The sequence below is a fragment of the Lygodium microphyllum genome, chromosome 25 (assembly GCF_053477565.2).
Source record: "Lygodium microphyllum isolate KBCC chromosome 25, Lygodium_microphyllum_v1.1.10, whole genome shotgun sequence".
In the NCBI taxonomy this organism is placed as follows: Eukaryota; Viridiplantae; Streptophyta; class Polypodiopsida; order Schizaeales; family Lygodiaceae; genus Lygodium; species Lygodium microphyllum.
The window spans coordinates 70,499,358-70,571,446 of record NC_141159.1 but is presented as its reverse complement, the minus strand read 5'-3'; the positions used below and the strand labels follow the sequence as shown (position 1 = coordinate 70,571,446).

The window sequence follows — 72,089 nt, the reverse complement described above, 5'->3', positions numbered from 1 at the left end:
GGAGGGAGAGAAAGAGAAAGAGAGGGAGAGGGAGAGGGAGAGGGAGAGGGAGAGGGAGGGGGAAGGGGAGGGGGAGGAAATGAGAGAGGGAGAGGGAGGGAGAGTGCATTCTGTCTCTCTTTTACTTTTTTTTATATAATTTGTGTATATATATTGAGAGAGGGAGAGGGAGAGGGAGGGGGAGGGAGGGAGAGAGAGAGAGAGAAAGAGAGGGAGAGGGAGGAAATGAGAGAGGGAGAGAGAGGGAGAGAGAGAGAGAAAGAGAGGGAGAGGGAGAGGGAGGGGGATGAAATGAGAGAACGAGAGGGAGGGAGAGTGTATTCTCTCTATTCTTTATTTATTTTTTGTATAATTTATATATAATGAGAGAGGGAGAGGAAATGAGAGAGAAGGAGAGGGAGAGGGAGAGGGAGAGATAGAAAGAGAGGGAGAGGGAGGAAATGGGAGAGGGAGGGGGAGGGGGAGGAAATGAGAGAGGGAGAGGGAGGAAGAGAGAGAGAAAGAGAGGGAGAGGGAGAGGGGGAGGAAATGGGAAAGGAAGAGGGAGGGAGAGAGAAAGAGAGGGGGAGGGAGAGGGAGGGAGATGAAATGAGAGAGAGAGGAAATGAGAGAGGGAGAGGGAGAGGGAGGGAGGGAGAGAGAGAGAGAAAAAGAGAGGGAGAGGGAGAGGGGGAGGAAATGGGAAAGGAAGAGGGAGGGAGAGGGAGAGGGAGAGGGAGGGAGAGAGAAAGAGAGGGGGAGGGTGAGGGAGGGTGAGGGAGGGAGGGGAAATGAGAGAGGGAGAGGGAGACATTGAACATAATAGGGAAATGAGAGAGGGAGAGGTAGAGGGAGAGGGAGAGGGGGGGAGACGAAAACATAATAGGAAAATGAGAGAGGGAGAGGGAGAGGAAGGGAGAAGAAATGAGAGAAGGAGAGGAAGAGAGCAAAAGAAAATGAGAGAGGGAGAGGAGAGAGAAAAAAAGAGAGAGAGAAAAAGAGATAAGATGTTAAACATAATAGGAAGAGAGGGAGAGGAAGAGAGAAAAGCAAATGAGACAGAGAGAGAGAGGAGAGAGAAAAAGAGAGAAAGATCATTAAACCTAATAGGAAAAGAGAGAAAGAGAGGGTCAGGGTGAGGGAGGGAGAGGAAATGAGAGAGGAAGACAAAGAAAGAAAGGGAAATGAGAGAGGGAGAGGAGAGAGAAAAAATGAGAGAGGAAGAGGAGAGAGAAAAGAGAAAAAAATCGTTAAATCTAATAGAGAAAGAGAGAAAGAGAGGGTGAGGGCAAGGGAGGGAGAGGAAATGAGAGAGGGAGAGAAAGAGAGAAAGGTAAATGAGAGAGGGAGAGGAGAGAGAGAAAAATGAGTGTGTGAGAGAGAGGAGAGAGAAAAAGAGAGAAAAATCATTAAACCTAATAGGGAAAGAGAGAGAGGGTCAGGGTGAGGGAGGGAGTGGAAATGAGAGAGGGGGAGAAAGAGAGAAAGGGAATTGAGAGAGGGAGAGGAGAGAGAAAAATTGAGAGAGGAAGAGGAGAGAGAAAAAGAGAAAAAAATCATTAAACCTAATAGAGAAAGAAAAAAAGAGAGGGTGAGGGTGAGAGAGGGAGAGGAAATGAGAGAGGGAGAAAAAGAGAAAGGGAAATGAGAGATGAAGAGGAGAGAGAAAAAGAAATATGAGAGAGAGAGGAGAGAGAAAAATGGACTATGGTATCATGGCAAGGTTCGAGCAAGAGAGCCAACGACGAGCAACAGATCCAAACACAGTTGTGGATGAGATGGAGTGTTTTGGGAACTTGCAAAGTATTATTACGGTGGATTACCGTAGCTTCTCCATGATACTATTCGATGTGTAGTGGTTCAAAGTGGTACTTGAAGGAGCTCGAGCAACAGTTCAAAAAGGTCCATCTGGATTTCTCAAAATAGATTCCGAAACAAAATGGACGGATTTGCGCAACACCTTTGTGTTCCCGGCCCATTGTGAACAGGTGCATGGACCCTTTTGTTTGCTAATTGTATTACGACATGGTTTATATCACAATGGTTTGAAATCTCTTGTACGTGTTTGTGAAAAGCATAGATGAAGATAATATGCAAATAGAGGGGTTGATATTGCAAGGGGTGGAGGCCACCGAAAGCTTGGAGCAAGCATTAGCTAACAATGATAGAAATATAGGAGTCCAAGATTTCTTTGAGAACAAGATCGACTCATCCTTTTGTGGTGACATGTCTGTCGACCTTCCAGTGTATGTGGATTTGTGTCAGGAGATTGACATGGGACCATATGATACTTCATACTTGGAGCATCCACTTACTCAATTCGTTGGCCAATCGCTTATAAGGGTACATAAGATATGCATTTTAAGTGAGATCTTTTTTTAAAAGGATTTATATTACTGTGCTTTATGCGATTTAAATTGATTATTCTAACATTATTTTTTATCTGTGCATGTGATATTTTCAGGATGAGTCGAGAGATGAGCGATGAGGAGTTACAGGATATCTTCACACGCATGTCTCCAGACCAGATCGCGAGATTCAGAGATATGGCAGACCAGGAGCTGTCTCGGTCTTCGTCAGGGTGCTCTGCTAAATCTACTTCAGCGCGATCGAATGCTTTAGCTTCGAGTAGACGATCTCGATGCTCCAGACTTGGACCAGAGGGAGGGAGTGCTTCGGGGTCAGGGGGATACTCCAGAGATACAGATGCAGTAAGCCCACGGTCAACACGAGATACAGGTGCGACTTCTTACTCTCGTGGCCCTTCCGGGAGCGTAGCTCAGGCTCAGGTGGATGCTATGGAGACACGGACGTGGTGTCTCCATCTCATCCTTCAACTAGAGTTGCGTCACCTCAGGGATTTGTCACACCTGTGGGGACGTCTACTCCAGTTACTCCGGTTTTTGCTCAGTCGTCAGCAGCCAGGTGGCACCCCTATGGGTGCCACGCTGAGAGATATTACCCTAGTCGGTATACCGGATGCACAAGGGTCTCCTGGATATGCCCAAGAGCGTGGACGCAGATGGGAGAGGACCCATCTTAGGCAGACTCCAGGGGGATATGGATATCTAGTCGATGATAGGTCAGGAGCCATCATCATGAATGATGAGGGGAGGAGGGTGATGGCTCGCATGAGAGAGTTGTGCCAACAAGTTTTTCGGCACAACGTCTTAGATCATTGGAAGAACATACTGGAGGGGAGCAAGGACTACATAGTATCATCCTTGCATGAGCAGTTTCCGGTTCCAGCCTCAGTAGATAGATTTTCTACGACCTGGATGATGGATTGCATGCGTGCATATATGTCACACAGACGATCCGATGCACGCAAGGCAATCAAGAGTGGGGTTGCAAAGCCCGAGTTGTTAGATGCAGACTATTGGCGCCGACGACTGAGGAAGGAGGCTACAGATTCTCTAGGACGTTGGAGTCAGCAGCGCGAGGCGGCGAGGGCACGACTCGAGGCCGGAGTGGTCCATCATCTTGGGAGTGGCGGCCACAGGACATATTTGGAGGACTTTGTAAGCTTTTCTTTTGTTTTGCTTGTTTATTTTTTTGCAATATCCTTTGTACTGACAGTCATGTTTTCAACAGTTAGCATTTTGTTTTCTTTGCAGCACTCCATTACAAATCGCAGTCTGACCGGCCTTGAGACTCAATATGTAGAGAGGCACGGTCTCACTTCATTGATCGACCGATTGTATAGACGCGGCGGTCCTGTAAGTCACTCATCTTTCTTGTCCGTAGTTACCATGTTTAATTAGAATGTATTATTGTATGGTGGACTGATGTATTGTTTCTTTTTTTGCAGAGTCCATTCAATGCTCCTTTGCGGGCGGGATGAGCTTTCAGAGGGCGAGGATATGTAGCTTGCCCTTGGATCCCTGGAGCTCACACACCTTTATTTTTGGGTCACCTGATCTATGTAGACATTTTCTATGTATTAGTGATATCTTATCATGATTGTACCAATCGCTTATTATGCGATCATGTATTTATTTCATGTATCAGTGTTATGATTTCAGTATACTTTGTTTTTGTTTGCAAGCGCATTGTACACAGTGCAGAAACTATTTTGTATGGCTCTAATAAAGCACACAGTGCTATATGTGGCAGGGCAGCTTGCTCCCTGCCACCAAAAAATAATAATCCCTGTTACCATCGCTATTAGCGTCGCAAATTTTACTACTTGCATCATTATTGGCGTCGTTATTTTTGTCGCAAACCGTCGCTATCAGCGTCAGTATCAGCGTCGTGATGCCAATACCGACGCTGATAGTGACACTGATACCAACTGTTCTATGGCATCACCAATAATGACACTTTTTGCGATGACGGGGGTAAATTTTGTTATTTACATTTTCGTCGCTTTTAACGTCGGTATAAGGCCTATATCTTGTAGTGATAGTAACATTCCAATCATTCACAAAACCTTTCATCTTGAGTAGAGCATGTAAAGAAACATGTATATCTAGATTTTTTTTAGTTGATACATCTTGTTGCAATGTATTTGTAGTCCAATTAGGGGCATAATCAGATACATCCTCGATGTTGTGCACGTGAGCTGTATTTGGATTATTCTTGGTTAGAAGTTGAGCTCAACAATTTGATTCAAAATGTCTAGGTGTTTCATAATGATGATAAGTAAACTTGGGCCTTTTAATTTGATTAAGATTCACAATTTGGGATTTTACCTTGTTGTTTGCATACTTCTATGCATTTTCAATTTTTAGACTTTGAAAATTGGAGAATTTGTTGGAAGTATCATGAAGTGAAGTGGGTAGACCTCCCATGTATGAAAGACTTGTCCAATCTTCATCATGTATCTCCACCATGTATGAGCATATCCCTCTAAATGTAAAGTTGCGTAGCAAATCTTTGCCTTATTGTGGCATGGATAGAGGGTGAAATACATCTCCAATTTATTAAGCCATTCCTCAAACTCTGTTGGTGAGGGATTGTCCCCTTTCAACTGTGGTATGTTGATTTTCTCTTTGTACTCTCTATCATAGTGGTAATGATTACCATTGTTGTTGGGTGAACCACTTGATTGTTGCCTTGGACAGAGATTATCCAATATATGGTTGTTATTAAAGGATTGTTGACCATTCTTCTTATTGCCTAATGATTTTCTTTTGCCAAAATAAATCTAGCACATTCTAATAGATTTACATCCAAAAATAATATTTTAACCTTTCTAAGATCTTACAATAAAATAAATCAATTATACATGTGTGCATGCAAAGTCCTTGTGTTTATGCCTACAAAAATACTATATTTATATGTTGTGTAGTATATAATTTCCAATCATATTTTCATGCTATGAAGCATACAATTTTCATATATTAAAATACACTTCCCAAAATATTTATTTTACATAACTTTGTTTAATAATCTGCTATTTACAACACAAAATACATTAGTACCCTTCAATCTATCTACCACCTATAATGTGATTAGCATCACATGTGTGCACTTGTGTGACAAGTCACTAATCATGTGGTAATTAATAGAAAAAATAATAGTAAATTAAAAAAAATCATCTTATTTCCATAGTGAATTCTAGTACCTTCAAGTCTTTCTCAAAGATCATTTGATCCCAATATTGTCTAATTCTTGAACCTTGATCAGAATACTAATGGAATTCTCACGTCGATGATTAGCTTGCGGATTATAAAAAGAGTAGAATTTTTATGCAGGATCAAGTGTGCGATCCAAGTCAATTTTCTAGCTACATCATTAAAAAGATAATTACTCTAATCGCTTTATAACTGAACTGGGAACTAGTTTCTTCAACCTTGATGACAAATTGTGTTACGACTCTCATATTGACAACTACTTTTATGCAAGACTAGGGTGTTGGAGTCAATTCTCTCATTAAATCATAAAATAAATGAGCACTCTAGTCACTAACTCAACTCGATATCCAAACTTGCCAATAATATTGCTATACAATAACTTTGCAACATTGCTTGCTTTATTATCTTTTAGAGCTATACCACTGGCTACATATATATCAGTTGTTTCAAATATAATTTGCTTTAAATGGTGCCATAAAATCAAATTTTCATTTTTGAAAAGGATCGCTGGCAAACTAGGTGACTTAGCGTCTTGTCCCTACAATCTAATTGACACAATTTCCATCATATCAAAAAGTCATTGGAGTTAGCATGAAATTCTTTCTTTTTTTGGAATGGAGACTTGTCTACATCACATTTTCTTGACTTTCTTCTCTTTTATTTGCACACTCTTGCATTTGTTGACATTTTGATTGTTTCGTACACATTGTTTATGATATAAAAGATGCCAAGGATTTATCCAGTGTCTAATGTGGACTAAGGACACCATCACTCATTACAATACATCGCATTGGAGTGCCACAGCCAGTACTACAAATGGTTTATGATATAGAGGGCATTGTGGATTTATCCATTCAAGTTTCTAGATAAGCAATATCATTCAATGTAATATATTGCAATGGAATTCAAGCACTAGTGCTAAACACTTGCCCCTAAGATATAAGCTTCTCTAAAAATTGTCATAGCGTGTGCCAGATTTTCTTTTGGAGGGGATGAGAATTTATTCAAGGGTCTATGGAAGGCCCTTTAATACGTAGAATGCTTTTCCATCTTTGTGTAGCATGAAGTCTGACAATTGCACTTTGTGTAATACTTTTTTGGGTGCTAGGGCAGCTAGTACTATGGCATTCTATTTATTTTTTGTGTGTGTATGTGTGCTAGTGGATTTCATCTCAGGATTGCCGGATTGTACTAGTGCTGCTGCCGCTCGTACTGCTGGTGGCGGCGGTATTCATGATACATGGCAGCAGTGCCTCCTCGGGTGACCTATGCACCGACGACCTTGATTGCTTCCCTCCCGAGGATTGCTGCTGGCCTCCGGTTTTCCTCTTCGGCTACTGCGACCTCCCCGAAAACTGCAATTGGGCCAGTGCCAGCATCTCTGACGCCTCTCCTACTATCACTAATCCAGCTGCCACTGATCCACCTGCACCTCAACCTCGCCCCCCTACGCCTGGCCGTTCATGATCTGTATATAAATAAAGAGGCCAAAACTCACAGAGGGTCAGAATGCACTTGATCCGAATAGTACTTATGCAATAGTTTTCTTACTCTTTTAGAAATAAGCTTATTATTTTTGAAACGATAAGATAACAAATGAAGTTTTGTACTTTCATTACGGCCCAATGAAGGAACGTGAATGAAAACTAATCTCTCACAATACTGCAAACCCTAAGTCTGCGAGGAAAATTCCAGGACTGACGAAAGGCCGTCGCGACACCTCTCTCTGTATTTGTGTGTGTGTGTCTCTCTCTCTCTCTCTCTCTCAATTTGGAGTTATAGTGTTCAAGTTATGACAAATCCAAAGATTTGACCACAAGTCCTAAACTAAAAGAGTTAATACCAACAGTAACAGATACGCTCCACTTCTATCAGAAGTCCCTGATGACACTGCAAGCCCAAAACCTGCTAAAGGGACCTCTAAGGGGGAAAATCCATCTAATGACTCAGAAGATGAAGATGAAATTGTTGAAAGTTCTCAAAGGATGGGAACATTTCCTAATTTGAATGATAATGCCGATGATGTTGTAATTGAGGATGCTGATCAATTTCAGAATCCAGAGTTTTCAATGAGCCCTCAAAAACACAACAATGATAGCAGTAAAGTGAACAAAAGAAGGATCTCAAAAGTGGGGTAGAGTGAAAGCAACCCATTTGGGACGAATAACCAAGGGTCTAAGAAAAATAAAAACAAAAAATAATCATCATGTCTTTAAATTCATTCAAAGTTGTCTCTCTAAATTGTAAAGGACTCACCGATCCTTCTAGATCGGACCTAATTAGGAACTAGTTCAGAGATTTTAAAAAAAATTCCAGATTTGTTATGCCTACAAGAAATTAAAGCAGCAGGATTAACCCTCACTAATAATCTCAAGAGACTCCTTCCAAATTTTGAATGAGTGGCCACAAACCACACTCCAAGGAGTGGAGGTACAGTAGTGGGGCTCAATACAAGACTATCAAGTCTTTTTAATAGAGTAACTATGGATTTTGAAAGTAGATGGATAGCTATCCACTTTAAAATGAATGAAGAATTTGCTATTGTGTCTTTGTATGCCCCCTATTCTTCCCAAGTACGAACAATGGTATGGACTTCCCTCATGCAGTTGTAGTGTCCACTAGTCATGGTTGGTGATTTTAATATGGTTGAAGAAATTACAGATAGGTATCTGCAAAAGGGCCCAGTTATTAATGGGCAAGAGAAGGAGGCATGGTAGAGGATGGTCTCATTCCGTGGACTGATTGATGTAAGTAACAATACTAGCTTCACATAGGCCAATACTAAAAAAGGTACATCCCTAAGAAAACCCAGACTGGATAGGACCTATGTTTCTTCAGGTTTGCTCTCAACCTTCTCAAGCATAAGCTGTAAGGTAAGTAAAGACTTAGTCCTTTCAGATCATTATCCAATATCTTCTTATTTCTCTTCAAATATTGAAATATTTACGGTACTAATTGGATGGTTCCATATGGATCCTACCCTCTGTAAAGACCAAGGAATTATAGATCAAATAAAACAAACATGGGATTCTTCCTTTAAGAACTGCATGTATCCAACAAAAGCTTGGGTAAAAGCAATAAGGACTACACAAGTTGTTCTTAAAGTTGCCAAGCAAGAAATGATAAAAAAAGAAAACAAGAGAGAAGCTCTAAATATGCTCTTCTTAATAAATTAGAGAACCAAGTGGACCAAGGGAAGGAGGAAGTTCAAAACCACATCTTGGAAATTAGAAGAAGCTTAAGGAAGCTGGAAGAGGATGAAGCAGAAGCAATCCGATTGTATCTTAGAACATGGTGGGCTGGAAAAAGTGACAAACCCACAAAAGAGATGTTCAATACGTTAAAGAAAAAAAAAGATAGAGATCTAGTCCCCATGCTTCTAAAAAAGGATGGTTCAATTTCCTCAACCAAAGAGGAGAATCTAGAGACAGCCATAGTATTCTTTGAAGAAATCTTTTCTTCACCTAGTCAACAATCTCCAGAGACATTGCTTGCTAGGGCCAAAATAGGAAGAATAAGACCTAAAGTAGTTCCATAATCCCTGGCAAGGATACTAGATTCTGATATTTTCGAGATAGAACTCTCGAATACCATAGATAGCCTAGCTAATGGCAAGAGTCCATGGACTCCCAAATGAATTCTTCAAAGAGTACAAAAACTCTATTTTGTCCCCTCTACTAATGGTATGGAAGGAGTCAGTAAGATTTGGTGTGCTACCTATAGATATCAATCAGGGAGTGATTAAACTAATTCATAAGAAATATGAAGGGCTAATCTCTCCAATTGGAGACCAATAACTTGCCTTTCATCAGCTTATAAAATATTTGTAAAAGCTTTGGCAAGAAGACTTAGCCCTCATCTAGATGGATGACTGAGAAAAGAACAGAAATGTCTTGTGAAGGGTATAAGATTTATCTTAGATGCCATTATCAACCTCTAGGAGGGTTTTGAACATGCCCAAAATTAAAAACAATATTTTTTATTCTTCAAAATTGATTTTGATAAGGCCTATGATCAACTAGATTGGTGCTTTGTCTTACAGTTAATACATGATATGGGCTTGGGGGGAAGATTTATTAAGTATGTAAGTACATTATTCGGTAATGCGAGTGCTAAAGTGGCAATCAATGGAGATCTGTCTGCTCCTTTCCCCCTTTACAAGTCCATAAGATAGGGCTATCCACTGGCCCCTCTACTATTTGCAATAGCTTTAGATGCATTGGGCTGGCTAATTGAGGAGGAGATTAAAGAGGGAAGAATCAAAGGAATCAAACTTCCTAATAATAGAGATATGGTGCTTAATTTGTTTGCGGATGACACAAATGGCACAATCAATAATGATCCTTCTTCCATAGAAGCCTTTTGGAGATGCATACAGGAATTTTGTCAAGCATCAGGATCTATTGTTAATCCAAGTAAAACTTGTATAAAGATCGCACTAATTAATCCTCCTCCCTTATGGTTGATTGATGCAGGATGCAAGGAGTTGGAAGAAGGCAACATCTTCACGCTTCTTGGAATTCCAATGGGCTTTGGAGTCTCATTGAAACAAAGATGGGAATGGGTGATGAATAAAGTCAAAAAGAAGCTTGACTATCTCAATGGACTCCAAAGCTCATTTGCTATCAGATGGTGGTACTGAACCATATCCTTATCCCCTCCACAATCTATTTCTTAGCTGGCTAGAGACCTTCAAAAGCTGGAATCAAAAAGTTGGAGACTCTTGCAAGAAATTTTTTATGGTCAGGAAGCAGCGAACAATTTAAAATTCCAAAGGTAGCATGGGAAGATTGCACTCTTGTAAAATTTCCCAATCCCCCCCCACCCGTGTGACCCACGTGCCTCCTCCATAGGAACTCACCCCCCCTTCTAGATTTTTCAAATTTTTTTAAAACTCACCCTCTCTCTCCCCCTGCCGTGTGCATGGCGGGGAGAGAGAGAGAGAGAGTAGGAGTGATGAAGTAAGGGGGGGCATGCAACCTCCCAGGTGGCAGGAGGCGCCGTCCTCCCCCACCTTATAAAGGCCACCCCCTCCCTCCGTTGGCACAGGCGGCCCCCCCTCCATCATCGGCCGTCACCTGCAACTGCAGCCCCTCTCCAGCCTGACAACAAGTAGCTTCCTCCCCCCCCCCCCCCCCTTGTGAGCAGAAAATAAGAAGAAGGAGAGTGAGAAGAGGAGAGGGAGAGAATGAGAGAAGGAGAAAAAGAAGAAGGAGAGGGAGAGAAGAAGAGAAGGAGATAGAAGAGGAGAGGGAGAGAAGAAGAGAAGGAGAAGGAGAAGAAGAGAGAGAAGAAGAAGAAGAAGGAGAAGAGGGAGAGAGTGAGAAGGGGAAGAAGAGAAGAAGAAGAAGAGAGAGGAGAAGAAGAGTAAGGAGAAGAGGGAGAGAGAGGAGAAAAAGAAGAAGAAGAGGGAGAGAGAGAAGGAGGAGAAGAAGAGGGAGAGAGAGGAGAAGAAGAAGAGGAAGGGAGAGAAAGAAGAGAGAAGAGAGAGAAGAGGGAGAGAGAAGAGAGGAAGAAGGAGATGAAGAGAAAGAGGAGAAGGAGAAGGAGAGAAGAGAGGAAGAGGAGAGGGAGAGAAGAAGGGAAGGAGAGAGAGAAGGGAGAAGGAGAAGAGAAGAAGAAGAAGAGAGAGAGAGAGAGGGAGAGAGAGAGAGAGAGAGAGGGAGAGAGTTGGTGAGAGGTGAAGGTTCGAAGAGCCACACTCAAACCACCCCCCTCGGCGAAAGACCCCCATCTAACGACCTTTCCTACCCGAGCCTATTAGCTGTTAATGTCTGGACTGTCCAATCTCCACGTGGAAATGGCTCCCAAAAAGAAAGTCATGGGGAGCGTAGGTGCCAAAGCTACCATTGGTACCGGTAATGCGGGAGAGGCGAGCAGAGCGGCCAATGCAATAAACGCCCCTATGAACATGAATCAAACCCAGGTTCTTTAAGCTTTATAATTAATTACGGAGGAAATAAAGGGGTTAGCTACGTGCATGGAGCAAGGACGAGTCTTAGGATTTTTGTTTACTCTAAGCGCTAGGTTGTATGCGTGAAATGATAGAGTATGGAGTTTGCATAAGTTTATATGCATAAAATGATAGCTTTTACATACATAAAATGATAAGGTTTTTGCATTATTTCACATAAAATAATAGCTTTTAAACCAGAACAGTGCATGAACAATCATTTAGAATTCATGTTTCACAATCATGATTAAAAGAAACACATGAAATGTTAGTTTCTGTTCGTAAGATACATTTGCACCGTTGGAAAGAAACCTAGACTTTCATATACGCAAGTCACATGAGATCCAATGCATTAGGAATAAGTATAATTGCCTGCGAATTGTTTTATCGATCATGTTGTGGACTATCGCAAATGGAGACGCTCCTAGCTTAATTGAAGCTGGTGACCTAACCCTAAATGGTTTGTTGACCCAAGTTATGCTTGGTTGTTTGAAAAGGTTGTAAATCCCTTGAGCAAGTATTTTGATACATCCAAGTTAAATTCTGATTGTGCATGCAATGGGATTGCGATGCCTTGAAGTAAGAGGTTGTGCATTCAACTATATGTTGATGTGGTTTTGGATGCTAATCCAAGTTGTTTGTGATTGACGATTTCATGGCCGGGTCTGTGATGATTGATTGCCATGGGAACAAAAGGGATGTTTTTCCTAGTAAATGTTACTAAGCTGGTTGCTTCAGCTGTGGTTGATTTCCTAAAGGGATAATTAAGGAAGGATGGTGCTAGCTACACCCTGCGAACCGCCAAACCCTAACCAAGGGGGTTATAAACCCACCGCGAGAGGTCTCTCCGTGGAAATTACTTGGCGTAAGAGGATGCTTGGGCACCATTGGGGGCTCTGGCCGTAAATCCCAATGCCTTCAGAACCTACACAAGTGTTCTACGTGACTCGAGATGGGATCTCGAGGCCTTGATACTAGTTACAAGGTGGAATATTGGTAGGATAAACCTTCAGGTTTTGTTGCCGAGAGACGGAATGATTTTTCTGCGGAGGCAGAAAGGAACACTTAATTACCCTGTATGGACGGCAGACAAACACTAATCTAAATATAAGTTAAAGAAGTGTTTTATCTTCTCTTCGTGATAGTGGCCTAAATTATGTAAAGGAACCTGTGATTAACGGGTTAATTAAGAAAGCTGATTTTATGTGTCAAACATAATGTGGTAGGTAATTAGATAACTAAAACAACCCCCAAGGGAAGCGTGGTGGATGTGACCAATGGGTCTATCCTACAGAAGGGTGGTCTCGGTTAGCTGAGAGCTTTCCTCAAAGGAAATGTTAATGGGAAGTGTTAGGAAAAAGTCGGTCTATTACCTTTGAAAACGTTGGCTCAGAACCCGGACTCTCCTTGGGAGTGACGAGTGGTGTCTTCTAGATATATCTCTTGATGGACTGCTAAGACGTGTCCCGCGATTTGAGGAGCGGGTACGTCACAACTCTACCAAAGGAAATGGGAGGATTGGACTCCCAAACTTGGAAAAGATTGCCAATAAGCTAGCAAAAAAATGGATTCCAAGAATGTTCCAATATGAAAATGAAGACTTGTTTATCCTCATCAAGTCCAACTGTAGGAATTTCTCTCTCTTAACCTACCCAAGATGGAGGGAGATGGATCCATTGATAGTTGCTTTCAGTCAAGCTAAAGTAAAAGTAAAAGGGTGTTTAGATCTGATGAGAAGCATCTGGACCTCATGGTTTACTTTTAAAGATCAAGTTGGCATTTCTTCAATCAGCAACTTCACTCTTCCATGGAGTGCTTTTGACTCAATTTGGCTCAGCATATTCCATGGACTAATGGAGGAGGAACAAACCCTGGGTGCATACAAAATGTTCAAGAAAGGAAGCGAATAATGGTCAAACATCTGGGATTACATTAGAGGTGATTGGAAAGATCCAAATACTCTAATGAATCAGTATAACTTAACTGAAGAAAAAATCACCCTATTGATGCAGAGAAGAAACAAATGGGGACCCCACATGTGTCATGCAATTCAGATGAACAAAGAGTTTAATGTCAGAGAGATATGTTGATTAAATGATTAACCATTGCTACCCATTCAAGAGAGGAATGACTCACCCAACAAATTGGTTTAAAAACTAAATAGGAGATGGCACATCAATTGGAATCATCACTAGTGGAACTACAGATTTTTCATGATTTGGATTTCTAGCATCCAACCAAAAAAATCTAGCCTTCTATGGTTGATTTAGTTGAAAGCTGTTTGGACAGCCTCCAGGGCCAAAAAATTAGGATTAGGCATAGGCTTATGTCCTCGATGCCAAAAAGAAGGGGAAACCATTCCCCATCTTTTCTTCTCGTGCCAAGATAATTGGAATGTTGTTAAACTGTTGCAAAAAATGATAGCTTCCTTCCATCCCTCATCCCTAACATGGAAAGAAATAATACTAGACGAAATATATGGAGCGTATCCAGTCATTTGGAACTAGTTGCACAATTTATTTTTGTGGCAGATTTGGGTCTCTAGAAGTAAAAAACTATTTGAACAAGTGAATGTGGATCCAATGTACAATTTTAAGAAAGAATTTTTTTTTCAAGTCAAGAGTCAAATAAAGCAATTAGCCAGGGACTGCAGCAAACATCCCTCATCCAGGAAGAAAAAGAAGGAGGACTTGTATGAAGGACTTAGTATCGAGATGAGGAAGTTCTTCATTCATGAAGAAAGGAGAAGGAAAATGGAGCACAGAGAAACATGGTTCCTTGAAATGTCTCAAAAATCCACTTTTGACATGCTTGATGCAATGGAAAAACAAGTCTGAACATGTAAAGACAAGCCAACTTATTGTAAAGAACTACTAGTCTACTAAGTTAGCTAAGTCTAGGTGGACTCCTGCTTAAGCCCACATTTTGTAATACTTTTGCCTATACTTTATTTTGAATACAACTTCTCGTTTTCACCAAAAAAAAAACTAAACTCTCTTCAAATGCAAAGGTTCATTAAGTTCATTATTCTTGTTGGACAATTTAGGATTAGTTATAAGACCAACTATAGGAAATAAGTTGTTCTATGTCTTTGATATAGAATCCAAGTACAAAATACTTTCTAGCCTAATCAAAAGGACACATTTTAGATTACTTTCTGTATTATGATAAGCATGTTCAAGAAACCATCCTAAGTACATGAAAGATATATGGAATTTTGTGTATAGGATGAGCAAGAGAAATGAGAGCTCAGGGGGGGTTAACTTTTTTACCAAATTGGGCAAGATGTAATTCCCTTTATAAATGATCTAGTTCATGCACAACTTTTGCTAAGCTTACTAATTAAGATGAGGGAGGTTGGGAGAGGAAGTAATAGAGCTAGTTCAACTTTCCACAAAATGTAAGTGGTTTTCAATAAAATACTTTATATAGGTGACAAGGGGATTTACAACCTCCAACATGATTCCTCAACTTTTAAGGATTTCCTACAATAGATTCATGGGGACTTTTGAGGTAATCGATATTGTTGATGGAAGTCTTGTAAACATACTCTACTGTTTACATGTGGATTGCCATGATGGATTGGATAAGTTTCTTGCAAGGCTTGGGGATTATGTCTCCCAACACAATGAGATTTATAGTGCTAACATTGACAAAAAGTATAAGCCACAGTAACACCCATTTCCATCATGTATGTGCTCATAATGTAACCATCACTAGATTGATGATGCCAAGAGGCATATTCCACGGTGGATTTCGTGATTATACTTATTTGCTAGGGCTCGTACCCAAGGTGGATTCCTTGTGCGAGAAGTTGACGGGGACGGCTGTCCTTTTCAGGCGTCAAATTAATTTAATGTGTGCATGGGTGATTCCATAGCAGGTGATTCCATGAAATACATATTAAATTAATGGACGTTTATGAGTTCAGAGTGTGCACTCAAATTAAATTAAGGTCAGGACAGAGTTTCAACCTATTTAATTATTTTATAGCTGAAGACTGCTAGTATTCACTTTTGTTGGGTTGTTTTATCTAATTGTTTTCTAACAATTGTGAATGCTTCAATTTATGTGTAGAGCACGCAGCGATGGTGTTGGAAAGCACCGAGGGATAGCATGAATCCAAATGCCTATAAGAATTGCTATTTTTGATAGGCACGTGACTTATCACTAAGGGCATGGCGGCAATATTTATTCAAGCACACTTATTTATTAAAGCGCTTGACTTTTAAAATATTTATTATCTTTTATGTGCAAAGGCGCTCAGTTAAATATTTCATTATCTGATATTTGTATTTGGGCACAGCCTGCCACTTTTGGACGCCCAAATGTCTTACTCTATATTTGGAAAAACGCAAAAGCAAAACCATTCTATTTGTAAAGTGGGATATTTTTTAGCTTAAAGATAAATAAATCTATAAATACATGCCTTGTGAAGCACTCACACAAGGCATGGGGGGAGATTGCATCCAATTTGTCTTTTTGTCCATGTCTTGCAAATTTCCTTTTGCTTTTTACTTGCAATTATGAAGGTTTGTAGAGTTCTTTGTTCTTGGGGCCCTTTCGGCATTCACTATGTATGCATACAACATCTGATCTGCGCACTAGTGGTATCAGAGCAAAGTTGAGATCAAGAGCTTTCAATCTCTTACCATCTCGTGTGAAGGCGAAGCTCCTAGAATGAATGGGCTCTAAAGGTTGTCTCGCGAGACGAACTGACAACACAGGCATGTTTGTGGCGGTGAAGAACCCCCTGTTGTACCCTCTGATCGTGAAGGACCTCTCACAGGAGGTGAAGGACCACTCATGAAGTTCCTTTACAAGTCATTTGTATTTGCAGAGAAGTAGACAAGAGTTTTATGAAGTTTGAGTTTATAAGCCTAAGAAGCTTCAAGGGATCTTAAGTTCTCCAAAATTCACGATTTGTGGCAGAAGCACGTACTCATAGGCATTGATTCGATCAATAACATGCCACCGTCTTGCGCTGAATAAATGAATTGCTTAAGCTTTTTCTTTAAAGCTTTAAGCTACTAAGCTTAATCTAAAGCTTAAATTCTCAATTATCAATCTCTTCCATGATAGGTGTTCATACTATGGTACTCCCGAACCGGTTTTGAAGCTTCAGCAAGCCCCTGTTCCCACCTGCAACTTGACTGAGCGGATTTACAACAAGAAGGCTCTCATGTGCAGTCTATGCTGAAGACTATTTTGCTTGGAAGAAGACCGTTATCAATTGCCATACTCGAGAAAAGCAAGATCGTAAAAATCAAAGGCATACTAATAAACAAAGCAAGATCGTGGTGATCTTCTTCACACGTGACTAGAATATGAGCGACGGATCTTCAATCAAATCCAAGATGTCAGATCATAATATGGACGATTTTATGGGCGAAGGTGATTTGCCAGAGCCGACTATGGAGCAGGAATTTGGATCTAATCATGATGCAACTTCAAGAAGAGTGAACGTCAAAACTTGCAAACACAATTGGCTACACTTCAATAGTCCACTATCGATCAAGATGGAGCGCAACGTAAAAATTTATGTAACGTGTCCACTAGTATCATCCAGGACACGTCTTAGCAGTCCATCGGAAAGGATGTCTAGAAAGCTCTGCCCGGCACTCCCACGGAATGAAACGGGACTTGCGATCTAGGTCTTTCGGCGTCTACCATGTAGCAAAAGTATCTTGGCCATTCCCACTTAGGATCGACCGGAATTAGGGTTTTCTTGATTGGTCGTTACCTAACAGCAACTAACGTCGGACCCAAGCGAATTACTTTACACAGAAACGCCAGATCCAAAGCGGATTTATGCTGCACTTGGTTCAAGGAGAATGGGAAACGAGAGGGATGCAAAGCTCAACCTCTCTGCCATAAGGCATAGTCCCATTCCGTTTCCCTAAAACAGCGTAAATCGGTTAAGACATAACTCTAGGTCCACGCTTTCATTGTTCGTGTCTTTTGACGATCATTCCACTGTTCTTTGAGATTTTTGAGAAAAGTTCCCGGCTAACCGGGACCACCCAACCGTAGGACAGACCCATGGCCCATCCTCCGCACTTTCCTCAGTTTGTTTTAGTTATGTAATTATCTAACACATTAATTTGACATATAACAATCAGCTTCTTTAATTAATCCGTTAGGCATTGGTTCCTTCACATAATCTTATCACGTGACATAGAAAAACAATATCAAACAAGTCCTTTATTAACATTTCATCATTTTATCTTTGAAATACAAGGAGTTCCGCCCGTAGGCTTGTCCATAATCTGCCCGAAGGCTATCCAGTAATCCACAGGGATCACTATTCCAAACTTCCGTCGGTAGACTAGTATGCGGGCCTCGAGATCCAATCCCGAGTCACGTTAACCTCTTGTGCAGGACCCGGAAGGCGAGGGATTTACGGCCAGAGCCCCCTGGCACCCAAGCGTCCTCCTGCTCCAAGTAGAGCTCAACGGAGAGACCTCACACGGTGGGTTCGGTCCACGTTCCGGGCGTGGTCAACAACCCCCTTGGTTAGGGTCAGGCAGGTAGTCGGGGGTAACTGAAACTGCCTCTCCCTTCAGGCCTTCATCGTGAAGTATAGGTATTCATTTAATTTATAATTCATAAATCAAACAGTTCTCTAAAATCTCTAGCAAGCACAAACATTTCCATTAATCGACCTCGTTGTTTGGCAAACTACTAAGGAATGATTCTTTCCTTTCGAATGTATCAGTAATCGATCCAAGGCGTCTGCAACTTAGCCAAGATCCTTTATATTCCGGGTTAGGGCATACCTTATTAACCCAACTTGGTCAACCCTAAAGTTCATTGGATACTTTAGTTTTTGGTTTATAACTTTCCTTATTTAGAAGGATATCCCAGAATACATCCTTTTGCAAGATAACTTGCGTAAGGATCTACCATCCTTGTTGAGGGTATTTACCCTTCCTTCTTGTGAGTCAATCACAAGACTATATGACTTCGTACTTGCTGCGCAAGTCCTGCGATAAAATAATCCGCTTTAGTTTCTTTAAGCTGACGTTTGTCGGACCTAGGGTCTCTTTTTAAGAACCTCAGGGGCAAACCCTAGTTCTTTTACATTTTCGAATTTATTGACCCTACAATCAGGGAAGGTATTCAAGTGCTTAAGGTATAAACGTGTCTTTGGTCTTTAAGGCATGGTATTTCTAAGTTTAGATTAATTTGGTTATCTTTTGGAAGGTAATATTGAGATCACCTCGGCACGATTTGTTATCCTTGTGACAATTTATTTTTCAGTCCTAAACTTTATTGCTTTGAGGTAGGTAAATTCAATTTAATCTTCATTTTTCCTTGCAAATGAAACTCATGCCAAATAACAATCTTTTTCTTTCTAAGATATGCAACTAGCAATGATAACTCCCTAGTAATTTGAGCAACGTAAAAAAAACCTTTCATGAATTTCATGATGATTTGTTGCAAAAAGAATAAGGTTAATGGTGCAAGATGCAATATTTATACCTTCAGGATTTATCTGAAATATATTACTATAGTAAGTAGATAATCTTGTTCGTAATTCGTCATAACGCATGATACTATTCGAAGGAAACTATGTTCTATACATTATCATTTGTTCAATTAAACTAAACTCCATCGTAAATAAACTCGAAAAAATATATCTTATCCCTAACAATTCATCTTTGCATGATTGAGTTAAAACCGATATAAAACCAAGAAGGAAAAACCTGGTTTTGGGGTGAGATATCCACATGGATACCGGGAGATGACCCTCCCGTAGCTACTCCTTGGACTTTCTTAGGCGGCATCGCAGTTCGAACGTGAAGACAGCTTTTACTCTTTCTTCCAGATTTCCACCGTCTCTCTTTCGAGGCAAGGAGCCGTTTAAATGGTTGATCACGAGAAGGAATAATAAGACCTTTAGGTTCCTAGCTTCTTTGGAGAGAGGAAAGATTTATAAAACCTAAGAAGGACCTATAGGGTATATACTTGGCAAAAAGGTTATGGGTGTGTATGGCTTTGCAACCACATGAACCTTTGGAGAACTTTGGGCTTGGGGCAAAAAGGTATAGAAAGGGAATTATTCTCTTTTCTTGCACTTCCTCTACCTTTTTCCTTCTTCTTCCCTTCTCTTCCTCCTTCACCCCTCTTCTTTTATTCTCTTTTTACTCTTCTACCTCCTTCTATTCCTTCTCTCTTACCTCCTTTATCTTCTCCCACCCTATTCCTTCTTTCACTCTACTCTTCACTCCTCTCTTTCTCTTCTTTATCTTCTCCCACCCTATTCCTCTCTACTCTTCCTCCTTCACTCCTCTCTTTCTCTTTTTTATCTTCTCCCACCCTATTCCTCTCTACTCCTCACGGAACACCATCCGGGGTCCATGATGATGGTTTGAATTGGGGTCCAAGGGGGGTCCGTGACGCCCGGGATAGGGGGAAAAAGTTGACTGGGGTCAGAGCCTACGTGGCCTACGTCGAGATGATGGGGGGAAGGAAGATATTACGGGGTTGGGTGGTGGAGCGGCCCACAGATCTGCACGCCGCAGATTGACCCAGGGGGGAAAACACGTGGGCTAGGTGGCGGAGCATTCCGGCAGGCTGCCGCCAATGCAGATAGTCCACCGGGCAGGGGGGGGGGGGAGGGGAAAGAAAGACCCGTACGATTGCAGGGAGGTGGCGATGCTGGAGATCTAGCGAGGGAACAGAATGGAGTGCAAGGCGAGGCCTAGGATTGTTGACGGCTGCCTACCACACGCGAAAGGCACAGGCGATGGAGGTCCGAACACCTTTGCAACGGGGGGAAAAGGCTTATTATATAGTTGGGGGAGGGAAGGGGTTGCTTTTCTCATGCTCCCGACGGGTGGTAGGAGTACACAGGTTTGCAATCGTGTCCTCTCGCATGGACGGCCAGCTTGAGACGATGACGAGGGTGAGAATGATGTTGGTACTGACGACGATGATGATGATATGGACGTCGGCTTTAGTCGTTGCGGAGGTTGCGGGAGATGGCGGGTTCACCCGTCTTAGAAGCTTTATATACTATACTATAGTATATTACTAATGTATAGTATATTACTAATGTTAACCTATACTAACATATTCTAGATTTCTAACGTTTTAATTTACCCTTACTAACTAACTAACCTTACTTAATCAACTAACTCCTTCGACCTCACCCTACTCACACGCTTGTCATGCCAATTTGGAAGTTGGAGCTTTTGGGTGTCAAAGCCCCGAGCATCGGCTCAAGGTTAATCACTTAACACATTAGTTAACATTTATGATCAAGATAGACAATGGTAAAACATCTTATTTATTCATCAGGGCATAACCCTTTGAGTACATTTATTTGGATAAGTAGGATAGGCTGATTGATACATCAGTTTGGGGAAAATAGGATTGTGTTACAATCAACTACAGGGATGGAATAATAATATGGAGTGGGGTCATAGATTTTCAGGAAATGGTAAGTCATAAGAAGCTTGGGGTATCCCTTCCTTTGATACTTGTTCTTCTCATAGCGCCCTAACACTTTGATTCTGTCAGTAGAGATCACCCGCGTCACTTTTTCATAGACATACCAAGAGAGAAAGAAGATGAAAGGGAAGAGAGAAAGAGGAGATATTTAATGCTTATTATGTTTCTTTTAATGGATGTGACAAAATCAATATCACACATGATGAACACAATAAATAAGATGCTTAGGGATTACATACCATAGCTCTTTTTAGATGATGTATCAATAAAGTGTTGTGCAAAGCATGAGTAGGATAAAGATTTGAATGTTCATGGTTGTAGGGAGTTTGTTGCAAAACATATAGCCGACTGTGAAAATATATTAGCTTTCTCTAAATAAGTACACTTGACTCTTTCATGTCACAAGTCTATGTTTGGAATTGAGGTCTTGATTGTGGGTCATATTTGTGGACCCTATGGTAGGAAGCCTTCACGAGTAAAGATACATGGTATTTAGAGAATCCAAGATATTTATAGTAGTGTTTTAGAAGTCAAACAATTTTTGGGAGCATGTATCTTTTACCTTAAATGGATCCCTCATTATTCATATGTGTCTTATGATCTCTATCAACTGTTGAGGAAAGGACAAAGGTTCCAATGGGTTCAAAGCCACGCTAAAGCTATGAAGAAATTGAAGAGGCTATTGAAGTTGGCACCAACATTGAGGAAGATTGATTACTCAAAAGGAAAGCATGTCATCACAATGGATACAAGCCATATTGGGGTGGGTGATTGAGTAGAATTATGACAAGGGGAAGAGATATGGTATTAGGTTTAGTGCAAAATTCTTAAATGAAAAGCAACAAAGGTATCCACAAGTGAAGAGAGAGCTTTGAGGCATTGTAAGAACCCTCAAATGTGATAAATAATACTTCATAGGTGCTCATGTGGTCATTGAATAGATTGCTTGTCATTGTTGGGCATGATTGCAAGTTGTGAAACACTAGATATTGCCATGTTAAGGTGGATAGCTTATATTACATCACTAAACCCTGAATTACAACACATTCTAGGGAAGAATAATGTGATTGCAAACATATTGTCAAGGGAACACTTTGAGGATAAAGATGGAATGGTGGATGCTAAAGAAGAGGATGAGTTTATACTAAAAATGATTGTACTACTGTTAAGGCTGAATTGGCAACTACTATGATTGCATGTACATCTCTCGTTAATGTAGGGATATCATTAAATACAAAAATGATAGCAACAATTGAACTATGATAAACAAAGATGATATAACAATGAATACAATAGTAGATAATGTGATCTAGTGATAGCTAGAGCTTACACATTTTTAGGAAAACACTTTAGATATTATGTAACAACTTTAGGGGTATTTTTGGAAGACTCATATGCAAGGGACTGGTTGAAAAGAGGGAGTACCTCATCACATTGTCAAAGAGAGAAGAGTGGTTTGAAGAAAAGTACGAGGATTAAAAGAAAGGCATACGAGTTTTTTTTGAAAGATGGCTTATCTTTGGAAGCATGGGAAGAAGAAAAAAGGGGTTCCACTATGAGTCCTTAGTGATAGAGCTACATAGGTTCAAGTAATGCAAGAGTCTCATGAGAGTTTGTGAGCTGGACATGAAGGTGTTTGGGGCGTCTTTGAGAAGATGAAGGCAAGATATTGGTGGCAAGGGATGTATTGGGATGCTGCACACTTCCTTAAAATATATACTACCTATCAAATGTATTCAATAGTGAAACATAGAGATGGATTGCAACCAACTTATCCCTTGTCTATTCATCTTAAATGGGTGGTGGATTTGGTGAATATGCCTACATGTATGTGGAAGAAGACATATCTCATGCTTGTATGTGAGGACTTGACAATTAGGTGGAAGGGAGATCTCTCAGCAGTACAAAGACAACACAAGCTATATGCACTTTTCTTTTGGGAGAGGTATTTTTATGTTATGATTGTGTGGGAAAAATTATAGTTGATAGAGGAGAATTGGATATAGATAAGATTCATGAATTCTTTGCTTGATTGAGAACTACACTTGCATTGACTTTAGCCTATAATTTGAAGGGTAAGGGGAAGAATGAGTGGAGAACTACACTTGCATTGACTTTAGCCTATAATTTGAAGGGTAAGGGGAAGAGTGAGCGGAGGCATTGGCCTAGATTGTTACCATAATATTATGAGCTGACAAGACAATGCATAGTGCAGTGATTGGGTACATGTCTAATGATCAACAATAGCCCTTCATGTCTATTGAAGAGGTGGCTACTACTTGGAGTGTGCTGCTTTGGAAGGAGGGGTTAGGTAAGGGTGATACGGGAAGGACATTAGGTTCTAATTTATGGTATCTTCTTGGAAATTAGCATAACACTATTCAAAGGTCTCTAAATAGTGATTTGGTTCATATGTAGTGAGACATGTACATGATAATTATGATATCTATTCACTTAGTGAATTGGATAGGTCATCATTAAGGATTCCTATTCTAGGGGAATAGATCAAGGTTTTCAAGGAATGTGAAGCTAATGAATATGAGGTACACAAGCTAGAGACATATACTTTGATGAGGATGAGATGGAGGTGGAAGATGAAGGCTTTGAACTTGCAAAAGATTGAGGTGGAAGATGACAACTTTTGAACTTGCAAAAGATTGAGAGTTTTGCACATGTCGAAGGATGTGCAAGTTTGGAGGGGATGTCATGAAACTTTATATCTATGTTATGAAATTGTAAGAGAATATTTAACTTTATGCTTCCATTGTTATGCATGTGGGTCAAATTAAGATGGGATTTACAAGATGAAGAGTTAATATAGTGACTTATTTGCATGCCTACTGACAAGTGTGTAGCTTAGAAACAAAAAGACTAAGAGAGAAGTCAACTAATTAGGAGTTTAGTGGCATGTGAGCATGTGTAGGAGACAAGAGAGGGAACTTATGGAAATTAGATAAATGAGAAAATTTGGAGAAAATAGGGGAATTTGGGGCAACAAACAACATTGGAAAACAAGCGCAACCTATCCTAGAAGGCTCCTCTTAGTTGGGGAAGGAAAGTAAGCAAAAGCTCATACAAGACACAAGCCGAGGCATGAAGGAAGAGGGTTGAAGCTTCTTTGATATGGAAGGGGTGACTCTTGGTCATCAAAAGAGGAGTTTTGAATCTTTCTTGGACTATCCTAAATAGGGTATATAGCAAGGTAGCTTACTATTCACATGGATTTTGTCTTCTTCCAATGGCTTTAGGAGCATCTATGCAAAAGACTTCACTCTCTACCCTTAAGGGTTGATTTGTACCTATCAAAGGTATAGTTTTGAGAGGATTTATAGTAGCATGTAAGCATTTTTCTGCTACTATAATACTCACAAAAAACAAGGCTAAAGTATAAAAATTAGGTCCATACAAGGTTTTCTCCATCTTCAATTATTTCTACCGATTGGTGTTGTTTTTGGGAGGATAGGGGAATGTTTTGTACTTGTCAAGGACATAGTTTTGAGAGATTTTGAAGTGGCTTAAGAGAAATTTAGCATTTTTTTCATACACAATAAATTTAAGGATTAAGTACAAAAATAAGGCACATACAAGGTCTTCTTCATCAGAATCCATTTCTATTAATTGATAGTGCTTTTGGGTGATGGGACTGACATTCCTCCATCAAGATTTGATGCCTTTGCCAATTGTATAGGCCTATGTATAGTAGGGTTTTGATCTCTTCTTATTTAGGGTCAGGGTTTATGTTGGGCTATTGACTTTGATTTGATCAATTTTCTAACAATGGTTGAATTTATCTAACATTATTGATAGTAATACAAAGGCTTGGTGGTTGCATATTCCTTTGTTGTGTGAATGGAATCTTCCTTCTATCTTCTTCTTCTCTTTAATCTCAACTCTCTCCACCCTTATTTCTAAAGCCCTTATAGTTACATCTTTCATCTCTTTGTTCCTTGACACCGTAACAACGTGCAAGTCAACTATTGGATAATAGTGTCCCATCATCCTATAGCATATAGAGCATTATGAAATGTTTGATACCTCCCAATTACATCAACTCGTTGTCGTATTGCTGCGCATTCGAGGTGTGAAAATCACCCAAAAATTGTGTGTGTGATTTGATACTTTGTATAAACTCAGTTGTTGTGTTTACATTTATTTTCTGCGCATGAGTGAACAGATGAGATGCGGACCATTGAAGGTGAAGAACTGATGAGTTGTGGTTTAATGTTGATCCTTGAATGTGAAAAATAGGTGATTTTCAAACTACAATTGTTGGAGATATGCAGTATAGCCAAGAGCTTTTGTATGAGCTAAAACTTCTACAAGCTCTAGAATAGATAATTTGAATTTGAACTAAAAATAATGATATGTGAGCTACGAAGGCTAAAGAGGGGATTTTTGAAAGGCTAAAGAAGGAGGGAAAAGGAGAGCCGTGCTTTGAGGGGAAAAAGGAGAAGCTTTTGGAGCTATTTTGAGAAGGAGGTATTTTGGGGGGAAGGGGGGCTCCTCAATCGAATCAGGGCGGAAGGAAAAGCATCGCAGAAAAAGGGAGATGGTACTCTGTCGTGGAGACATTCCAATTCATCAAAGGAGATAAAATAGCAAAGGTTTATGGGTGTGCTCGTGTTATCATACACGAGGTAGTCGTCTTCTTCAACTACAGGGAGAAACAAAAGAGGAAAGTAAAAGGCTGCGAGGACGATGCATCGAGAGTGGAGGTCCAGGGGGGATGGGAACTTGGAAAGAAAAATCAGAACATGAAGAACAGGGGAAGATAATCCTAATTAAGGGGAAAACGTAATGCTCTGGGGGAATCGGGAGTATAAGTTCTCTACTCTGTAATTAAAGCAGGATAACAGATGTTGACGGAATCAAGGAGGAAGTGGTGCTCTCTCCTGCGCATTGTCTCTATTGGATTGCTACGGGAGAAGAACATCGCCTTGTAGGATCTACGAGGAAGAGAATCGGAAAAGCTGAAGCTGGGGGGAAATCGATTTTGGGCGAACCTGGCAGATGTCCTTGCATATGGAAAGACACCAGCAGAATTAAAATCAGAAGGTGCGCCTGATCAACTTGTGCCTCACAAGACATTCTCTGGAAATCGTCCATCACTGAGCATGTTGTTACCCAATCTTACGCCATATACTATTGGTCAGCTATTGGCTATTTATGAGCATCGGATTGCTGTTCAAGGCTTCATTTGGGGAATCTAATGCTGGGGAATCACAGGCCTGAACGTCATCGGCATGGCGGCCTGCATAACAGATTTGTTTGACAGCGCAAGTTCCTCACACATTATCAAGATCCGGATGGCAAAGGGAGATGACATTGCAGAGATCAGAATGCACGCTTCTTCTTCCAGAGACCCGTTGTCACCGATGCTTGGAGAGCCAAGACAAAGGCAGTACAATGCTGCATTAGAGCTTTCAGATTAGGCGATGACTTGGAGAAGCTTTCGCTAAAGGACCTGATCTGTTTGGAGCAGCAAATTCATAACAGCCTTGGACAAATTTGTGCTATGACTCAGTACACCGAGATGGGGTGACAACTCTTACAAGGTGCTGGGTAGATGGTTCAGCAGTTATACAGAGGACTTGATAATGGGCTTTGACCAAGAGATATATGCTATAGTTTTGGCTCGTTTAGCATCACACAAAATGGAGACAGAGGAGGAATTTGATGCAACTCGATGAGAGAGTGTAATAAATTCTGTAGTGATGATTCAGCCATCATTGATTACTTATGCCCTCAATGCTCCACCAGAGCCAGCCCTCCTTGATGTTGCAACAATAACAGCAGACAGGATACCTCTATTGGATGCGTATTTCAGTGTAGTGGTCTTCCATGGAGCAACAATAGCACAGCGATGCAATGCAGGCTATCATAAACAGCCTGAGTACCAGGCTCTTGCAGAACTTCTTCAAGCACCCTTGGATGATGCTCAAGCAATCATTACAGAGCGTTTTCCAGTTCCCAGACTTGTGGTTTGTGATCAATATGGGTCTTAGGCTCGGTTTTTTTTTACTTGCAAAACTGAACCCTTCAACAACTTATAACTCAACTCTTTGCCCCTCCTTTCAAAATCTATCTGTCTCCAGCTGGCTGTAAGTGATTGTATGATCATGGGAAAGATATGTTAATAGATACATGCATTAGAGAGATGTTTCTATGGAATGCTTACTGCTGCTAGAAAAGGTTAATATTTATACAATGTCAAGTGAATACATACCATCTGTTGGTCAATACAAGGACAAAGGTTACATGTATGAAAGATGTAAAAAACAGATCTAAAGGTTACAATCAAGAAGAAACACAACGATTTTCTGGGTTTAAGAATGGTTCATGCAAGTCAATACAAAGCAGCTCTAACAACTCTGCTTCAGACTCTGCTTTACTAAATAAAACAGAGTCTTGACATTATTTTCTCATCTTGATTATTCACCTGTTCGATCTCTTATCTTGAAATTTATCAAGATCTTCTGAAGACGCGACTTTGTTTTCATAAACCCTTCGACATCTTTGGTGAACCCGACGTGAAAGCGTCGCAGAAATTTCAGGATGGGAGATACTTCAGCCTCTATTTCAGCTTCCTCTACAACTCCAGCTGCCTCTACTTTAGCTCCATCAATGACTGCTGCGTCAAGTACTTCAACGGAGGATCTAAAACAGATTTTGCAGAATATGTCTATGTATATGCAGCTCCAAAATCAGCAAACACAAATGTATATGCAGTAGCAACAACAATTGCATCAACAACAGTTGTCTCAGCAAAGGCAACTCTATTCGGAGCAGGAGAATGCAAACAGCGCAACTAAGGCTATTGAAGCAGTTGAGAGTGAGAAGAAGCTATTTGATGGGCGGAATGTTTCAGCATATTTGAAGACATATGAGATCAAGATGGGGTTTTTTGGAGTTCCTGCTGGACTTATGAGTAAGTACTTCCTTCGTCTTGTCACACCTGCTTTGAGGACAAAGGTGACTGATTTATTTATTCAAAATACATATTGGCAAGATTTTAAGAAGGCTCTTAAAGAAGAATATTTCCTTGAGGACTTTGGTATGGCTACTCGACGGTCATTCCGAGAGTGGGTCTACATGCCAAACAAAGGTCTTGCTGCTTCGGAGTTGATTCGAGAATTTGAAGAAAGGTATAGTCAGCTTGATGCCATTGAACAAAGAGCATTGGATGTTGAAAAAGTTGAGCTTTTCTTGCAAGCTGCAGATCCTGCTCTTCAAGAAGAATTGGGTGAGCTTCTTGAAGATCGCACACAGCCTATGGGTCTTAAAACTGATTGGCAGGATGCTCAGGATGCAGTCTCGACTTTGACCAAGAGGAGGATATGGAAGACTCGCCTACAGAATGGTTCCATGACACCTACACCATCATCTGCTCCTATGCCTACTTCTATCCCTGTTATTTCTTCTCCTCCTCAGCCAGTTTCTTGGCCTATGCCAGTGCCTACAGTTTCTACTCCACCTCTTCCTCCTGTTCCACGTCCAATGCCTACACCTTCTACTCCAAAACCATCCGCTCCATCGGTGCCTACCTCTATTGATGACATAATCAAAGGTATCACAGATTTGACACTTGAGTCAGTCAAAGCGGAGTTGGTGGGTAAGTTGAAGGAGCAGTTTGCTTCCACTGCGCCTGCTACTTCTTCTAGTGCTCCTATTGCACCTAGGAGTGCTCCTAATGCACCTAGGAGAGATCGGAGATGTATTTGGTGTGATAGTACGAAGCATCAGCATTGCAGGGATTGTGACTCTTTCCAGGATGCAAGGAGGCAGAATTTGGTATATTGGGGGCAAGATGGTAAGATTTGGTTGACTGAGACAGGAGCTCCACTTGCTACCAACTTTGGTAAAGGTGGAATGAAGAAGTTAGTGGAGGACATGGCTCCGCGTACTTCTTATGTGATGGCTAGAGGTGATGCTTCTGCATATGGAGTACAGATTGAGAAGGGATCAGAGACTCAGTCCGCATTATGGACTTATGCTATGGAGTCTGCAAACAAGGGAAAAATTCAGCAAACTGTTTTGACTAGCGCAGGCTCTAGCATCAGATCAGAGACAGGTTGGGACTCGCCTGTTGACAGGTATTCTATTTATGCTTATTTGGCTAAATCTCATGGTGCAGATGTATTTGTTGAGGAGAAGCGTAAGAGGGATGAAGAAAATCCAAGTGCAGCTAAGAAGACTAGAGGGGGTGAGTTTGTTACTCCACCTACTGCAGGACCGTCTTCAAGACCAGGGCCAGATCGACAGATGGAGGATGCTCAAAAGAGAGAAAAGAGGCAAGAGCCTAGAGAGAGAAAGCAGCCAGGATTCAGATTGATGTCCGATATTGAGACATCTACAGACATGAAGAAAATCTTTAATGATAAGATACTTGGCAGTGAGGTGACTTTCACTATTTCCGAGATTTTGGGCATCTCAAAAAGAGAGTTTCAGGATCAGTTTCAGGAGGTCCTGAAGAGGAAAAGACATGCATTGGCTACCACTGATATACAGGGAGTTTTGATTGGAGAGTTGGATGAGGATGATGATGAGGTCATGGTTGATAATGCTTCTGTTTTGCCGCAGGTAGAGAAGAGGGTTCAGCCTATGCATTATGCTGAAATTGATGAGCCTGTTTTGATACCGCGTAGTCACTTTTCGCGGAGCCATTGGGCTAGGGCAACTACAGAGACGATGGTAAAGGTTGGAGAGAAACAGGTGCCTTATGTTGCATTGGTTGATCATGGTTCAGAGATTAATCTCATTGTTCGTGGAGTTTATGAGAGTAACAGATGGCCTATGGATGTAGAGCATGGGTGGCGTATGAGAGCCGCCAATAACACTGCAGGTGATTTATATGCTGCTTGCCCTAGTGTCAGGGTTTCTATTGGTGATGTAGAGGAGGATTTTCATTTCTTTGTGTAGGATTCATGCTCGTATCCCATAATTCTTGGACAGCCATTCATTACAGAGATGCGCATGGAGACAAAGGTCATGGATGATGGATCTGCTTATGCACGGATTCGCAATAAAGATGGTATGAGAGCAGTTCAGTTTATGACTGTATGTGTGAACCATGTTAGAAACAGGGATACTCTCAGAGATGCACCCTTGCCCACTGTGAGGGATTCGGGTTTTCATTAGGTACCGCCGTTTCGTGAGACGACGGTGGTACAGAGGAGAGGAGATTGGAGTTCTCGCCTCCTGGCAGCAGTGTTTTCTCCTCCGGTTATGTTGGGATTTCAGCAAACAGTTCAATGAGCTATCAGAGGACTTCTAGATTGTCTAGAGCTGCCAGGCAGTATATATGCAGGAAGGAGAAAAATTTGAAAAATGCAGGAATTTTGGAGGATGATGAGCACATAGATGGTATGTATGACAGTGTGATTTGTGCAGATACGATGGCAGAGATGGGAGATATGCTGAAAATTGATATGCTGAATTGTCATGGTAATGTATTAGTGCAGTCCCTAGACATGTTTCATGAAATTGCAGATTTTATGTCACAGATTGAGTTAGAGGCTGAGGTAACTCAGCAAAGAGTGTTGAGTGCTGAAGAAATTCAGCAAACAGAGTTTCCAGCTGGTTATGATCAGCTTTCAGAGAGACAGAGGGCTGAAAATTTTCAGCCAACAGAGTTTACTGCTGAAATATTTCAGCATTCAGAGTTTGGGGTTGTTCCTATGCAGTCCATAGAGCAGAGGGCTGAGAATATTCAGCCATTGGAGTGCAGATATGCTGATTTACAACAAGGTTTATGTAATGCAGAAGAGCATAATGAAGCCAGGGTTGACACGAAATACAAAACTGTGGATAAGAAGGTGAAGCCGGTTGCTGTACCGCTTCCACCTGACAGTGATCAGCAAATAGAGAGGGCTGCTAAACAGCAAATTTTGAGGAATCCGGAGCATATTGGTCATAAATTTTCAGCAGAGACACTTGCTGAATTGAAAATTGGAAATGGTGATTTCTTGTTACCCATGGAGAAGCAATGATTTCAGGAGATGCTTGAGCGTCATGGAAGGGGATTTGCTTTTGTCCCACATGAGATTGGATGTGTGAATCCTGATATTGTTGCTCCTATGGTTATTTTTACTATTCCTCATATTCCATGGAATCTCCGACCTATTCCAGTGCCTAAAGCACATTTGCCAAAGCTGATTGATTTATTGAATGAGAAGATCAGGATGGGAATCCTTGAGCCTTCATCTGCACCATACTCAAACAGGTGGTTTACAGTTCCAAAGAAGAATGGTACTCTTCGATTTATTCAGGACATGCAGCCAGTGAACAGGGTTACTATCAGGAATGTTGGTATAGGTCCAGTTGTGGATGAGTTTGCAGAGGCATTTGCTGGACGTGCCATCTATTCTTTGGGTGATTTATATTCAGGTTATGATCAGTTTCAGCTGGCTTTGGAAAGCAGGGACATAACCACCATGAGAACTCCTATTGGGCTTATCAGGATGTGTACCTTGCCTCAAGGTGCCACTAATTCTGTTGCACATATGATGAATGCCATGCATAAGGTCCTTCGTGATTACATACCTCAGCTTACTATGCCTTTCTTGGATGATGTGCCCATTAAGGGGTGTGCAGAAGAAGAGAAGAATGAGAGCCTAAATGAGCAGGGATGCAAACACTTTGTGGCTGATCATATTTCAGCATGTGAGAAGATTTTGGCCAGGTTAGAAGAAGTGAACTTGACACTTTCAGGGCAAAAATCTATTTTTGGAGTGAATGAGGTTGTCATTGTTGGGCATATGTGTGGATATTATGGCAGGAAACCCTCACCTGATAAGGTGAATGCTATAGGCAAGATTGCAGAGTATTGTTCTACTACTTCAGAGGTACGGAGATTCATTGGTGCTTGTGTGTTTTATATGATTTGGATACCTCACTTTGCACACATTGCAGATTGTTTGTATCAGCTGCTTCGAAAGGGGCAGAAATTCTATTGGGATGAGAGCCACACTAAAGCCATGCGGAAATTGAAGAAGTTATTGCAGAATGCTCCTACTCTCAGGAAAGCGGATTATAATTGTGATATGCCTATTGTATTGACAGTTGACACTAGTCCAATTGGCATAGGTTGGGCTGTGGGTCAAGATGATGCAGATGGAAATAGGTATGCTATTCGGTTTGGGGCGAAAGTCCTAAACGAGAGACAGAGGAGATATCCGCAAATCAAGAGAGAGTTATTGGGGATTGTGACGGCTCTCAAATGTGACAAGGAGTACTTTATTGGAGCTTCAGTTGTGGTAGAGACAGATTGCTTGCCATTGATTGGTATGATTACGAGTTGCTCTACTCCGGATATAGCTATGTTGAGATGGATTGCATACATCAAGTCATTAAATCCGGAATTTAAACACATAGCAGGGAAGGATAATCCAGTGGCAGATATGTTGTCTAGAGCCAGATATGATGATGAGGAGACTCTACTTGCAGAAGAGGATGATGCAGAAATTTCAGCCACTATGGTTGATCATGTTTGTCATGTTTATGATATTGTGGCTTTCATAGAAGAACTCTATGTTGGAGATTGGTTGCAGATTGGCAGGTACCTTAGTACACTAAGCAAAAGAGATGAATGGACAGATGAAGAGTTCAAGAAGATCAGAAGGAAAGCCTATGGTTATTTTCTCAAGGACGGATTTCTTTGGAAGCATCCGAAGAAAAGAAGCGGATTACCTTTGCGGGTTGTCTGCGATAGAGAGACACAGTTACAGGTGATGAGGGAGTTTCATGAGAGTCCTTGGGCTGGTCATAGAGGAGTATGGGCTACTTATGAGAAAATCAGGGAGAAATATTGGTGGAAAGGCATGTATAGAGATGTTTCTCACTTTGTTGAGACTTGCAGAGACTGCCAGATGTATTCAGTAGTGCGTCATAGAGATGAGCTTCATCCGACCTATCCGCTATGCATTCATTATAAGTGGGTAATTGATTTGGTTACCATGCCTATGGGTCTATGGCAGATGAGATACATTGTTTTGGCTAGAGAGGATCTTACCAATCATGTTGAGGGCAGATCTTTGAGAACAAAGACCGCTAGTGCAGTGTGTAAGTTCTTATTGGAGGAAATTTTCTGCAGGTATGGTTGTGTGGGTAAGATCACTGCGGATCGTGGTGAATTGGATGCAGATGAAGCTAGGGAGTTTTTCTCTCAGCTAGGAATCAAATTGGCTCTAACCACAGCATACAATCCAGAGGGAAATGGGAAGAGTGAAAGAGGGCATCCGCCGATAGTGAAAGCATTAGCCAAAGCATGCAGAGGACGGATTGGAGAATGGCCGAGACTTCTACCATTTGCTTTATGGGCTGATCGTACGACTCATAGTGTTACTACAGGATATATGCCTGTAGAGTTGATGTATGGTCAGAAACCTGTTATGCCGATTGAAACTTATGCTTTGACTTGGTCAGTTTTACCTTGGCAGAAGGATTTGACGAGAGAGGAGCTCTTAGCTCTTCGGATTCGACAGTTGGAGAGGAGACCTGAGGATATTCAGCTAGCTATTGACAGGTTGAGAGTTGCTAGACTAAGGAACAAGGACAGGTTTGATAGTAGGCATCGCTTGCGGCCTAGAGCAATAGAAGAGGGAGATTGGGTATTGGTCTTTGATAGCAGCCTTGAAAATCAGCATACTGCACTTCGGAAGATGGTGAAAAGATGGTTTGGGCCATACATAGTTAGACATGTCTTTGATAATGCAACATATGAATTGACAGAATTGGATGGGATAGTGCTTAGAGTGCCAATTGCTGGAAAAAGAATCAAGATTTTCAAGAAAAGAGATGATGAGGATTATGCATTGGAAGAATTTTCGAGAGAAGAGCAACGACAAGAAACTCCAATGGAAGAGACAGATGATATGGCTGAAAATCTTGTTGATCTACTGGAAATGCATAACGAAGAGATTGATTTGTTTGTGGATCTTGATGATAATGATCATGGGTAGTTGGCCCATCCGGAGGATGCGCAGGATTAGAGGGGGTGGATGTCGTATTGCTGCGCATTCGAGGTGTGAAAATCACCCAAAAATTGTGTGTGTGATTTGATACTTTGTATAAACTCAGTTGTTGTGTTTACATTTATTTTCTGCGCATGAGTGAACAGATGAGATGCGGACCATTGAAGGTGAAGAACTGATGAGTTGTGGTTTAATGTTGATCCTTGAATGTGAAAAATAGGTGATTTTCAAACTACAATTGTTGGAGATATGCAGTATAGCCAAGAGCTTTTGTATGAGCTAAAACTTCTACAAGCTCTAGAATAGATAATTTGAATTTGAACTAAAAATAATGATATGTGAGCTACGAAGGCTAAAGAGGGGATTTTTGAAAGGCTAAAGAAGGAGGGAAAAGGAGAGCCGTGCTTTGAGGGGAAAAAGGAGAAGCTTTTGGAGCTATTTTGAGAAGGAGGTATTTTGGGGGGAAGGGGGGCTCCTCAATCGAATCAGGGCGGAAGGAAAAGCATCGCAGAAAAAGGGAGATGGTACTCTGTCGTGGAGACATTCCAATTCATCAAAGGAGATAAAATAGCAAAGGTTTATGGGTGTGCTCGTGTTATCATACACGAGGTAGTCGTCTTCTTCAACTACAGGGAGAAACAAAAGAGGAAAGTAAAAGGCTGCGAGGACGATGCATCGAGAGTGGAGGTCCAGGGGGGATGGGAACTTGGAAAGAAAAATCAGAACATGAAGAACAGGGGAAGATAATCCTAATTAAGGGGAAAACGTAATGCTCTGGGGGAATCGGGAGTATAAGTTCTCTACTCTGTAATTAAAGCAGGATAACAGATGTTGACGGAATCAAGGAGGAAGTGGTGCTCTCTCCTGCGCATTGTCTCTATTGGATTGCTACGGGAGAAGAACATCGCCTTGTAGGATCTACGAGGAAGAGAATCGGAAAAGCTGAAGCTGGGGGGAAATCGATTTTGGGCGAACCTGGCAGATGTCCTTGCATATGGAAAGACACCAGCAGAATTAAAATCAGAAGGTGCGCCTGATCAACTTGTGCCTCACAAGACATTCTCTGGAAATCGTCCATCACTGAGCATGTTGTTACCCAATCTTACGCCATATACTATTGGTCAGCTATTGGCTATTTATGAGCATCGGATTGCTGTTCAAGGCTTCATTTGGGGAATCTAATGCTGGGGAATCACAGGCCTGAACGTCATCGGCATGGCGGCCTGCATAACAGATTTGTTTGACAGCGCAAGTTCCTCACACATTATCAAGATCCGGATGGCAAAGGGAGATGACATTGCAGAGATCAGAATGCACGCTTCTTCTTCCAGAGACCCGTTGTCACCGATGCTTGGAGAGCCAAGACAAAGGCAGTACAATGCTGCATTAGAGCTTTCAGATTAGGCGATGACTTGGAGAAGCTTTCGCTAAAGGACCTGATCTGTTTGGAGCAGCAAATTCATAACAGCCTTGGACAAATTTGTGCTATGACTCAGTACACCGAGATGGGGTGACAACTCTTACAAGGTGCTGGGTAGATGGTTCAGCAGTTATACAGAGGACTTGATAATGGGCTTTGACCAAGAGATATATGCTATAGTTTTGGCTCGTTTAGCATCACACAAAATGGAGACAGAGGAGGAATTTGATGCAACTCGATGAGAGAGTGTAATAAATTCTGTAGTGATGATTCAGCCATCATTGATTACTTATGCCCTCAATGCTCCACCAGAGCCAGCCCTCCTTGATGTTGCAACAATAACAGCAGACAGGATACCTCTATTGGATGCGTATTTCAGTGTAGTGGTCTTCCATGGAGCAACAATAGCACAGCGATGCAATGCAGGCTATCATAAACAGCCTGAGTACCAGGCTCTTGCAGAACTTCTTCAAGCACCCTTGGATGATGCTCAAGCAATCATTACAGAGCGTTTTCCAGTTCCCAGACTTGTGGTTTGTGATCAATATGGGTCTTAGGCTCGGTTTTTTTTTACTTGCAAAACTGAACCCTTCAACAACTTATAACTCAACTCTTTGCCCCTCCTTTCAAAATCTATCTGTCTCCAGCTGGCTGTAAGTGATTGTATGATCATGGGAAAGATATGTTAATAGATACATGCATTAGAGAGATGTTTCTATGGAATGCTTACTGCTGCTAGAAAAGGTTAATATTTATACAATGTCAAGTGAATACATACCATCTGTTGGTCAATACAAGGACAAAGGTTACATGTATGAAAGATGTAAAAAACAGATCTAAAGGTTACAATCAAGAAGAAACACAACGATTTTCTGGGTTTAAGAATGGTTCATGCAAGTCAATACAAAGCAGCTCTAACAACTCTGCTTCAGACTCTGCTTTACTAAATAAAACAGAGTCTTGACATTATTTTCTCATCTTGATTATTCACCTGTTCGATCTCTTATCTTGAAATTTATCAAGATCTTCTGAAGACGCGACTTTGTTTTCATAAACCCTTCGACATCGTGCAAGAACTTAACTCATCTTCGGTGTGACTCACAACTCTATCCATTGTATAAAAAAGCACTTATGGATATTTAATCAATGATATAACCAAAATGTTCATGAACCATATGATGAGGAGTTATCAAGAAGAGGGAACGTCCATCAATCAATAATAGGCAGTCAAAGGCAGCACGTAGATGCTAGGAGTGGAGGCAATGTGTCATTTTCAAATGATCAACTTAGGAGAAAAACCATTGGAGGAGGCATATAGTGGAGGGGTTGAGAATAAGGGTCTTCAGACAGAGACTACCCCAATCAAGGCAAATAGATAAAATGATAGATGATCTTCTTGATGACAATGGCCCTTCCATGCATCCCTTGAAAAATGAGAAAATATGCCATTGTACGAGGGCTCAAGAATATCCAAGCTAAATGCATCTTTGTCATTGCTTATCTTTCAAATTCTTCATGGATGATGCAATGCAAGTGTGATAGCCTTGTTTGGGTATTCAATTTAAAGTTCCTAGCATGCATTCTAAAAATTGTATGGCTCAGGCCCATAAAGTTGTTAATTGATTTTGTTTTAGGTATTAAAAATTCAAATTTACAAGCAACAAATGTAATGCCTGACACTTGTAATGAGAAAAAAAAAGATGTTACAATCATTGGGCGTTGACTACAACAACATCCACACTTTCCCTAACAAATACATTCTCTTTTGAAATTAATATTATGCAGAGTTGAATGTATGCCCAAAATGTGGTATAGAATGTTATTACACAGACTCACAAGGTGAGATGGTGTTTACCAAAGAGCTTCTTCATTTTTCTATTTTGCCACGGATCCACACATGTTCAAGTCAAAGAACTTGGTGACCCTTATGACTTGGCACTCAAAAAATTGTTCCTCAGATGGTGTGTTGTGTTTCCCTACAAATTGCAAAGCTTCAAAGCATATTGAGGAGCAATGGCCTAACTTTGGGAAGGAGCAATGAAATGTGAGACTCGGCCTCATGAGGGATGGGGTCAACCATTTATGTAGGGCCACATACAATGTTTGGCTTGTGGTCTTGGTCAACTATAGTACCCCTTCATGGCTTGCAATCAAGAAGGGCTATCTAATTCTTAGTCTATTGATTCCTGGTCAATATAAGGTGAATAATATGGACATCTATCTCCAACGTATAATTGAGGATCTTCAACTACTATGGATAGGTGTTCTAGTAATTGATTTGATTAGGCACATTGATCAATAGGGAAACACATTGGTTTGAGGATATTAATGTGGACCATGAGTGACTTTCCTGGGTATGGAGAATGCCTAGGTATATATCACATGCCTTATGTATACTAGATCAAAAGTTTATATTAATTATCTACATTATCTTAATTGTTTGGAATATGACATGGTAAGCTTTTAAACTCTACACAATGTCATGGGATTTTTGGTATGTTGTGTGAAAGCAGAAAATAAGTCATATCTTCATGGTTTCAAGGATATTTGAGTACGCTTACTAAAAAGATAGAATTGATGGGATGATGAAATTTTGTAGTGGATTACTTGGTTATGATTTATCTAGGTGTTGGGTTGGATACAAGAGCACTAAAGGAATTGGTTATGTTGTGACTTGGGAAGTGTAATTTCCATGTGGCCTTATATGAGAAAGTAATGGGAATTAATAGACTCCTTGTAAAGGAACTTTAGAAAGGATAAAATGCTTTAACAAAAATCAAAATGTGGAGAAAAAATGGCTATCCATGGCATAAAGGGCTGGTTGAATATTTAGTGCCAACAGGTGGATAATCATGTGAAGCAAAAGAGAAGAGAAGGAGGCATATTGTGGCCTTAATAAAGCTCTCAACTTAGGGAATAGTGGGGAATCATCAAAGCTAGTGAGTAAGGACCTCAAAGTGGTATCATGGGATTGATTTATGTAAGACTTTACTATCCATAAGAGAGTATTATGACAATAGAGATCTTTTTCATATATCTTGTTAGAGATTATGAAGCTTTGGGCTTGAAAGGACTCCCAAATACACCTCTAATCATAGTCTAAAACTTGAGGCTTCAAGGGAAGGTCTTGCTAGATGTTTTGGGGTTGAAACACAAAGTAAAAATAGGGTAAAAAACAATATATATAGTGTTTTGATAAAAAATTAAGCATACTATTTGCATGTGGATACTACATGTGAAGACTTATGCTTGTCTACAATGCTTGGTTTATGCTTTGAGCATAATTTGAAAACTTTTTGGGGCAGCTTTGGATTTTGTAATAAACAAAAACCATAGGTCTGAAGTAGAGAATAAAGGTCCATGCATAGTTCTCATTAGAATCAGTGCACATTGACTCTTGGTCTTATGCCAACTATTTGTACCCTCATGATTTGATATGTTTTCTTGGATGAGCATGTATTTGAAGGTGATTAGCATTGGATATGGCTTATGTACAATGGATTTTTTTTTGGAATAGGGTATTTACTGAGCTATAGTCACATAGTTCTTTGGGTAATCATCCCAAGTCAGTGTTCATGATTATACGTTAGGTAAATGTATTGAATGTAACATAGTTGCTTTGATAAACTGTACATGAATCAAAGCATCTTGATTGCACCTCTATCCATGTCTTTTGAATATTCAAAACTCTATATTACCTAAATCTCTATGGTTAAGGCCTTCTTCCCTATATGCTCCTCGAAATAAAATGGATGTGAAGGCCATTAGAAGGTTTGCAGGCATGGGTGATGTAATGGATTCTAGTTCTTCCGCAAGGTCTAGTGATGACATGAGGCAAGTGTGATTGCTACTATAGCAGTAATGGCAACAATAACAACAATGGTTAGATGTAGGTAAGCATAAGTCTACAGCCATAAATGTTTTGCAGACAATTGAAGCAGTTTAATGGGCATAATGTGTCGGCTTATTTATGTCAAGCAATCATGAGTTTCGATCCCTATATAGAATGAAAGTATGATCAACCTCAAAGAGAGTAGATTCTACCTTTCATTAGACATTTCTAGTGGCATATTCTAGTTCCTAATACCCACCACTACACAACAAATGGAATGTTTCAATGCATGACTTTATTTTTCTTCGTGGATTCAAACAAATCTAAGACCAACAAAAATGAGAAAAAGCTTTTAACTAGCAATGAATTTAAAAATATTGTAGCTATGCACAACATTGTAAAATTTGTTGAACTTTTTTTTTTTGAGATCTTGCATTCTCTTTGATGGCTCAAGCTAGATGTCAAGCATCCAACTCACACTCTAGCCCTGAACCAGCAATTCCCTCTCCACTCAAACCCATGAATGCAAGATAACAAAGTATACTCAAAGGTTGTATTAGAATGATCAAATCTTAACTTCATTGTTGTAGTATATCCATCAAAATGAGCTTTGGTGGCCTCAAGATTCGATTGATGCTTATTTGAGCTCTTAAACTACCTCTTGTATTCATTTTGCCCCATCTATTTATTGCAAAATGAGGAAAAAGAACAAGGATAAATAAATGGATGCAAGATTGGAGAATGAGTTTTTCTTTCAATCCCTTACACTCCTCACTCTCCATACTTCAAGGTGAGGGAGGCTATGGTCACCTCAAGCTTCCCACATGTGATTAAAGATAAGAAGAAGAGAAAAGCAAATAATGGAGCAAAGGCTTATCCTTTCCACTCCCCCCCCCCCCCCCCCCACACACACACACACACACACACACACACACACTCTCTCTCTCTCTCTCTCTCTCTCTCTCTCTCTCTCTCTCTCTCTCTCTCTCTCTCTCTCTCTCTCTCTCTCTCTCTCTCTCTCTCTCTCTCTCTCTCTCTCTCTCTCTCTATTTGGCTATGGTGGAAGCAAGAGCTCATATTTTTGGATGCATAGGAATGAGAGATTCTATATATTTTACATTGTATACATAGGGTTTCCTAGGTGGGCAGCCTTAACCCTTGTCCTCTCTCAAGTCTCTTCATCTAGTCTATTACATGCCCTTTAGCTTTCATGATTATCTATAGTAGATTAGTGTTATGGCATGGAATTTATGTGACTAATCAACTTGCTTGTAGATTTATACTACTTGTAGGTCTTTGAGTATATATAAATAAATTTAAAAAATACAATTGTGAATCTGAGAGATCTTAGAATTTTCACAAGGATTGCCTAAGATAAACAATTCAAAAAATTTACCTTATAACTTTAGGCACCTCATTAGATTTTCAACTTGCTTAATTTAGCTTCAAATTTGCTTTCCTTTGACTAGTTGTGCTCTATTGAATCCTTTGACATTGACTTTGATTACTTTTATTGCCTTTGATGAGCTTCTTTAATTTTGATCATACAATTGTGGACAATCTTGATTCTTCTTGGGGTTTGATACACCTTCATACCTTTCTATAGATATAATTATAGAGTTCATTTTTGTTTCACAGTATATGTGTAATGTCTACTTTATTTTGTAATGGTCTACTCTTTGTCTTAGAGAAAATGCCAAGTCATTTTAGCAATTTTATATAAATAGACAAAGAGAGAGGGTAGCATCAAAGTGATTGCTAAGTATTTCAAATGAGAGAGAGAGAGAGAGAGAGAGAGAGAGAGAGAGAGAGAGAGAGAGAGAGAGAGAGAGAGAGAGTGTGTGTGTGTGTGTGTGTGTGTGTGTGTGTGTGTGTGTGCATGCATGTACACACATGTATTTAAGAACATTAACAATAATTCCAACCCATACTATTAAAATTATGATATCCATCATGTCATGCCATTATGTTATATAGCAAATAATTTTGATGTTTGACTTTGTAGAAGGTTGAGATTTGATTCCCATTTAAGCCTTCTTAAACAAACATATATTTGTGTAAGGCCATTCCCCTCATCATTAGTCAACATGGAAAGAAGCTTTGCTCTCACTTTATCATTGATTATTTGATCAATTGGCAAGCTTTACCACTTAAGGAAGCTTCTTGGAGGCTAGATTCTATATTGGATTGTAAGAAGCTGAGAATAAGGAATTAGTGTAAATAACATTGATATTATGCCATGTCACACTGAAATTGGTATAAAAGGAGAGGACATGTAATTTTACACATCTTTTTGACACAATAATACAATTACAGACTTTCTCTCCCTTCTTGCTCACAGCTTCTATGGCTTCCCCTTGTTTCCTGTCTTTCTCTCTCTAAATCTAGTCTTTCTCTCTCCTCATCACTCTTCTTCTCTCTCTTCCTGCAGTCTTTCTCTCTCTTCTGCAGTCTTCTCTCTCCTCTTTCTCTCTCCCTAGTTCTCTCTCTGACAAGTGGTATCAGAGCTTAGTTTTTAGATCCTTCCTTTCTCTCTCCTTCTTTACATTTAGTTTCTTGTCAGTTTCAGGAAACCTTACTGTGCATAGGTACAGCATTGAAGAACCACAGTGTCAAGAAGTACTAGACATGGCAGCTTTCTTGGACTCCACACAAGCTATGCCAGGAGGTTTGATCAATTTTGAAGGCATGGAGACAAAATGGCAGCTCGTTTTCCAACTTTGAGGTAAAATTTTAGGGTTCTTTTTGGGAAAATCTACCACAGGAGTTAAGGGAGAGTTAAACCAGTGTTACTTTTCAAAGAGAAGCCTTCTTCTACCTCCCTCAAGCTCTCTTGAGAGCTCCCATGGAGGACCTCTTGCTCCTACCTTTCTCCCAGGACTCCCATGACTCTTAAGGCATACACAGCTTGATTCCTTATGCTTAGAGCTCCACCTTGACCACCATTTAACCTTGTATCATCCATGTGGCTGTTTGGAGGATGGGAGGATGTCTTCAGCACTATTGCACCACTTCAGGATAGGGGCTGTATTCTATAGATGCTTTACTGATCTCCCTATACCATAGCTTCTCAAAGGCCAGAGAGGAAATGTAGACTTGCTCCGAGGAGTCCACAAGCGGCGAGTTAGGATGAGGACTGCCAGCACCTGCTCCACCTGTCTTCGTCATCCTCTTCTACATCATCTTCAAGAATGAATCCTCGGTTCCAGACATCTCTTGCTCATGCTCAGGAGTGGATGAGACTGAAGAAGGAAAAGGGAATCCACTATCATTGCTTCTTTTGCCCGAATCCAAGCTCTTGTTGCTTGTTTGAACATCTGAAGACCTAGAAGACACCTGGACTGGAGAATTTCGAGAAGTGCGAGCAAGAAAACGAAGAAGTCTCAGAACCTAGCAGTGAGAAGCATCGTCAGGTCCATCCTCCACTGCAAACTGTTGCGTGCCAGTCCCGCTGCGTTGTGGGACGGGTGTTGCTGCCGCTGAAGATGGTATTGGAGAGGAACTAGCTATGGTCAGACCGGCTGTTGGAGGGATTGAGCTTGCAGGTGATGGGGGCCGGGGGTGGGACAAAGGCCTGTTGTCAGGAGTAGGGGGTATATGAACGGTATAATTCATTTGAGAGGTGACCTCCTCTCCCTGTTCATTTCAAAAAGCTCATCAAAGGTCCGCATATCAAGCTGGTAGTGCAGAATTCCACCAATTCCTCCAAACCCTCGATAGAATTGAGAGCCTTCCTGTGACCTATTGGTTACAAACTCTAGAGTGCAGCCAAACCTCTTGTATTCATTAGCGAACCATTCCAGTACAAAGATCTTTTCCTGTACCTCAAGCTCTGCACCGGAGGTAGGGTCCGTGAAGTGAGATTGGTCTGATTCTTGCTCCTTTGTTAGATGTTTTACCAGAATCTCTCCAGTTATAGCATTCTTAAGGGTGTATCGATTGACATCAAGGTTCTCCCACACAATAAGCATCTCAACGGCTCCCACTTCTAGAGCTTTAAGAGTGTCCTAGATCCCAAACACATACTTCCCAGTGTCCTGACTGATCTCCTCAAAATACTTGCCGATAAGCCGTTTCTCCTGAATAAACTTTACATTGGCAAGAATTTCAGCAGAGAGCTCAATGGCTTGATTGAATCCATTCTCCTCTCCATATGAAACATCCACAACTTTTAGAACCTTGGCCTGAAGCCGAGGATCAAACATATCAGACTGGCTCAACTCAGTCTTGAAATCTCAATCCTCTCCTCAACAGATGTCATATGTTTTTCTTGTCCGCTCATAAGTTGAGGCATGGCTCCAAGACCTGGATAATTGTGTATTGCTGACAGATACGGATCCTGGCATCACAGTTCAAGAAAAACGGATGATGGGGCAGGTGTGATCGATGCTGATTATCGAGGTCATGTTGGTATCATCCTCTTTAACCTCTCTGATCAGCCATTCCAAATAAAAGCTAGTGATCGCGTGGCATAGTTAATCTTGGAGCGGATGTGGTTGCTGCTTTCTCATCTTTTCCATTACATAACCGACTCCAAAATATTGATAGCATACAAGCAGTCAGTTTCAAAAGCGAACAGATATCAGATAGTTTAAGCCATGACCCAGCATTGTATGATAAGAGAGAAGAAGATAATGGGACAACAGACGGTTAGTTGCACTTGAAGATTGAAGTGCGTAGAGTTGATAGCAATGGTACAACTGCTGGTGAGTTGGCTTCCCTATTAGAAAGTCTCATTGCACGCATTAAGACTGAGTCACTCAAACAAAGGGATTCTCAGTTAGTACCTCGGACAAAAGTCTGGTCTGCAATTGATGAACAAGACTGGTTGTCTATTAGTGATGATCAACCTCGGTCTAAACCAAGGCCAAAGTTGCAGGAGTCAGGAATAAGAATGTGCAGAATCCTATCATCTACTCCAAGACTTGGGGCATCTAATTTTGACAAGAGGAAACAACTACTCTTTTGAGATTGCAGCAAATGGAGAAAACTGTCAGACATCTTAAAAAGAGGTCGATTTAGTATCAAGATGCAATCAAGGCGGTTGAAGATTCAAAATGCAAAAGGACCTTGGACTGATGATGAAATTTAAAAAAAACTGTTTGAATTGGTGCACAACTGTCTATGGTAAAAAGGCATTGGAAGGAACTGTTTCAAAGTAATAGGATCACTCAGGGTGATGCACCATTTCCAACTTCTGAAGGAATGTCTCTTGCCTCGGATTTCTTAATGCTTGTCACAAAAAATGGTTCACTGGAGTTACTAACTTCTAGCAGATTACAAGCTTTGGTGATTCCTAGCTGAGAGCTTGATGCACAGAGATCCATCAGAGCTGGCTGAGAGCTGGCAACGAAAGCTGATGGCCCCAGAAGTGATGCCCAATCATCTATAGAAGATTCAAGTGAAGGCAATACAGAGGCAGTTGGCATGGCAGGCCATTGGTTGCACACCTAACCGGGTCACCGATAGCTGTGAGAACAAAGGGCAAAACTGGAGACCTTGTAGGGATTGCATCAGACTGTTTGCCTTGAAATCTATACGTACCCTTGGGAACCACATGCTATTGGCAAAGTGGATGAGTGACCACACCCCTCTGTCTACTATTGTGGCAGTTGCTGTGGTGTTTGTTGGGGAGCATACAGTTGGATTTTGGGCTCAACAGGAGCAGGGCAGTTAGAGATTTTTCCTTTGGTCTGCGTACAAATGAAATTGAGTTTACTTCAAACAATAAAGACCTTAATGTGTTGAATCTCACGGCAGGGTAAAGTTGAATGTGTCTGCTGGTCCTAATTTGGGGATTGTGTATTTTGGGAGTATGCATGTCAGATGAGTGAAACCAGAATTTTAAGGCAAGGACAGGAAAAACATATCTCTTCAACTTGACTACAATGGTAGCTGAGAACAATAGCTCCAGCTCTAGTGAACTTGGACAAGGTTGGCTTCAAACACATGCTAAAATTGACAAACTTGGAAAAGGTTGGCTTCGAACACTGGCTAAACTTGACAAACTTGGACAAGGTTGGCTTCAAACATAGGCTAATATTGACAAACTTGGAGTTTTAACTGATGGGTGTATTGCTCTTATGAAGGCGGTTATGGAAAAAATAGCAAGACCTGAATCAAATGCTTCTGCTTATGGCCAACATGTATATGCTGATGGTACACTTGAATCAAATGCTTATGCTTATGGCCAACATGTATATGCTGATGAGTATCATTCCATTGAACCTTGGCAGCAGAATGGATATTATGGACAACATACTTATGCTTATGATGAGCATCCACCTCTTTAGCAACGTAGTTATGATTATACTTGTGAGGCTCTCTTAGTTGAGCAGCCCAGTTCCTATGGATGTGACAGAAATGGTTATGCTTATCAGTACCCTTTGTGACCGACATCATGCCAATAACTATGCTCATGGACTTGCCAATCATCATACTTATGGACAGCCTAGGATGCAAGGACATCATTGTAATCATGTTGGACAGTCATCATGCAATCTTGGGCAGCATGTTTATGGGCAACAATATGACCAAAGTTTTGGTAGTAGGCAATAGCAAATAGATGTATTTGGACAGCAGCATGAACATTTTTGTGACATGCATTCTCATAGAGATTATGGACAGCATGATCAATGCTGTGGGATCAATGATCAAAGGCAACATGCTTATGTACGTGTGCAGCAAACATCAGTGGAAGCAAATGCATATGCTCAACCAAACTGTCCCTCTGATGCGCAGTAGGACTGTTATCACCATATGCAGTATGGACAGCATGAGCATTATGGTCATGAGCATGGACAGTCATCTGTTGTACATGAGCAGCAAGATGACTATGAGCAGCATGTCAGAACTATTACTGAGTTGACCAATGGTGATGAGCAGGTGTGTAAATTGCTATCTAAGGCTAAACAAGTTAGACACCTTACTAGTGATACGATATGGGAACTGCATGCTGCGGGCTGATGCTATCAATGTGCTAAGCCACTATCTTGTTATCACCAAGCCACATGCAAGGCAAAGACTGCCAAAATACTCTTGGTATTTGAATATTATGATGCAAAGGATGGAGAAGATCTTGTTGAAGACCATTTTGGTATGGGTCCACAATAAGAACCTCAGTTTAAGAAAGCAGATCATGGACAGCATGTGGATTTGGATGATCATGACGCCATGCGGGAGCCCCGTCAGTCCACAGACCTGCAGTTTAAATGCTTGGACATCACTAAGAATGCAGGGTCCATGAATATACAGTACTTAGGGGTTGATGCAGTCCATGCAATGGTGACTTCAGCCTCATATGCTTCAGTCATACAGAGCATGGTGATGCCTGAGAGGCTTATGGAAGAGCTAGTGAATACCACCATGACAATCATGCTTCCAGCTGTACTTGACTTTGACCTCATGAAAGTTGATCCAATGCATGGCATGATACCACTTTTCCTTTTGATCCGCGTGGCTACAGGCTGACCTTGACCCTCTGCATAGACTAGTACTACTCTTGAATATTAGGTAATCTTTCCTTTTACCACTTGTAATGCTGTACAGAGTAGTACTCTGTAGCCCACTACTTGGCTATACCAATAAGTCCAATCTTTGTTTTTGAGGACAAAAACTTCATTTTGAGTGGGGATGGATTGTAAGAAGCTGAGAATAAGGAATTAGTGTAAATAACATTGATATTATGCCATGTCACACTGACATTGGTATAAAAGGAGAGGACATGTAATTTTACACATCTTTTTGACACAATAATACAATTACAGACTTTCTCTCCCTTCTTGCTCACAGCTTCTATGGCTTCCCCTTCTTTCCTGTCTTTCTCTCTCTAAATCTAGTCTTTCTCTCTCCTTGTCACTCTTCTTCTCTCTCTTCTTGCAGTCTTTCTCTCTCTTCTGCAGTCTTCTCTCTTCTCTTTCTCTCTCCCTAGTTCTCTCTCTGACATGGATGAGTTTCCCTATCTATGAGATGCATTAGTGGTTGAGACATAGTCAACAATGGAGCTAGCTGTGGTGTAAACAGGGCTTGGACAGCCATTTGTTTTAGAACAAATTTCACTTTAGCTAATTTTTAGAAATATCCTACCTATATAATATTAAAGTACTCTTCATTAGCTATGTTTTGACATGTGATATGCCCTATTTGGATAATTCTATCAGAAGATATGACACTTTTTGTTTAGCAATGTCTTTTTATAGCAAGCTATCTATTCATTACAAAGTCTAATTCTTGAAGATCTAAAGGCTCCAATTTCTTTTGAAGATATCTCTGCTTGTACTTAGCTTTCATGGCTTCTCTCTCTTCTTTCCTATCTTTCTAGTATTTCTCTCTCCTCTTTTCTCTCTCTTTTGCTCTTGTTTCTCTCACCTCTCAACCCTCTCCTTGACAAGTTGTACCTAATTCAAAATAAGCTCTAAGAAACAACTTCTTGCTCTTATCTGACAATGTCATTGTAAATGATGACAAACCATTTCAAAGGGCACTCAAAGGCCCTCCAAATCCTTGTCCTATAGTGAAGTGGGCATTATCAATATCAAATATTATGGTGTAGGTTAGGGTTTGCTGCTAGCACCCAACCAACTCAATTCATTTGAGCATTTGGGACACCCATCAATTGGGGACTTGCCTGCATGGTTTAGGCCCTAGTATGCACTTGTCATGTAGGTTGAGACTCCTCTATTGATATTTCTATCCAAGGAACATCAAGCAACCATAACTACCTAGCTTAAGGTGAGTTGAGGATTCTTGACCCTAATTAATCCTACATTAAATGTTTGAAATCCACATGTCATATCAACATTTGGGGGTAATGAAGTTTCTAAAAGTGCTATCTTGCTATAGCAAGGTACAAAGCACATCAATGAAGTCCTATATTCTATGATCAAGTACATTAAACATCCTCCTCATCAAAGCTTGAGTGTATCATTTGGGAAGTGCCAAAGTATATCATCTTATGCTTAAGTGGTGTTAAACACCATTATCATAACCTTATTTCTTACACTCATTGGGCTCCATCTTGCAGCTAATCTTATTCATCACATTAATACAAAAAGAATAGGCTATAGAAAGACTCATTGGCACAATATATAGTCCTAGCTAAGGGATTATGCTAGATGAGATAAGCTAGTATGTAAGTAGACCAATAAGCATTGAGCATCTATCGCTTGGATTACTATATAACAAAAGCATGGAAAGAGTTAGGTGATTCAACGTGATATAGGCTTATTGAGAAGCTTGGGAAGACTTTCCTTAGGTGAATCAACCTCATATTTGGTGTGTACTTGTGTCTATTGTGCTCATACTACACTCTTCACAGTTCAATATCTTCATTAATTTTGCACTACCATGGCATTTGTGCACCACCATCCACCACAAGAGCACAATGATCCTCAAGCTCTTTGTCATTACAATTATTCCATTTATAAGGTGCACTTTGAAGGGCTAGAGATTGAAGGCTACATGTTGTACCAAAAAGGTTGATGCTACTGCATCAAGGATTAGGATCCATTGGGTGAAGATGTGCTAGCATCTATATAAGATGAAGAACACAGTGCTACAAATGATACTAAAGGGGATCATTTGATGATGGACAATATGGTGACATGGTTGTATTAGATCTAGCAAGCCATAAGTAATGATATCAATAGAAATGATTTGATCATTCATGTAGACTTTAAATTTTGAAGTCAGAATATGAAGACTCTATAAGTAATGTTCCAAATGAAAACAAATTCAATTTTCTCTTTTTAACACCTATTGAAGCTTAGAATTACTACAGGTACTTGGGAAGTAGGCTATTAAAACTAGCATGTTTTTGGAAGCTATAATGGACCACCAAACATTTTTAGGATTACTAGATAGGTATTTATTTTTTGAATCACATGTGATTGCTTGTAACTAATATTCTTGGATTATAATTACAAATAACATGCTAACCAATTTGAGTTACTACAAATACAAGACTATTGGTAGCACACAAACAAACTTGAGGTATGATAAATAAGGATTAACCAATAAATATCTCCTACTTGGAGGTGTTGAATGTTTAAATTTCTTACCACAAAGCACACAATAGATCAAATGGGGACTATAAACACTGTGTTCACTTGAACTAAAACACGCATCTAATAAATTGATTTTGAAGTTGTAATAGTTGCAATATGGGTGCAATCCATTCTAACAAGCATGGGTCATGCACTTTAACATTTTTAGTGTTATTCTTTTGATTTTGTCTACTTTAGATCCATTGGCCAACAATATTTATGATCAAAACATACAACTAATAAGCAATTTACTTTTGTGAATGACCTACCCTTTACATAAAAGGTATGGCTCTATGAATATTTCACTTGCTAACTAATGTTAAAATGAGTCTCTCTCTCTCTCTCTCTCTCTCTCTCTCTCTCTCTCTCTCTCTCTCTCTCTCTCTCTCTCTCTCTCTCTCTCTCTCTCTCTCTCTCTCTCTCTCTCTCTCTCTCTCTCTCTCTCTCATGGTCTGTAAGTATGACTCAAAGTGCAATAAGCTAGTTACTTTTTATAGCTACGCAATGGAGGAATATGAGAAGAACCATTGTGAACTTTTGAGGTCTCTTTCTTCTTTTTGGTTTTCTTCTTTCAATGGTCTCATTAGTATGTCAAACACTTTACAGTCTACCTTTGGTGTTAAACTCCTATCAATGAGGTTTTCATGAACTAGATACACATTTTCCATTTAGCTTATGAATAGCTTCAATAATAGTATTCCTTCTCTATGTGGAAGTATGGACCGAGACATTACCCTTTTATATGAATGACCCCGTTCTTCTTTAAATTCTTCTTCTTCTCCCCCCTCTCTCTCTCTCTCTCTCTCTCTCTCTCTCTCTCTCTCTCTCTCTCTCTCTCTCTCTCTCTCTCTCTCTCTCTCTCTCTCTCTCTCTCTCTCTCTCTCTCTCTCTCTCTCTCTCTCTCTCATGGTCTGTATGACTCAAAGTGCAATAAGCTAGTTAGTCTTTGTAGCCACGCATGGAGTAATATGAGAAGAACCGTTGTGATTTTTTTGTCTCTTTCTTCTTTTTTGTTTTTCTTCTTTCAATGGTCTCATTAGTATGTCAAACACTTTACAAACTACCTTTGGTGCTAATCTCCTATCAATGAGGTTTTCGTGAATTAGATACACATTTTCCATTTAGCTTATGAATAGCTTCAATAATAGTACCCCTGCTCTATGTGGAAGTATGGACCCACACATTACCCTTTTATATTTATGAATGACCCCATTCTTCTTCTTCTTCTTCTTCTCATCGTCCTCCTCCTCTCCCTCCTCCCTCCCTCCCTCCCTCACACACACACACACACACTCTCTCTCTCTCTCTCTCTCTTCATTATATGGAGAAAAAGTAGTGATAATTGATGTCTCAATCATGTAGCACAACTTTGTGTAGATCCCAAGTTGATAACATGAATAAGAGTACTAAAGTTGCAAACTATGAAAAATAGTAATATAGCTCCAAACGATGTGGCCTTTCTGATTGGATAATGAGAAGAGCCATGCCACGAGTTAAGCGGAAGTCACCAGTGCCCCCGACAATTGGGAACTCAAATGCAAATTGGTCTTCAAGGAGTTGGATTGCACCCATAAACGAAATGCTACCAGTGAAGGGAACCTGAGAAGGAGTTGAGGCTTTAGAACCACCATGAAATGACCCTCCTGGAGCAAACAGTTGAAGAAATTTGAGATTTAGTGTGAAGCAATATTCTAAATTTTAAGAAGCTTGAATTCAATCCTTAGTTTAAAAATTAGATCAAGTCATGATATGATTAACAAAAAATAATCAATTTTTTTAAAAAAATAAATGTTGTCTAAGTTGTAATGCAACTAGAAACCTATACAACCTATTTAGACTATGCAAATTGTTATTTCAAAAGACAATCAACAATAACAATATTTTATAAGAATATTCAATGGCTAACATAACAAGGGCAATGTGCCCAAAGTAAGCATGACCCTAAATACACTTATGCTTTACTTATTAAAAGAAGTTACGAGGCAAAGGGAGAGGCTAGAGAGACAAAAAGAAAGAGGAAGAGGAAGCGTTAGAGTTTTAAAAGAAGTATATTAGAAAACGGATGGCTCTTCAACAAACCCTAGGAAGGCCTTACCTATATGCTAGCCAAAAAAAATCCTTTCATTTAAACTATAATATGGTAACAATTATTCTCAAAAAACTTGTAGATCAATAATGGGGCTTTTTATAAAGGTTCATGGTAACCATGAAATATGTTTTGCTAGGTGTGAAATGTGAAACACATTCCACTAATGAAATGTCTCAGGAAGCAACATTTCACACATCCATTTCACTCAAAGGATAGAGAGCAATTTCTATTAAAAACCATTCGAATATATATGTTTTAATTGTGTGATTCTACAATCTCATATGGCATTTCACTTAGGACCCACCTAAGGGTGAAATGTTTTATGGTGAAATGCAACATTTCACAATGGTGAAACATTTTGTAGTTACCTTGTGGTACTGGGTTATATTAGGATAGTACTAGTTAGAAAATAGTTTGTATTTAAGCAACAAAATTGAAAACTTCAAGAACCAAAAGTGTGTTCTTGTCTACAAGTAGGCTACATTCACACTATCTTGTGTAATTTCAATGCTAAATATGGGCATGAAATGAATGCTCTTCAAAAATTTCAATTATTTTTTGGATTTAAAAATTCACTTGAAACTAGTGTCCAAGTCTATTGTAAAGTGATTATCAGGTTTTCTTGAAAAGCCTCTAAAATGTAAAAGGAAAGTTTTACATTGCAAGCAAAAAGTGATAAAAACGCAGATACATAGAACCTCATTCATAAACCCCTTCCATTTGTGAAGCAAAGGCTTTGATATTTGCTACTAAAAATGTCCTTCTTGAACATTGCTTGAAATTATTGAAATTTATTTATTTATTAATAACCTTCACTTTGGAAAGTGAAATAATATTTTTCAAACTTCAAAGTGACACGTGACACCAAATTGCAAAACTTTGATTCTACGCTCTAACTCTAGCCGATGCTAGTAGGAAATGGCATTTAGTATATTTATTTGTATAGCGCAAAATTCTAGAATCTCGGTTGGAAGTTTGTTATGCCCTTAAAAATACCGGCAAATTTTTTATTATTGTAGTTATAAAACTAACATATATGTTGATTTTTGAATGGGAAGTTTTCCTTTATTACTATGTGTTGATTTCTTGGATTATGTTATTTGTAAAAGGGACATTCTCAAATTGATTTTGAACGGGGAGTTTCCTTTAGTATTTTAAAGGGTTGAGAAAACATAAGGTTTTTTTAAAATTTGGTTAGTTACTGACTGAAGGGGAAGACCAGCGACAGGACGTAGATGTCGGTCTCGCCGTTGTAGGCGGGCGACTCGATGGCGGGCGGGACGACGGAGATGCGCAGGCCGCCCGCCACCGGCTCCCCCGGTGACCTCCCCATCGTCACGTTCAGCTCCGCCGGCGACTCCTCCCCATCGTCGAACCCGTGAACGTAACACGTCAGCCTTCTCTGCCCGCCCGCCGGCAGCGGCCTCGCCCCCCTCGCCGCCAGCTGCCGGTAATCGCAGCTCACCATAATTACTAGCATCATCATCATATTCATCATCCTCGTCATTCTTATCCAGTTCATTGTCAGCTGCTGCACTGTCATATCATGGGCTATGGCCGCCATCTTCTCCTTCTCCTTCTCCTCCTTCTTCTTCTTCTTCTTCTTCTTCTTTATGAATATTTCTGCTTCTGCATTGCTGTGTATGTATCGATTGATGGCTTCCTTTCCTATATACCCTTGACGTCGTCCATGTCTCCTCCATATAATATAGGCCGCCCCAGGGTCGCGTTACTGCGTTAGTATCCCGCAGCATTGTACGCCCCATCCGTTACGCACGTGTCGCCGCTAGCCCTCGGTCTTACAAAAATCGGAGAATATTTTCTCTGAAGCATCTCCATTTTCAAGCTCTCACCAAGTTGCATTCCCTTGCTTGTCGTGCAGTTCACCGATATAAAACTTTGCTAGTAGGTATTGCTTGTAAGGGCTATGCTACAGTAATGGCTCACTCGCTAGATGGATCAAGGCTATGCTTGAGGGGGAAATTACCCTTACTGAACGAACATTCTCTAGGTAATTTTTATCCTTTCATGAGGGATTATCAGCCATCAAACTTAGCAAAAAAGACACGAAAAGCCAGGACAATGCAATGGCATATTGCACAACGTTTATTGTTGTTAATCATGCTTCGTAAGAGTACAATAGGGATTTAAATATATAAATTATATCTTTATTACGAAATGCCAATCCTTTTTTGTGGTCAAGAGCCATGACAATATTGCTCCTCTATAAAAATAAGATAGCTTGCAACCGAATGAACAATAGAGCTTTATCACACTCTGACCTTTCTTGATGACCCTACCATGGAGGAGTAAAAGCTATGATCGATCCCATGATTATGTGCTATTGGGAGTATTAATATTATATTCACATATATAACCCTAAATTCTAGCTTCACCACAACTTGTAAAAATTGTACGGCACATCGCATAGAATTTGAGCAGCCTATAGCCCCCAAAATAAGGGTTCCCAATAACTCCCACACCTTGCAACTCGATACAATGTGCCTTGAGTTGCTACCAACATAACTATTCTATCTAACCCAAAGGTTAGATCTACAAAGGTTACCTTTTTGCCATCTGGTCACATAGACCTCATTTAACATATAAATGATAACCCCATTAATGTCCGAGCTCACACATGTCTTCTCCTCATAATGGGGGCCTTACAACTTAGAGCACCATATAGATCATTGGTGGTATCTTACGAGGGTGGCATACTAAGCATATCTACCCCCTGAATGTCCACTCATAGGTGTGGACATACCGTTCATATGTTGTAGTGAAAAAAGGAGTATATCCATCTAGATTACAATGTGCTTCAAGCTAAAAAGACCAAAATTTTCACTTGAACGCAATTTGATTGCTCATGGGTTTCACAAAACAATATTGAGACCTTTTGTAACAAATGACCTCAATAAGACTATCCAAGATCACTATGATCCTCAGTAAATGCATCTCTATCCTCAAATGGGCCTCATACAAATATTACAATAAATGGATCACCTCTATCCTCAAATGGGCCTCAAACAAATACAAGGAACTCTACTTTTAAGATTTGATTATATGTTAGATATTTGATTTATAGTCATGAGGCTAAGGAGTGATGGGACAATCCAATGGTGCAGAATGCAAGACCGCAACCAGCACCGCTGGCAACACCAATAAATCAAATTGCACATGAGATGGCACAACAATGTGGATTTAAAGGTTTTGAAAGGAAGGGTGAGGCCCCTAAGCAATGAGGCAATGACTAGCTGAGGCACTGGACTAATGCCCAGCAAAGGCAACAAGGGCCTTGCTACTACTATAGTAGATAGGGGCATATGTCACGACCTAATTGTGAGCTATTGGTATGCCATAGGGTTGAAAGGGGAATGTAGATCAGAGTAGAAATAAATGCAACCAATAGGACTACCCCGTGGTGGACAACAACCACTGGCACCTACAACAATGGTCTTAGATAGTCAAAATACCTAGACTAGAGGTCATGAAGGGCCAGGCAATATGCTAGCCTCTAGAGTAGAAAAACATGGAGGTTTTTCAAGAAGATGTGCCAAGTGAAGGTGTTTTAAACAACAATCAACATGGCTTTGTAGTCTATGATTGTTCAAATTGTATGATTGTGGAAGATTGTTCAAAAGAGACAACAATTTTAGCTATAACTAGAGCAAAAGCTAAGCACGAGATAGATTGGCAGGAGTAGGATAAAGCTAGGGAAGCATCCTCGAAAGAAATTAAAAATTTGCAGAAGAAAGAGTCCAAACAACTGAGCTTCACAAAATTGTTGTATGAAGTACAAGAGTGTTACTCCCAATAGGCTAAAAAATAGTAGCAATTGCCACTTAGAGGATTGCAAGATAGTGACCAGCAACAAAGTTTAAATCATCATGATTACTCTCAAGGTTCACATGAGTTGTTGTTAGCTTTAGCTAAATCATGTTTATAGTTCACCTTGGAATAGATCGTTGATCTAATTCCAAGATTTAAGGAGAAACTCTTTCAGAATATTATGTTGAATCAAGAAAAGGTATTGTAGTAGCATGTGGAGGAACATAATAATATTTTAGATCGTCAACTTGTGATCCCTACACAAGTAGAGGTGGTAGATTATAAAGTTCCTATCATTCAAGTTGAGTACTTGGGTATGAAATTTGATGATGTATTATGAGATGGTGGCTCGAGATTCGACATTATACCTAAAGAGTTGCATCTTACAGACAAATTAAATGGACTTATCCCAGCACCATTTCAAGTTAAGATGACTGATCAGAAGAGACTTCAACCTTTGGGGATCTTGAAGAATCAACTCATTCGAGTTATAGGGTTAAAGTTTAAGGTAAGATTTGTTGTTTTGCACATGGAAGGATTAGGGGATTCATATAACATGTTGTTGGGAAGGCCTTGGTTTAGATTATCGAAATCAAAGTAGGACTAGCTTAGGTATTTCACTATATGTATACCCTCTATATTACGTGTGTTCAAGGTCTATTTATAAATATCCTTATTTGTGAAATTTTCCTTAATAAAACATAACCCTTTTCTATTCAAATTGTAAGTAACCCCTTTATATGGGACCTTTCTATATGTAAAAATGTGAAAATGGTATTTTAGAAAATCCCTTAAGTTGAACCCATGTGATACATACACATATTTATGACTAACCTCCTCGGGAGGACTAGGGTGCAGATACATTCATTATTCCTCATGGTGGTAAAGAGGTCAAACTATCTACATCTAATCAAGTAGTATTGCAATCTCAATATTATCCAGTGGTTGCTCAAACAATAAATGTGGCACCCAAGGTTGAAGATGATGAAGAAAAACTCTTTTTAAGAGCTAATCGTACCATTATACCAGTGTTTGAGGTGGATGTGGAGAATATCCTATCTGAATACAATGTATTTACAATAATACCATTGTAGGAAGCATCTATGCTGCTCTAGGTAGAAGGTTTACCATTGCAGGTAGAAGGCTTACCGTTATAGGTAGCAGGCTCATTGATGTAGAAAAATAGGGACTTGATACATGAAAATGGTAACATGATGCAACAAACTACTAAAATGGATGGAGAAAATAGAAATTGTTCTAAGGGAAGTCAAGGACTTAATGCAGAGACTTGCAAAGAGCAGAAAAATGCTTCATTAGAGACAAAGGAGGCTCTTGATAGAGCTAGTCAACAAGCTATTATTGATGCTGAATCGAAGTATGAGCACACTATGAGTAAGTTAGGAAGAGTGTTGGAAGATGTTAATGAAGTGTATTTGGATGTTGGTTTAAATTCTAAACCAATTAATATGACTATTCTTATTGAGGAAGACTTTAAGAAGCAATTGCTTCTATTATGCAAAGAATTCCATGATATTTTTGCATGGGACTACATTGATATGAAGGGATTTGATCCAAGGGTGTGTTAGCACATGATCAATTTGAAGGATGCTAAACATATAATGCAAAAAAGATATCGTATGAATCCAATACAGTGAGTGAGAGAGAAGCTCCTGGAATGATATTTGCATTATAGAAGTTTAGCCATTATTTACTAGGAAATCAAGTTATTTTCCATGTGGATCATCAAGCTTTACTGTATCTTGTTAATAGACCATAGTTGATGGGAGGTAGCAAGGTGGATGCTTTTGTTGTAAGAATTTGATTATAAAATAGTGCATACACCGAAAAAGGATCCTGTTGTGGATGATTTTTTTAGTAGAATTGAATTAGCAGATTGTGAGCAAGGGGCAAATTATCAATTACCTGATGGAGAACTGTTTAATGTTCATGTATGCACCTTTAATTCATTTTGTGATCAAATGCTCAACTTTTTGCTTGATGGAGTAATGCTTGCAAACTTGTCTAAAGATCAGTGGTGTTAGCAGTGCAAAGTAAACATTTTAAAGTCATCATGGGAGCACTTTATAGGTGGGGAATTGATAATGTCTCGAGAAGGTGTGTTGCTATTGAAGAATAGCTTGTGGTACTCTATGAAGCACATGCGGGACTATCAAGAGGACACTTCTCGAGTGAAATCACAGGAAAGAAGATCCTTAAGGTAGGCTTATGGTGGACAACTGTACTCAAAGATGCTTATCGGTATGAAGGGAATGCGTAACATGTATGTAAAAAGGTCAACCTAAACTAAGAGGATGCAGGATCATCTAGTGTTGCCTCTAGAGCCATTTTAGAAGTGGGGCATTGATTCCATAGGCCCTATTAAGCCAGTAGCTAGTAAGAGAAAAAATCAATATATTTTGGTATGTACAAATTACTGTACTAAGTGGGTTGAGACCAAAGCCTTGCGGGATAACACAACAACAAGTGTTGCTTAATTTCTTTATTCTAACATAATGACCAGGTTTGGTTGCCCTATAGAGTTAGTAAGTGACTGTGGTAAGCATTTTTTGAATGAAACTATTTAGGAGCTAACTTCTAGGCATATGATTCTTCATAAGAAGTCAACATCCTATCATCCTTAGGGGATAATGGACAAGTAAAGAGTTCTAATAAGACTTTACTTTGAATTCTAAAGAAGATAGTAAGTGATAACCACAAAGATTGGGATACTAAATTAGATTCAGCATTGTGATATTTTAGAACTGCTTACAAAGTAATCACGGGACTTAATCCATTTAATTTGGTTTATAGCAGGGAAGTAGTTGTATCAATGGAGTTTTTAGTGCCCAACTTAAGAGTGGCAATAACTTATTGGTTACCTCATGATGAGGATTCAATGCACTATAGATGGGAAAAGTTAATGCAACTTGATGAGGACATGATAATTGCTCACTACTTATCAACAATAGTGAATTCAAGATGACGAGCTTGAATTAATAGGCATATCAAAAGGAAGATATTTAAGGAATAAGATCTTATTATGACCTATAATTCCAAACTTGGCAAACATCTTGGAAAACTTAAGTTGCGGTATACAGGTCCATATCAAATTGTTAAAGATGTTGGCCAAGTGACTTTTATTTTAGCAACACTACAGGGTGACATTATGAAACCAGCTATTAATGGTTTTAGGTTGCGGAGATTGATTCAACTTGATTATGAGGATCCAAAGAAAGAATTACAAGATGGGATACCGATTGCAGTCAATTAACTTCAAGTTTCCACAATGATTCTAAAGCAGCAACCTATGATTTTTTTATCCTTTTGATCATTTGTCAGTTTGCAAGAATTCATTCTCTTAAGGATATACCAAAATATTATTGGGATACAGTTGCAAATGTTTTCATTCTTCAAATTATTTTTGAAGATCAGCAACAAGTTGTGGTCTTGTTGTGGGAGGTGTAGGATATTATTCTTCTTGTTGCAGTTATGTTTCAAGAAATGTGGGAGTTTGTGTTCTTCGTGTATTTTCATCGAAGAAGCATTATTCATGGAAACAACCTTTATGATCAATATGTTGTTAAAGCTTTGCTACAACCCATGATGCCTTGGGTCAAGTGGTATTTTAAAGGTCTTGTAATGTTTAACCAAAAATGTATGGTTGATGGGACATGCAATGGACTTCAAGTAACTGAAAGGAGTTTTTTACTTAAAATGTATGAAGTGTTGCATTGGTAGTTGTATCAACTACAACAAAGGGGCAAAAAATTGTGTGTTATCCAAACTGGGAGTACCACTAGTAATTTTTGTAGAGAGAGCTCTCACTTTTTGAGGAGTGTTACTCATTGCTTTAATGGAAAGGGGAAAAGAAAATGGGTGATGGATAAAAAACACCCTCCTTCTCTATCACAAGTGTTCGTAGCCAGAAGTGCTCACAACATCTTCTTTCTCATCAAAGTTCTCACCTATCTATGCATGCTTGTCTTACTTCTTCATTACCAATCCAACCACGTGATGTAACTGAGACCATGGTGAATATGAGGAAACAAAAGGCTCAAAAACTCCCTGGCAAGAGAAGGCATTAGCATCACCATGATGTGCAAGCCTAAGAGGAGGAGTGGAGTGATAGTCTGGTTGAGTTGAATCCATCAAGAGCAAAGAATGCTACTCCAAAGCCTGCATCGACTGTTTCTAATGAAGAGGATGGTGAGGCATCTACACCCTTAGTTGATTTGGTTCTTTACATGGATACTTTGGGCCCTAATACTAGGGACTATGGCTCATGCAAATCGGTCTCTTGAAAATTGCTAAATTGCATTGGTCATCATCGACCAATAATTCTCATTCCAAACAGTAGTTGTCTATTCTCAAGGAGAACGATAAGATTGGGGTAAATTAGATATTACACCATCTTTTTTGGTTGAAGTTTTTGCTCTTGAACTTAATGATCATGTAAAACATTGGGAATGTATATGGAGGGAGTGATGCAAGAAGAATTTGGTAATGCTACGGGTGTTAGAAATCAATATGTACTTTGGCATATTGATCCTAAGCGAAGATACTTCATTAAGTGGTTTATGGAAAGATTTCTTCTTTTCATAAAGATTGATGCAATTACCAGAGATATATTTGGAATTTTATGGTATGCTTAAAACATGCCCATGCCCAATTGGCTTGGGACATTATATGACAAGTTTATGTAGGAAGCACATGTTCCTACTATTAGAAAACCATAGCAGAAGAGTCGCATTGGATCAATGCTTGGAGCATTGTATAAGCATTTGTAGGTGGTATGCCTTGACATAAAGCCTTTTCTAAATGATGGGCATCAAGGGGAGAAGGTTGCTACATGCAAGAAGAAGAAGATGGTCATCGACGATATTCTTATTGATGTTTATGATAAGGATATGGGTTCTCTTGATGAATTGGGTGATCATGACACTAATTGTTTGCTCCACTAAATATGGGACTTGGATTGAGTGAGTCATAGCAGGATGATGCTTTTGGTTCTTCTACATCTTTGTATTTTTCATAGTAGCTCAATGATGATGTTAAGATGATGATGTAGTCATCACATGTATGCAAAAGAAAGTTAGGTTTTCTAAAGCCAAGGTGGTGACTATGCATAATACACATGATTTGATGCAACAATAGAATGTTAGGCATGTAGAAGGGAAAACATCATTAGTAGCTTATGTGCCTAGTAATCTTAGAGAAGCATGTTCTATCATGGCAAGAATTCATAAGTTCATGATGGATATGTATTTAGATGGATTGGTTAAAGTTGAATGGTTCAATCATTTCAGGAATAGTTGGCTTGTGAAAAGTCTAAAAGAGACACTATGCATGTTGACATGGATAAAATGAAACACTTACATGAGAATGAAGTAGATGCTTTGAGAAGGAAAATTTATGAATATGAACATATGCTTCATAATTGTAAGATATATTCATTGGCTTTAAAGGAATGGATAGCCAATATGTAGAATTGGTTTTAAAATGAGATAGATATGGTGGCAGAAGAAATTGCCAAACTCAAGACAGAGAGAATTCTCTTGGATACTAGAATGCAACCTTTGCAACCTTTGTTGAAGGTTGAGAAGTAGCTTTTGCAGGATATGGAAGTGGACCTAGATGGTTTGGTTTTTATGGAGAAAGATCTCACTACCATGAAGAATTCCTTGAATAAGTTTATGTGTGATCAATGGATCTTATTGCAGGGAGGATGGCCCAAGTAATTCTCTCTTGGTTCAATAGGGTTTTATTTCTAAAAATTTGTAAGCATTAGTGCATGAGAAGGATTCTCTCAAAGAAAATTTGGAAAATTTGTAGGCTGAGTATGATAAGTTACTTATTATGCTTTCGGGTTTGTAGGGTTTGAAGCCTCAAAACAAAGCTAAAAATCAATTGTTTGAAGTTGATGCCATAAGATCTAATATTAGTGAAGTTTTGCAGGATATCATCAACAAGTTAAGATAAGAGAACTTTAGAAAAAATTCAGCAAATGGAAGTTGTACCTTTCACATCACATAATCATAATGTGTAGGAACAATCTCATGTGATGTCTACTAGTGAGTTTCATGATACTCATGAGCAACCTAGCTCATGATATGTTTTGGTAGCCCGCTCAGATTTTGTACCTCCATCATAGTATGACATGTATACCTTTATTTTGTGTTGACTATCTCTTGAGTGGATTATGCAACTATAATAGAGGGTTATAAGTATCCTACTAGAGAGGCTCTACTTATCATTTCTCTTTTTGGCTTACTTCATGGTGCAAGGCTATGAGTAAGGCATACTTTTTCTCATTTGATATGTCAATTTTGGATCATGCATTTGACACTATGATATGACATGTAAGGGTTCAGGTCATGGCTATACCAGTCATCCACCGATCTATGCCAAGTGTTAGCCGTTGGCCTGACACACTATGTTTGCCCTTAGCATGGTTTGGAACTTTAGTCATAGTAGTTCTATGTGTAAATTAGTCTTAAAATGCCTCATGAAGTTGTATGGCTCATGAAATGCAGTTTGTAGGTAGTTGAAAAACATGATCTAAAGAGGTATTGTGTGTCTTTCTCATGTATGGATCATCTTTCTAGATCACGACTAGTTGTATGCTAGAGTTTCTTACTTAGCAATACAATATGACAGTGGGCGCCATGATTCATATCTCTATTTTTATCTTATTTCTAGTATATACTCTGATTTCTATCTCTGATATGCCATTCTAAGTGTTGTAGAGTGTAGTTCTATGTTCCTATGTCATTATTTTTGAGTTTCTTACTAGTTGCTTGATGAGGCATTAAGTATTTTCTACACTGCATGATGCAGTTTACTCTATTCCTGTATGAGGTAGTTCAGTCATTTGGCATAGGTTTGGGGCTAAAACACATTCTATGTGCCTCCTAAATAATAGAGTGAAGTGATTTCTATAATTTTGTGCCCTTTGCTTACTCACGTGTGGAAAGACTACTTTCAAGGACTACCCTTCAACAAGAACAATTTTCTTTTCTTCTCCTTATATTGTAAATTTCAAGGAAGATTGGATTTGTGCACATTCTCAAAATATAGATGTACTTTTACTTTTTAAAAATTTTAATCCCGAATTCTATATGTATTTGTCTTTAAGGTAACGTCATTGTGAAAAATTAAACTATACATTTCTTGGAATTAATTATATAATTTAAAGTAGTTTATTAAATTTCCAATTATTATATGTGCTTCAATTTGTTGAAGCGAAAATGGTTCTAAACATATATCCCCATAATAATCTTTGTAGAACATTTTTTGGCCTTATATGATGCATACACACACCCTACTTGATTTGATGCTATATATTCACATATAAACACATACAAGCTAGTTGACCTTGCTTTTTAGCTATACACTTTATATGCATATGTGAATACTAGACACACATGTGTGTGTCTGTGCATAGACACATACACATTCATATGATAGTTTTCATATTGTCCTTTTGAGTTTTGCATGGCGCACATGCACTACAACAAAATCAAAGTAGAGACACAGAGGCATGACATGCATTAGTGGGCATGCTTATCTTTCCTTGTAAACTCACATATAACGATGCATGATACTTATTTTTACAAATGCCATTATAAATGCTACTTTAAATGCATTTTTAAAAACATACTTTTTCGAGTCAATAGATGCTTGCTTATACACGCTCTCAATTTTAAAATTGCACACATGCTATTTTTAGCATTTCCTCTGAGCAAAAAGATAGAAATTAAATAAAATACTCACACAAACACAAACAGACACATAGAGAAAGAGAAAGAGGGAGAGGGAGAGAAAGAGAGAAAGAGAGGAGCTTAGGGTAAAGGGGCCAATAGAGTGTTTTTTTTTTCTTACAATTCATGGGGTATTTGACATTTGGTGAGTGTTTGATTAAACATGTTATAGGATTGTTTAACTCACAGTTTGATGGACTTTTAATGCTCTAAGTATAGCTAGTATTTTTTAGTTTTCTTGACATGTTTTTAATCAAGATTATTAATTGTCTTCTTTTAACTTTTTGTTTGATTTTTTATGTGTATAGGGTGTAGCATTTTTCTTATTTATTTCTTAAAGAAAAGCCCAAATGGTGTCATCATCAAATAATCAAAGGTACATCTATCTATATTTAGTTTGATGTTTGGTATAGTTTTTTCTATCTCATGGTTTATTAAAATAACAATCAAGTGGATGAGGGTATCCAAGCGATTGATTGGCATTGTACGATAGTTTGGGGACAAATGTGAGGATATGTGGAGTTAAATGTGTGTGGTGTTAAATGTGTGTAGACCAGGATGGCCACGCATCTAATCCCTAAGCTATATATTATGCTCATTTTAGAGGTCATGGTGGTTAAGCTACCAAGAGTCTATTGTTGTGATGTAAATGATATAGTCACCAATGTATTTGGGAAAATCCAAGACATTGAAATTGGGATTGGTAGTGATTAGGTTGTGCTATGTGTATATGTATGCCTATGGTTATGCATACATATATCCATGCATATAGGTTACACATACGCACATGTGTGCTTGTGCATATCCTCTGTGTGTGTGTGTGTGTGTGTGTGTGTGTGTGTGTGTGTGTGTGTGTGTGTGTGTGTGTGTGTGTGTGTGTGTGTGTGTGTGTGTGTGTGTGTGTGTGTGTGTGTGTGTGTGTGTGTGTGTGTGTGTGTGTGTGTGTGTGTGTGTGTGTGTGTGTGTGTGTGTGTGTGTGTGTGTGTGTGCGCGCGCGCGCGTGCGCGCGTGCATGTGCATGTGTGCGTGCATGCGTGTGTGCATGCTATGTGTGTGTGCATGCATGCATGAATGCATGCATGTGTGTGTGTGTGTGTGTGTGTGTGTGTGCGCGCGCGCGCGCGAGTGCACGTGCATGCGTGCATGCGTGCGTGCGTGTGTGTATGTGTGCGCTCACTTGTTCAACTCCATAACTCAAATTTAGCCTAGTACTAGACATTTAGATTTAATTTCTGGTATCATTCCATTCTTATATTAGAGTCCTCAAAAAGCATTAGTTAGCCCTTAGCTTCACATTTTTCTTTAATGGGGCTTTAATGGAACTAAAGTTGGCTAATAAGATGCCATTTCATACTTTGCCAACATATCCAAGCCATATTCCATCAATTAGACTCAGCACTTCAATGCTAAGAATAGGATACAACTCACCCAACTCCTTTATATCAAAGCTTTGTCCCAAATAGATTTGTATGCCATATATGTCATGTTCACTATGACTTGTGATGATCAAGTCAATAACATAGATGATAATAACAAGTACCCACTTTGAACTTTCTTCACATGCAAGAGATAATTTGCATGTGAAAGTATGAAATCACAATCTAATAGAATAATCATCAATCTTGTTATACCATGCTCTTGATGCCTTTCTAAGCAATATAATGACATGCAAACTTAACTAGAATGAATAATAACCATGTGATATTCATCATAAACTTCCTTCTCTAAGGCACCATATAAAAAGACATTCTTTATACCCTTTTGATGTAAAGACCATGCTTTCTTGCAGCTATGGCAATCACACATTTAATTATTGCCATCTTAGTAACACAATTGGATGTCTCTTCTTGTTATGAACCACACACATTTATGCATAGCACCGAACCTTGCTTTATATTAATTAATAGACCCATCTAAGTTGTGTTTTACCTTGTAACTTTACTTTCATCCAAACATTTCTTGCCCTCTAGCAAAGATACCAAACCATAGCCATTTCTTCACCCATAGCTACCTCCCAAGTTTGATTCTAACTACCTCCACAAAAAGAAAGGGTTTCATATTTTTCATCACTTTTACAATAAATACATAATGATGAGGTGCATAACCATCAAAAGCAAATTGATAAACTAGATATCTAGCTCAAGTAGACATGCACACTTGAGTATCTTAGCATGTCCTTGTGCTTTTTACACTCTATGGGCTTTTATAGTGAGAATTCCAAACTCTCCATCAAAGCTTTTTGGCCCACCAAAATTGTCATATAACTTGAATGTCCTAACAAAACATCATGTTGAAGGAGTTTTACATCTGCATTATCTTTTCCTTTCCCTATATCATTTGAACTCATGGAACTTTTAGTCCTTATAGGACTATCTTTAGTACAATATATATGGCCAATAAAAATGCCTATAGTGATGCAATGGTTGGGATAAAAGATTCCCTTGTCACTATTACCATCACTATATAGTGATGCTAATAGCAACACTTTTACCAATGCTAAGAGCTATGATTCTAGGAAAATATACTAATGCCATTATCAATAGTTGTAGGAGAAATTTGGAGCTTTGCCACCCTGCTAGCCACATTGAGTTGGCAATTAAACCTTCCCAATATTTAAATATTTAGAGATTACAGCATTTAAAATGTTGCAAATAGCTAAATAAATTCAAATATAGATTAATGGAAATTTGTAGATGTGTACATATCCACTATCAGTCTTGCAAAAAAATCATGTACAATGATGGTGTGGATAATGGGTAAGAACTACCATGAGCTTCATTTTCATGCCATTTTAGGGGACCGAAATGGGACTATGCCCTATGGGCAGAGAGGTTGAGCAACGCATCCCTCTCGTTTCCCATTCTCTTTGAACCAAGTGCGGCATGGATCTGCTTGGGATTGGGTATCTCTGCGTAAAGTAGGATATCCAAAACCCGACACTAGAATGCTAACAGGAGACCTTAACAACTAGGAACTCAAATTTCAGGTCGATCCTAGTGGGTTTGGTCGTGAACGTTTCGTTGCGAGGCGGATTTGGGAAACCCTAGGTAACAAAACTCGTAACATTCCCTGGGAGTGCCGGGCAGTGATGCTTAGATTTATTTCTCAATAGACCGCTAAAAGAGTGCCTGGAAAACCGAGGACGTGTAGCACAGTTGGTATCAGAGTGAAATTTTGTAATGATACGTGAATTGATTAATGTATGGTTTGTAGACATATCCTAAACAAAATAATCTAAGCAGTATGGCTTGATTGTTAGGCACCTTCTGCACCCATGAATGTTGGCATGCAAGAGAAGAAATTCCTTCTCAAGCAAATTAAGGCACCCGAGTTTGAAGGAGAAGGGATAGACATCTCAGCAAAGGCAGAGATATGGATTGAGTCGATAGATGACTATTTCTTTGCTTCGAGAACTGCCTCTACCAACCAAGCAATGATAGCCAAACTTAAGCTAGTTGGCCAGGCTCTATTATGGTGGAAGCAATGGTGCAAAGATGAAGGTGTTTTTGAAGCCGCTGTTACTTGGGTTCAGCTGAAAGATGTTGTACGCGGACGATACCTTCCCCTAACCTAGCAGACTTTGAAGACGAATGAATTCTTCAAGCTAAAGCAACTAGAATTAACTTTGGAAGCTTACTACTCAAAGTTTGTAACCCTATTAAAATACGCACCACCTATGGATATTGCGTAGCAAGTATCCAAGTTTTGCCATGGCCTAAACACTCCTCTGAACCACCGTCTTTAAGCAATGCATCCAACAGACTTGCAAGATGCATTACTTCGAGCGAATCCAATCGTCCAAGAATTTAAATCAGAAAATTGTAGTAAAGATGACTCTCGAGATCTAGGTAAGAGATGCCACACATGTGGAGAGATAGGGCACATCTGTAGGAGATGTCCCTACCGCCAATGTTTCCATTGCAATGAGCCAGGACATGTCCAAGAAAACTGCCCTAACTTAAGTCTAGAAGATATGGAGCGTCCAAGAAAACGAAGCTACACAAGTGCAGTCTTCGGATATATAGAGGAATCAAATGAAGAAGAAGACTTAGAACCTACTACACCACTTCAGGATTATTAGAAATCCTAGAAATTTTGTTGACATGAAATACAACTTGTATTGGAATAAACTTTACTCTTGTAACTACAGTTAACTTGAGTATTATGAGTTGCATCTATTTTGAGCCTAGAACTTGCAAATGATTAGAGATACTCTGGCAAGGAATGATAGTTATAATGTGCAATGAATTTCTCTTAAGTCATTTCTTCTCAACTAATATAGATTGGGTCTTACCAGAATGTCGAAGCTTGGAAGTATTCTCTAGTATTACAAGCAAAGCCAAATTTCCATGGATCTCAGTTCCGAACTAAGGACAGGACGATTTGGAAATGTAGTTTCCCAGATAAAGGACCACTCCAATCTGCTAAAAGAATCCTAGGATACTTTGGTCTAAAGAAGAAAATCCTGCCAAGGATAACCAAGAACCTTGTGACCGCAAGTGATAAATCTCTGCATTGTTTCTATTGCAGGGAGTTAGGTCATTTCAAAAGGGAATGTCCAAAGCACCCTAAACACCGATGCTCTGAGTGCCACAACATTGGACATAACTATATCAATTGTCCTAATGGAACTCGAAGAGAACTTGAGCTTACAAGAAATAAGCTATACAAGCTCTAGTGATCTAGAATATACCAAGTGCTTAGGAAAAACCTAGAAGGTATCCATGAGATGTAACTACAATAAATTTTCTATTATAACCAAAAGACTCGGATATATCAAATACCATAGGTTGTTGTTTCAAAAGACCGTATGTCTGTGAGAGATCAGAGTAGCGCAGCGAAAGCATGGTGGACCCATAACCCACAGGTTCCAAAATGATACCCCTCGTTCTCTCAAGATGAGGACATCTCGATTTCTCTAAGGGGAGGAGGATGTAATATCTCCGCACAATAAAAGTTAGTTGGTTGGTTCGAAAGTTAGCTAGTCAATTAATAAGTTAGTAAGATTACTAACTAAAGACTAACTAAGGTAAGAACTAACTAACATTAATTATTAATACTTTTTATTTAATTTAAAATATTTTATTTAGAAAAAATCAAGAGTCGTAAATTTGATATTTTTCTCGGATTGGCAAGGACCGTAGCCACCCTTCACGTAAATTGCAACATGAACGAGACTTATGAGTTATATTAATCACTAGGTTAATGTGTATAGTTTGGATGGTCCAAAAATATTAGATTTTGGGCAAAACTAGTATATTTTAGATACTTTAGATATTATCCTTAAAAAAAATATGGAGATTTTTAGAACTGGATGTCATTTAAAAGAAAAGACAAGTGATATTTTAGTTAGTTTGGAGATTTTATAAAAAGAAAAAAATAAAGAGAGGATTTGTGAAATCGTGCGCGCCGTGATTGCAGTCTACAGGCAGTGGACATCATTTTGAACAGGGAAAAGAAGAAGGAGTGAATTAAGAGCTTTCTAAGCAAGTGTCTTGGAGTTTTACCCCCCTTTCAGAGCCAATGGAACCATCAGATTTATGATCCGAGCATCAGATCATTGATCTTTCCAAGATCCCCCTCCACAAAGAACTCCACTTCTCAACCACAAGCCCTCTTCTCTAATTCACTATAAATATGAGGCATGCGAGAGGCATATAGAAGCATAAGGAGACCTCGAGAGGCTGCGAGAGAGAGGTAGAGAGAAGGATATCCCTCCAAGAGATTGTGAGGAAGAGCTTGAAAGAGATCTTGAGGGAGAGAGAGAGAGAAGGGTCACCCTGAGAGGCTGCAAGAAAGAGAATTCCCTCTATCTCGATCCTCGACTTAACCATCTTCTCTTACGCTCTCCCATCTTGAATCTATTATACCTTCTTAATCTCTTGATTCTATTTGCGGACGATGGCCTCCAAGAGAAGAATATCGCATGCGGATGACAATCCCGCAACCAACAACAAGGCTTTAGGCAAAGGCATCACTGTCAATCTAACTGTGGTTCCGGTCGTAAGTAATGTATTTTCAAATTGATAGATGCTTGCTTTGATTCTTGTATGAGATACGTTAGGCCCCATATCACGATGCACGAGTATAGGTCATGGGAAAGGATAAATTTCATCTCACCTACTCGAAAGAGGGAGTTTGTGAAGTGCATATATCAAGGGAAGTTAATTGCACCTAGTTACATATGACTTATTTGCTAGTAGAGCAATTACAAGGAAGAATTAGTCAAGCGTTATGAATGGCATAGTCATCAAAAGAACGACATTAAGAGATTGTGCATACAAGTGCTAGATTAATGTATAGTCAAGGGTTACAAATAGCATAATTACTAAAAGAATACGACATTGAGAATCATGAATAGAAAGTACTAGTTTTAAAGTTTAGATACTTCAAAAGTACTTAGCCTAAGAGCCTAGGAGTCTAATTACTTGAGATCATCTCGCACTTATCTTATTAAGTATTCACACGTTATGCCTATAACATGTTTGATATATGAGGATAAATTTCTAGTTGCCTCATGACTTGACTAAGAGCTAGTACAAGAAATTAATCATAAGGGTTAAAACTAAGATGTCTTGAGATCCGTCGGATAACGATGACTTTGCCAATCCAAATCCAGGGTTGGGTTATCAAGCAAGGTAAGTGACTTGTAGAACTTACATCATTAGTGTTTGAACCCTTAACATATGCCCTAGCCAAAGGAAGGAAGTGTTAAGATCATGTTTGCATAGTATTGCTCTTAGAACCCAAGGGGAAGAGCAAATATACAATGGAAATGTTATATCATCTATTCTTGCATTGGTAGGAAATAATGCAATTGGTTTTTTTGATTGATCGAACAACATCCTAAATGCTTTTATATTCAACTGGTTGTTAGTTGTTGTTTGGATGATTATTCCAAGTGCTTGTGATTTATGGTAAATGCATGGCAAGGGTCTGTGATGACAAGTCGCCATGGGAATAAATGAATGTTTTCTTGGAAAATGATATTAGGCTGAATGCCTTATTTGTTCTTGATTCTTAAAGGATTTAATTAAGGAAGGATATATTGTACGGGTGGATCACCTCCATGATCGCATCGCGTATTAACCCGAGAGGGCACTGCTCGATTCATGGGCCGAAGGTCGAGTGGTGAAAAGGCCAACCACGGGAATGATGTTTTGCTCCTAGACAGCTTGCGGGTCAGTTGGAGCTCTGGACACCCCTTGCTAGGTCTAGAATGGAGTTGAAGTCCTCCATGGCCCCCAACATCTGGGCATGTTGGGAGATCTTATTCTAGATAAAGGATTGAGTTTGTGGTGCCATGTGAATTGGACCAGTTACTTCTGCAGGGCAGAAGGGATACTTCTGTTGGACAGAAGCGATACATAATTTCTCATGTATGGGTGGGAGACAAAGATTAACTTGAAGATAAGTTAAGGAACTTGTTTAAACTTGTTTGTCAATAGACTGCTTTGCTCTGTTTTTGTGTCTGTGCTATAAGTTATGCGAACGAACCCTGTTCCCTATAAGGCTTAATTAATGAAGCTGATTTTAAGTGTCACACATAAATGTGGTAGGACCTAATTAGAAAACTAAAGCTATTAAGGGAAGCAGGTGGGCGAAACCCCCGACAGGTCCGTCCTACGGCAGGGTAGTCCCAGAGAACTGGGAGGCTTCTCACAAGGTTTATTGTCTTCGACCTTAGAAATTGTTAGGATAGAACCTCGATTCATGCTGTTTTAGGGGATCAGAATGGGACTATGCCCTATGGGCAGAGAGGTTGAGCAACGCATCCCTCTCGTTTCCCATTCTCTTTGAACCAAGTGCGGCAAGGATCTGCTTGGGATTGGGTATCTCTGCGTAAAGTAGGATATCCAAAACCCGACGCTAGAATGCTAATAGGAGACCTTGACAACTAGGAACCCGAATTTCAGGTCAATCCTAGTGAGTTCGGTCGTGAACGTTCCGTTGTGAGGTGGATTTGGGAAACCCTAGGTGACAAAACTCGGAGCATTCCCTGGGAGTACCAGGCAACGATGCTTAGATTTGTTTCTCGATAGACCGCTAAAAGAGTGCCTGGAAAACCGAGGATGTGTAGCACAGTTTGACTAACTTATTAATTGACTAGCTAACTTTCGAACCAACCAACTAACTTTTATTGTGCGGAGATATTACACAGCATGAATCCGCTTTGACTCTGTTGTTCCTACGCAAAGTGGTTCATCTGGAGCTCGACGCTAGCTACTTTTTAGAGACCTTGCTGAAAGGAAAGGAACCTTGACTTCAGGTCGATCCTAAGTGGAAAGGTCAAACACTTCTGCTCGGGTCAGACTCGGGAAGTCCTAGATCGCAAGCCATGTGACATTCCTTGCAAGTGCGAGGCGGAGGTTTTTAGACCCTCTTCCCGATGGGCTGTTAAGACATGTCCCACAAGCGGACGAGCGGACACGTTACAGTTGGTATTAGAGCGAACCAACGAGATCCAAAGATTACAAGGGAACTTAATAGAGGAAAATAAAGGGATTAGTCAAGGGAAGGTGAGTAGAATAGAGTAGTGTTTTCTATTGAAAAAAATTCTTTACTCACTTATGGATGCTAGGTTGCAGAGTCACGAAGCATGGAGCAAGTTCTTGATGTTCCTGGTAATGTTCATGACTGCAATGTGTGCTTCGAATTATCGTCAAAGGCTAGGCATGATGAATATTCTGGACCGCATCTATAATCCTTTGCCATTGTATGCGGAATGGAGATGGACGGGAGACTCAGGAATATACTACATAGCATCCCATCGACTTGTGTACCTTCAAACCAACTTGAAGAGAATCAAGTGGATGGAGGATTTAAAGATCGTGAAGTTGTTCATCTTTGTCGAAGCTCATGTAAATGCAACTTTGCACATTAACGGTCGACAAGTCAAGCAGAACAAGTATGTCTATGAAGAAGTGACCCGGGTGACCTTTGCTAACCGAATCAAAGTGTTAGGGCACTATGAGAAGAACAGGTATCAAAGGAAGGGATACCCCAGGCTTCCTATGACTTACCGTTTCCTGAAAATCCATGACCCCACTCCATATTACTATTCCGTCCCTGTAGCCAATTGTAACACCTTCCTATTTTCCCCAAACTGATGTATCAATCAGCTTGTCCTACTTATCCAAAATAAATGTACTCAAAGGGTTATGCCCTCATGAATA

At 39.7% G+C, this 72,089-nt stretch overlaps 1 protein-coding gene and 2 pseudogenes across 1 annotated transcript; 1 reads left to right on the top strand and 2 right to left on the bottom strand.

The window, feature by feature from the left end:
- The first annotated feature begins 27,135 nt into the window (after positions 1-27,135).
- Positions 27,136-35,918, top strand: LOC148014361 (protein transport protein SEC23 E-like; annotated as a pseudogene).
- Positions 35,919-42,583: 6,665 nt separating this feature from the next.
- On the bottom strand, positions 42,584-44,622 carry LOC148014360 (eukaryotic peptide chain release factor subunit 1-3 pseudogene; annotated as a pseudogene).
- Positions 44,623-50,577: 5,955 nt separating this feature from the next.
- LOC148014359 (uncharacterized) lies at positions 50,578-52,990 on the bottom strand. Its single transcript, XM_087667307.1, has 2 exons — positions 52,532-52,990; positions 50,578-50,879 (listed from the first exon to the last, which is right to left on the bottom strand). Exons 1-2 carry the CDS (start codon positions 52,887-52,889, stop codon positions 50,656-50,658), a joined length of 582 nt encoding a protein of 193 aa, XP_087523433.1. The 5' UTR covers positions 52,890-52,990; the 3' UTR covers positions 50,578-50,655.
- Positions 52,991-72,089: the final 19,099 nt, after the last annotated feature.

What these genes read in the sequence shown, in the direction of transcription:
- LOC148014359 (XM_087667307.1), bottom strand. Translation starts at nt 52,889, where the DNA reads ATGGCGGCCATAGCCCATGATATGACAGTGCAGCAGCTGACAATGAAC. An exon ending in GTCGCTGGTCTTCCCCTTCA is followed by an intron (nt 50,880 to 52,531) that starts GTCAGTAACTAA and finishes TGTTTGCTCCAG; the next exon opens with GAGGGTCATTTCATGGTGGT.